Genomic DNA, 72089 nt, shown 5'->3' with positions numbered 1-72089 from the left:
TTCATGCAGCCTAACCATTTATCCTCAGTACTACATATGGTCCCATAAGCCCACCAGGAGTGATCCCTAAGTGCAGAGACAGGAGTAAACCCTGAGTACCTCTGGATGTGGCCCCAGAACAAAGTGAACAAAAATTTAACTAGTTGAAGAAGTGAGCCCTCCAATGTTTGTAAATTTAAGCAAGTGATTCTGCAGTCCTAGTAATTCAGCATTTGCCTGCTTTCTGCTTACCTACATATGACAGTTATACGTAGATCATTTATATCACTTATTTTAGATCAGGAAATAGTTAAATTCTCTTAGATTTTTTTCAAGGAAATGTGAATAACACAAGGCTGACCTGTGTTATTTTCAATATTCACTATTACAGTGAAAGCTCCATGGGGACAAGGATTAGTGGTTTGGTTCATTCCAGTATTGCCAGATGCTGTAACAGTATCATTATAATCTGCATATATTTCAGTATCTGTTTGTAAATTTTTAATTGATGGCATTAAATCCTCTAACTGTTAAGTTCTTGATTAAGTATAAAAATGTATAAAATGTGCTGATTTTTTCAAACCTGGACAAAGACTACTTGAGACACCCAGAGAATGTATGGTAATTATACAGGATATTTTCTAGTGAATTTTGAATTTATTTTTGGTGTGTTTCTTTGTTTTGGAAAAAAATCTGCAGAAAACTATGAGGAATATACCACTCTATATCACATTAAGAAAATATGAGGTATGGGTGGCTGGAAATAAGAGACTGTTCTATAACCTACCATATTCTAGCACTTATATTTTCTTTGTGGGTATTCTTGTCAGAAACTAAAAAATGTAGGTGATAGAATTTTAGAAAAATGTAAACTAAATGGAAAAAATATTTTTATAAAACTTACATTCGTGGTAAAATTTTCTCATTTATTGTAATATATGGGCTGGAGTGATAGCACAGCAGGTAGGGCGTTTGCATTGCATACAGTCGATCAGGGTTTGAATCCTCCGCCCCTCTCAGAGAGCCCAGCAAGCTACCGAGAGTATCCCGCCTGCACAGAAGAGTCTGGCAAACTCCCTGTGACTTATTTGATATGCCAAAAACAGTAACAAGTCTCACAATAGAGGCTGTAAAATCCTTTGCATGCCGAAGGTTGTTCGCGGGCTCACTGGATGGCACTGTCTCACCGCCCGTGTTCGGTGCTCTTGTGCCGCTGTGTGTGTCCTGGATCAGGATGGCTGTTGGCCAAGGGCAGACAAAGGAAGAAATGAGGGCCAGACTGGTCGATATCAATTGTAGTTTATTCCAATCTGCTTCACTCCTGTCTCTTCTCTGCCTCCTTCTCTCCTGGGCTCCAATCTGGAACCCCTTCTCCTTCTGGCTCTGACTCTGGATCACTGTAGCCTGAGCTCTCTCACTTCTGACTCTGCTCTCCGAGCTTACAGTCTTAGTTTATATAGCAATCACTAAGGCGGTGATATAAAGGTGGGTTAAATATTGACAAATCAATAATGAGAGGTAAGACCACTCCAGGAGATTAACTCAAGGATAAAATCTCATCTTAAAGAGATTACTCCAGAATACTAGGAGATCCACTCAAGGGTGGGATCCTAACAAGGGTGCTGTTCTTTCCTCAGCTTGTAATCTACTTAAATAGTTGTAGTAAATCTACTCCTAATACTTCTAGTAATGTCATTCTGTGTGAGCACAGTAAGAGATGTAAATATCTCATTATACATTCCACAGTTCTCAGGCCAGGTTAGTCTTCCTACCCCAGCAGGGTCCTACTCTCATTGTTACTTACTTTGGATCATGACAGCATTTGTCCATGATCATGCCCTCAACATATAGTGAGTGTCATGGCACTTTGGCCTGGCCCATCTCGATACCAGGGTAGCTCACAGCTTGCCCTGGGTCTATTCAGTCCCTCGTTGGGACCCTGCTTTTGGGGTGCTAGGAACTAAGGGCAACTGAGTCAAGAAAGCAGATGCCCGGGAGTAAATATTATTCAGAGTCAGTCAACTCCCAAGTTACAAAGCATAATATTGACTGTCCTCCTGTGTCCATACAGAAAGGACATTGCTTACCATACAAGTTCAGTGTCCTGGGATGGGTGTGACCCGATAAACCTAAGCTACCTGAGGAAGGACAAAACAGTGTTATCCTACAGACCTTACTGGGCCTGCTCGAGCAAACTGATGAACAATAAGAATACAGTGCTACAGTGCTATTGTAATATATATGTATCACTTGATCACTTGACTTCCTGTTAATCGTCGATTTGCTCGAGCGGGTGCCAGTAACGTCTCCATTTGTCCCTGTCACGTGCTAGTGTAGCCCAATGGCATCTGTTCGTTCTAGGAACATGAAGAGCCTCTAACCGATCATTCGTGATCTTGATGAAGAAGTCTGACCATCTGGTAGGTGGGCAGCCACGCGGTCTTTTGACATCTCGTGGAATCCAGTCGGTAACAGCTCTAGTGCACAAAGGAGCTGGTGGTCCAATCCCGTTTGGAATTTTGGGACAACAGCAACATCAGTCAGGCGAAACTGTTGATTGAATATGATGTGGTCTATTTCGTTGTGGAATCATCCACCGGGACATTCCCACGTTCAACGTTTAGATTTGACCTTCTGGAATCTTGAGTTACCATGGATGGTCTTGGTCGACATGATGAACTCAGACAGTCTCTCACCCTGTTCGTTCCATTCTAGGCCATGGGTCCCGATGTGAAGTTCTTCAGCTGATCTACTCGGTCCTATCTTAGCATTGAAATCACCCACAATGATCTTGTAGAAGGTGTGGTCTTCTTTATAGAACTTCTCCAGCTCCATGTAGAACTCCTCAATTTCTCCTTCATCATAATTGGATGTTGGTGTGTAGACAACGAACATAGAAACTGCCAGCAGTGAGCCACATCTATTCAAATGTAAACGTCCGACTCGAGTTGTTAGGCATTCGAATGAATCAATGCTCATGGCCAAGTTTCTGTTGACAAGGACACCGATGCCTCCGACACCTCTTTTATAGCATGTTCTGAGGAACAATTCTTCTCCAGTGTCAAAAATCACGTGATGACATTGGTGCCTTTTTGTCTCGGTCAGACCAATGATGTCGTACTTGATCTTTTGCGCTTGTACCATCAGGTCCTCGATGGATGCATCTGATGCTAGCGTACATGTATTGAAAGTACAGATGATCATTTTTGTCTTCCTTTGTTGTGGCAGCCTAGTTCTGCCTTGAGATTTTATCGGCTTTTCCTTTCTCATCCTTCTCAATGCTGCCATATTGGTGACACCCTCAGGGTCAGGGGAATGAGACCCATTGTAATTACTGGTTTTGGCATATCAAATACACAATGGATAGCTTGCGAGACTCTGCCATGTGGGCAGAATACTCTTGGTAGCTTGCCAGGCTTTCCGACAGGGATAGAGGCTTTTGGGGCGACCTCTAATCGCCCTTGTAGGTGTTACCATATTTGAACCCTATCAAATATGGTACGGCAATTCCGGAAGATGGGTATTTAGTGTCTTATAATGTGTCCGGAAAACATCCTGGAGTGTGGCGGCAGCTGTGTAGTGGAGGTAGTGGAGGTAGTGGAGGTCTGCCGGTGAGGTTTTTATCTGGTACTGGTGGGGGTAGGGTGGGTCTTCTGTGTGCAATCCAATCCCTGGGTCTCTGGTGATTGGTGGAAGCAGACAGGGCAGGGTAGGGTGGGGCTCCTGATTTTAATCCCTTCGTCACCTGTGGTTGGTGGGAGCAAGCAGAGAATCTCTGTCCCTGGGTCTGTTGAGCCTGGAGTCCAAGGTCTCAGAGTTCCGATTATCTTGTTCTGTGGGGCTTCAGTTGTGCGTGAGCGGCTGCATGGGTCCAGAAATCGTCCTGGAGTGTGGTGGCGGCTGGGTAGTGGAGGTAGTGGTACATCGTGTGTGTGTATATATATATATATATATATATATATATATATATATATATATATATATATCCAGACTTTAAAGTCAACAAACTTTACCAAAGAATCCCCTCTCATTTAAAAATATATGTTTTGAGTTTAAATAAGTATAATTGGGTAAAGTAGGGAAACATTGGAATCAGAAATCACGTATGAATGCAAGTCAGTTTTTCTTTTCATTTTTTTACACTGCTAATTAATTGGTAGATATATGTAATTTTACAAGCAACACTTGTAAATTATCACATTAGGCATTCATTAAGGCAGAGCATATTAGAATGACTCTGTGATAGCATCATAATTTGAAGTGATACATATGCTGTTTTTCCAGAACATCCTGAGAATAGATAAAATAGTTCAGCCTAGAAATTTGATACATAAGACCCCAGCGTAGCACTGACTTTACAGCATAGATCTCTATGACTTATCTTGTTTTGGAAACTCAAAAAAGGAGTCTTTATTATTTTGGGAGGGGATCGGAAGGGAGGAGTGGAATTCCATCTCCTACTTGGGTATTAGTGTACACTTTATTTTTCAGTACTACTTTATATCTGTCTTCTTGGCATAATAATTATACAAAATTATTTGGACACATTACTGTTAACCGTTTTTATCTAATTCGTAGAGAGTCTTTCATACCTTATTGTTAGTGCAATGAAGAGACTTTATTAAAAGTAGATTTTTGTAAAGTTTGTTTTGGGTTCATACCTGGAAGTGCTCCAGAAATGATGCAGTGCAGGGGATCTAACATGAACTTTCTGAATGCAGAACATGCACTCAGTCTGTTAAGATATTTCTCCAGTCCTTAAAAAATTATTTTTAATTAATAAAATTAAAAAATAACCAGAGACTATAGGAAGTTTGAAGAGTTACTTATTCAGAAGACTGAGGAAATTTACACTCACAAATTTGTTTCACAATTTTTTTCCCCAGAGAAATATTTTTTTAAAGTCTATACTTTAAATAGATTTGCTCTCTTTCTCTCCTTCAACTTCTTATTTCATTTCTCTTTCATATGGAAACTAAAATTACAACTGTAGAAACAGAAAAAGAACTGGAAAAATGATTTTCCCCCCTAGTTCATATACAACTGTTTACCTCTGGGTAATGTTTATGCATAGCTTTTCAACTTTAGTCCAATATCTATCTCCCATTTATGTCTCTTCTTTTCTTGTATCTACTCTTTTTCTTGTTCATTCTCTCTTCTCCACATGTAATTCTCTTTATCTCCCATTATACTATTGTCATCTCCTTATAATTCATATATTCTATGTTTTCTTTTCTGTTTTTTTTTAAATAGTGCATGGCACAATAATCTGAATTATTCATATATCTTTGGTTTCAAAATAAAATTTATTTTGTTTCTGTAGCTGTAACTTACAGGCTTTCCTTTTATTTATGTTTCTCAAAAAAACCTGGCTTTTAAAATCATTCAGCATGAGAAAATGCTCTACATCACTAATCATCAGAGAGATGCAGATCAAAACCACAATGAGATATCATTTCACACCACAGAGACTGGCCCACATCCACAAGAACAAAAGCAACCGGTGCTGGCGCGGATGTGGCGAGAAAGGGACCCTCCTTCACTGCTGGTGGGAATGCCGGCTGGTCCAACCCTTTTGGAAAACAGTATGGACGACTCTCAAAAAATTAGAATTTGATCTGCCATTTGACCCAGCTATAGCACTCCTGGGAATATATCCCAGAGAGGCAAAAAGGTATAGTCAAAGTGACATCTGCAATTGTTTGTTCATTGCAGCACTCTTTACAATAGCCAGAATCTGGAAAAAACCTGAGTGCCCAAGAACAGATGACTGGTTAAAGAAACTTTGGTACATTTACACAATGGAGTACTATGTAGCTGTTAGAAAAGATGAAGTTATGAAATTTACATACAAGTGGTACTACATGGAAAGTATCATGTTAAGCGAAATGAGTCAGAAAGAGCGGGATAGACACAGAAAGATTGCATTCATCTGGGGAACATAAAGCAACAAAAAGTGAGAGTGACACACAGGAATGGCTGAGATTAGTACCAGGAATTTTGCTCCATGAATGGAAGGCCAGCCACAGGCTCTAGGTGAAAAGGAAGCTCAGATAGAGAAGAGATTACCAAATGAAGGGTGTTGTGAGGGCCCTCCCAGGGTGGGAGAAGCATGCTAAAAGTAGTCGATAGACCAAACATGATTGCCACTCAAAGCCTCTCTTGCAAAACACAGTACCCAAAAGAAGAGAGAGAGAACAAGGGGGAATACCCTGCCACAGAGGCAGGATGGGACGGGGGGGGGGGGGATGAGGGGGGGGGATGCTGGGACCCATGGGGATGGATGACGGGCACTGGTGGAGGTATGGGGACTTGATCATTGTATAACTGAAACCCAAGCACAAAATTTGTAAGCCTATAACTGTACCTCATGGTTTTTCGCTAATAAAAAAAAAAAAAATGCAAAAAAAAAAAAAAAAAATCATTCAGCAACAGTTTTTGAACCATGCACTGTAGACTTAGGACTTTGGTAAAAATTCTGCAAAATTTGGTATAATGGAATGATAATTGTTATATTGAACAAAATGGTTGCAATATAATCAGAGAAGATGTAATTTAAGTTTACATAGGGGTGTGAACTTATCTCAGTTTATAATAGTTTGTTTAAAGATTATTTGGGAGAGAACACCTGCCCCCTAGAAATCACAGTGGTTGCCACCTTCTAGAACTCAATGAAAAGCTCTAGGTACAGGTGGAGATGGCAGCAAATGCCAAGCCTCATGGACAGGGGAGGAGTCAGTTCTTCTCCTTCCCCCCCCACCCTGATGGGACTCTGAGATGACGCCCATACACGGCCACCATCTACTTAAGCACCCACATGGCCATAATTCAGAGACACACAAATGAATCTTGGACTCAGCAATTTACTGCAGCTATCTCTCCAGACCCTAATTATTAAAATTTTAGAATTCCTAGAGCATGTGGTCACTCTCATTGCTGCACAACATTGTATTGTATCCAAAGCAAGGAATACAAAGTACATCGTCTAGCATTGCCTTTTTGGCAGGTATGTGTGGTGGTGGGAATGGGTTCAAAATATCAAAAGTAACCAAAGTAGAGAAATCTCTTTGTGTAAATTGTCTGCCACACAGGCAGGGGTAGGTGTGGAATTTTGGGGGGGGGTACTGGGGTATTTTGGTGGTGGAAAACGTGCACTGGTGAAGGAATAGGTGTTTGATGATTGTATGATCAAAGCTCAAACATGAAAGCTCTGTTGCTGTTACTCATGGTAAATCAATAATTATAGGGGGGAAGTTTATCTGGAAGAGAATAACAAAAATAACATTTTTTTCTTGAAAAAATATTGTGTCGCTATAACAATTTAGCATATTTATGTTTGTAATTGGTTGCATAATACTGCTATAGAACTCAAATTTTCATTGAAGATAATTCTTTTTTTAAAAAATTTTTATTAGTGAAACACCATGAGGTACAGTTGTAGACTTATAATTTTTTGTGCTTGGGTTTTAGTTATACAATGATCGAGTACCCATCCCTCCACCAGTGCCTATTATCCACCTCCAGTGCTCCCAGTATCCCTCCCACACCCCCATCCCCCCCATCCCACACCACCCCTATGGCAGGGTATTCCCTTTTGCTCTCTCTCTCCTTTTGGGTGCTGTGGTTTGCAAAAGAGGCATTGAGTGGCAATCATGTTTGGTCTATAGTCTACTTTCAGCATGCATCTCTCATCCTGGGAGGCTCCTCCCAACACCCTTTATTTGATCCTCCCTTCTCTATCTGAGCTGCCTTTTCCCTTAGCATGTGCAGCTGGCCTCCAAGCCATGGATGAGCCTCCTGGTACCTATCTTGGCTATTCTTGGGTCTTAGTCTCCTAGTTTGTTACTTTATTTTCATCAGATGAATGCAGTTTTTCTATATCTGTCCTCTCTTTCTGACTCATTTCACTTAGCATGATACTTTCCATGTAGTACCACTTGTATGTAAATTTCATGACTTCATCTTTTCTAACAGCTGCATAGTACTCCATTGTATAGGTGTACCAAAGTTTCTATAACCAGTCATCTGTTCTTGGGCACTTGGGTTTTTTCCAGATTTTGGCTATTTTGAATAGGGTAGCAATGAACATCACAAATCACAAATCACAAATCATCCTGTTAATCGTCGATTGCCTCGAGCAGGCCCCAGTAACGTCTCCTTCATCCTAGCCCTGAGATTATATTCAAGGCTCTTTAGGAGAATGAGACCCATCATTGTTACTGGTATTTGGCATATTGGGTATGCCACGGGGAGTTTGCCAGACTCTGCCGTGTGGGCAGGCTACATTCGGTAGCCTGCAAGTTTGTCCAAAGTAGGAATGAGATAATAAGATGTCATAATAAGATGTTGCGTGGCTGTGAATGCGGCTGCGCGGTTCTGGGAGCTGGTTTTTATAGTCTCTGAGTCTTGGCAGCTGATGGGATTACACGGCGCCAGGGGGCCAGTTGGTGGGTGTGACTCCCGCCTACTGGAATTTGGAGGATCTGGGTGGAGGATGCTCGGCCCAAATCCGAGTAGGCTTGGAGATCTCGGCCCCGGAACCCGGAATGAACATAGAAGCAATGAACATAGAAGTGCAAATGTCATTTTGACTGTACTTTTTTTCCCTCTCTGAGGTATATTCCCAGAAGTGGTATTGCTGGGTCAAATGGGAGCTCAATTTCTAATTTCTTGAGAATCATCCAGACTGTTTTGCAAAAGGGCTGAACCAGTTGGCATTCCCACCAGCAGTGAAGGGTTGTCCCTTTCTTGCCACATCCATGCCAATACAGTTTGCTTTGGTTCTTTAGGATGTGGGATAGTCTCTGTGGTGTGAGATGATATCTCATTGTTGCTTTGATCTGCATTTCCAGGATGATTAGTGATGTAAAGCATTTTCTCATGTGCCTTTTAGCCATTTGAATTTCTTCTTTGGAAAAGTTTCTGTTCATTTTATCACCTCATTTATTGATGGTGTTGGATGATTTCTTCTTTTAAAGTTCAACCAGTGCTTTGTATATCCTTGATATCAACCCCTTGTTGGATGGGTATGGGCTAATATCCTTTCCCATTCTGTAGACTGTCTTTGTATTTTGGTCACGGTTTCTTTGGAGGTGCAGAAGCTTCTTAATTTAAGATAGTTCCATTTGTCTATCTCTGTTTTCATTTGCTTGGCCAGTGGCGTGAAATCTTTGAAGATTCCATTTGCTTCAATGTCAGGGAGGGTTTTGCCAAACTTGTCTTCAATGTACCTTATGGATTCTGGTCTGATGTTGAGGTTTTTTCTCCATTTTTATCTTACATTAGTACCCGGTGTTAGGCAGAGATGAGCCCTTTTTTTGTTTTGCATGTAGTTGTCCAGTTTTGACAGAACAATTTGTTAAAGAGGCTTTCCTTGATCCACTTCACATTTCTTGCTCCTTTATAAAAGATCAGATGATCATATGTTTTGGGGGAGATGTCAGTATATTCAACGCTGTTACATTGGTCTGCAGCTCTGCCTTTGTTCCAGTACCATGCTGTTTTAATTATTACTGCTTTGTAGTAGAGTTTGAAGTTGGGGAGGTTGATTCCTCCCATTTTCTTTTTTCCTCAGAATTGATTTAGCTATTCGTGGGTGCTTATTGTTCCATATAAATTTCAGGAGTGTTTGCTCCATTTCTTTGAAGAATGTCATAGGTATCATTATAGGCATCACATTGAATTTGTACAGTGCTTTGGGGAGTATTGCCACTTTGACAATTTTAACTCTCCCGAACCATGAGCAGGGGATATCTTTCCATTTCATCGTGTCCTCTTTTATTTCCTGAAGTAGTGTTTTGTAGTTTTCTTTGTATAGGTCTTTTACATCCTTAGTTAAGCTGATTCCTAGGTACTTGATTTGCTGAAGCTTGTCAAATGCTTAATTTGCATCTATTGATAGGATCATATGGTTTTTATCTTTCCTTTTGTTGATATGATGGATAGTGTTGATTGATTTCCGAATGTCAAGTCATCCTTGCATCCCCAGATGAATCTCACTTGGTCATGCTGTATGATCTTTTTTATTAGTTGTTGAATTCTATTTGCTAGTATTTTGCTGAGAATCTTTGCATCTGTGTTCATCAGGGATATCAGCCTGTAGTTGTCTTTTCTCGTGTTGTATTTGTTTCCTTTTGGTATTAGAGAGATATGAGCTTCATAGAAACTGTTTGGGAGAGTTTCTGTTTCTTCAATTTCTTGGAAAAGCTCGAGAAGAACTGGCAATAGGTCCTCTCTAAATATTTGGAAAAATTCGCTAGTAAATCCATCTGAACCTAGGCTTTTGTTTTTGGGAAGACTTTTGATTACAGTGTTGCTAGTGGTTTATCTATCTTGTTTATTTTCTCAAAGAACAAGCTCTTGGTTTGGTTGATCTTCGAATTGTATCTCTGGTTTCCATGTCATTGATTTCTGCTCTAAATTTTATGATCTCTTTCCTTCTGCCTGATTTAGGCTCTTTCTGTTGATCCTTTTCTAAAGTCTTGAGCTGTGAGGTCAAGTTGTTTCTGTGCATCCTTTCTAGAGTCCTAAGATATGCTTGCAGAGCTATATATTTTCCCTTTAATACAGCTTTTGCTGCATCCCATAGGTTCTGGTAGCTCGTGTCTTCATTCTCATTTGTTTCCAGGTATCTTTTGTTTTCATCCTTGACTTCCTTCCTGGCCCACTCCTTGATCAGCATTGAGTTGTTTAATTTCCAGGTGTTTGATTTGGTTCTTTGTGTCTGTGTGTGTTTCGCTTCTATCTTCAGTGCATTGTGGTCTGAAAAGATTGATGATGCTATTTCTATCTTCCTTATTCTATTGAGGTATGTTTTGTGGCCTAGCACATGTGTTTTTTTAAAATGTTCCGTGTTTACTGGAGAAGAATGTGTATTCTCTCTTTTTGGGGTGTAAATCCCTGTATAGGTCTATAAGTCCTCTCTTTCTTCTTTTTGTTCCTTCAAAGCCGACATTCTTATTGATCTATCCAGAGGTGCTAAGGCGATGTTGAGGTATGTGGCTACTACTGTTTGCTAGCAATGTCCTCCTTAAAATCTGTTAGCAGTTGTTTTAAATATTTTGCTGTTCCCTCATTAGGTGCAAATATATTTAAGAGTGTGATTTCTTCCTGTTGTACGTATCCCTTAATGAAGAGAAAACAGCCTTTGCTGTCCCTTCTAATCTTTTTCAACCTAAAGTGTATGTTGTTGCATACTAGTATGGCCACCCCAGCTTTTTTTGAGGGAGCTGTTTGCTTGCAGTGTTGTTTTCCATCCTTTAACTTTGAGTCTGTGTTTGCTCTGACTGTTCAGATGAGCTTCTTGTAGGCAGCAGAATGTTGGGTTCTGTTTCTGAATCCATTTTGCCACTCTGTGTTTCTTAATTGGTGAATTAGACCATTGACTTTGAGAGAGGTTATTGTTATGGGGTTCTGAGTCATCTTTCTGTAAGGGTTTGTTGTGCTTGTAGGGTTTGTCTTGTCTTATAGTAGCATATTTCATCTTTCTTTTGGGTTTGGTTTTGAGTCTATGAAGTTCCTGAGTTGTTGTTTATCTAGAAAATAGAGTACCGTTCCTTCAAGTTTGAATGAGAGTTTAGCCAGATAGAGTATTCTTGGTGAAGTGTTCATTTCAGTTAGTTTTTTCACTATATATTGCCACTGCCTTCGGGGTTGGAGGGTTTCCTCTGACAGGTCTGTTGTGAATCTAAGGGGTACTCCTTTGTATGTGATTTCCTTCTTTGACCTTGCTGCTTGCAGTATTGTGTCTCTATCTATAGCATCCATCATTCTAACTATGATATGTCTTAGATTGTTTTTCTTTAGGGTCTCTTTTAGCTGGCACCCTTCAAGCTCCTTGAATCTGAATGGCTTCATTGTCCATCTTTGGGTATTTTTTAGCAATGATTTGTTTAACCGTGACTTTTTCATTGGGATTGCTTCCTTGACCTTCTGGTACTCCAATGATTCTAATGCTGTTCCTCTTGAAGTCATCTCCTAGGACTCTGTTTCACTCTAGAGCTATTTTGAGGTCTCTTCCCATTGTTTGTTGTTGCCTCTAGGCTTCCTATAGCTGATCTTCTAGCTCAGTGATTCTGTCTTCAGATGTATCCATTCTACTGTTGAGGGCACACACTGAGTTTTTTTTATTTCATCTACTGAATCCTTTATTTGTGACACTTCTGTGCGTAGCTTTTCAATTTCTGCTGTGATTTTTTTCTGTAATTTCTCGATGATCCGATCCATTCTTTCTCGTATGTCCTCTTTAATTTATTGGTTATCTGTTTCACTGTTTCACTGAGTTCATTGAACATCTTCATTACTTCATATTTTAATTCTTTATCAGAGATGTCCCTCAGCTGAGTAACACCTAATGAGGCTTCTGGACTCTTTTCATCATCTTCTTCTCGTGGTGGGAATTTGCGCTGTTTCTTCTTGTTGGTGTGGTGGTATGGAGACTGAGAGTTACACAAGATTGCTAGGTATGATTAATTTATCTGTGGCTCCGTGAGCGTTGGCTGGCCCAAAATTAGGCCATGCCCTCTTCTGCAGAGGCCACGCCCACTTCTGAAGAGGCCAAGCACCCCAGTTAACAGATATGTGTGGGGGATACAACCTGAGGGTTAGAGAGATTAGGTTCAGCATTAGGAATGAACAGGAAGAAGCTCAGGGATGGTTGGTGGGCCAGGGTCCTAGAGGTTGCCTGGGTCTTGTACACAATGAGAGTGAAGTCCTGGGTTTGATTAAAGACTGACCTGAGGGATGGAGAGATCACATGCAGTGTTGAGGATGAACAGGAAGAGGATAAATCCTAATTTTTTAAAAAATTAGTCTACAGCCAGTGGTACTCAGGGTTTATTCTTGTCTCTTTTCTCAGGAATTACCCCTGGTAGACTTTCAAGGATCAAATGCAATGTCAGAGGCTAAACATGAACTGCCTCATCCCAAGGAAGCACCCTACCTACTGTACTATCACTTCAACCCCATATAATGCTAAATTTTAAATGCCATAGTTAAAACATGTCTTTCTTAACTAATACAGGGGCTTGGATATGTTTGGATAACAGGGAAGCAAAAAAAGAACTATGCAAGTAAGGAGACAGGACCATTTATATGTAGAGGTGATTTCCAGAGTAAGGTATTCATAATTACATCAATTCTAGGGTTATAAAAATCTGTCTGTGTGGAAGAAACAGTATATACAACAGGAGGGTTAAGAATTAGGAGTTTAAGTGAGTAACCCTGAATGACTGTGAGAAGGACATAGAATTGAATTGGATATTTAAAAGGAAAGACCTCTTATTCATCTTTTATATCATTTTCATATACATTTTCCAGTTGATTATTTCTTAAATTAGTCCCCACTTTCATCACCAAATGTCTCTTTATATTCTTTAGTTTGGGGGCTACACACCTGCCTTTATGCTCAGAGGGATCACTCAGGTCAAGCTTGGGGTAAAATATATAGTCCCGGGGATCTAACCTTGCTCAGCTACATTCAAGGGAAGCATCCAACCTCATATTCTTTCTCTCTCAAATTTCTTAATTGACTTGAATTGTCCAATTGTCTATTCTCTTGAAACATCTTTCCAGATGGTAGAGAGTGAGAAAGAAACTAGAGAAATGTTTTATTTAAGTAGTGTCTTTAGACTTCAGCTATATGCAGCTGAATTTCACTTATTTATATAAGGACCATCTGTATTTGTGGATTATCTTTAGAAATAAATGAAGACTGTGAAAATTTCTTTGATACTCTATGAAGCCTTAAACAGATTATTTTACTGTTTAATTTTATTTTAATATTTTAAAACTCAACTATGCAATGTAAACTTAGAAAGATGTGTTTTTCTTAACAGAATACGTTTGAGAATGTAGTCTCAGGAATTTGGGTATTATACCTTAGTGATAGAAATATGGTAGAGAGGAAAGAGTTTTAAATTTGGAGAGAAGATCCATGGGTTGATTGCATTGGCTTGATTGGATAGGCCTATGTGATCTTGATAAGAGTATTACTCAACATTGTTTAGGCTACTTTCTTTATCTAATAGAAGTTTCTAATAATACAACCTCACTCATTACACAGTGGATTGTTATTCTCAAATGAAATAAAGAGAAAAAGGAACATGCTCTGTAAATGATAGCAAATATAAAAGTTTCTTATTATTCTCTTGACTCTGGATTGAAATCAAAACTAGATTTGATTTCAAGTAAATACAATCCTCAGGAAACCAGTTAGATTTAAGTACAAAATCACTGTTACTGTCACTGTCCTCCTATTATTAATCCATTTGCTCGAGTGGGCCCAGTAACGTCTCCATTGTGACACTTGTTACTGTGTTTGGCATATCGAATATGTCACGGGGAGCTTGCCAGGCTTTGCCATGTGGGCCAGATACTCTCGGTAGCTTGCCAGGCTCTCTGAGAGGGGTGAAGGAATCGAACCTGGGTCGGCCGGGTGGGCTGTGTGCAAGGCAAAATGCCCTACAAAATGTAGTGCAAAAATTGAGACCCAGAGGAGCTGTCACCTATATATTGTCAAACAGAATGCACTTATAAAATAAGATGTGTCCCTCACCATAAAGTGTTATGTGTCTCCTTGCAATAATATTTAAAATTTTAAAAAGTCACTGAAATTCCAAGGGCTGGGTCCTTTTTAAATTTTTTTGTTTGTTTGTTTTGGGGCCACACCCTGCAGTGTTTAGGGCTTACTCCTAAATCTATACTCAGGACTTATTCCTGGCAGTGCTTGGGAGACAATATATGAGATTCAGAAAATCAAACATTGGTCAGCTGGTTGCAAGGCAAGCACACTACCCAGTGTACTATCGCTCAGGTCCCTAATTCTTTTTCTTTTTTAAATCGTATCACCATGATATGTACAGTTGCAATGTTGTTCATTATTGAGTTCCAATAATACAATGTTCCAATACCCATCCCTTCATCAGTACACATTTCCTACCACTGATATTCCCAGTTTTCCTCCCAAGCACCCCCACCCTTCTCCGCACCCCCAGCCCCCTTAGCCTGCCTCTAAGGCAGACATTTCTATTCTCTCTCTCCCTAAATGTTTTTCTTAAAAGAAAATATACAGGGACTTGGGGAATACTCAGAGGACTGCAGTCCATGCCTTTCACATACAAGGCATAAGTTTGATGAGTAATACTGTTACCCACTTAGCCCCAGCAATGCAGCGTGTAACCCTGAAGGCATGGAGCATTGAAAGAATGACTAGTTACCCCCTTTCTCCCCTTTTTCCTAGGCTTAAGCAGCATTGCATCACTTGGCCCGAGCACGCACTATCAGCACCATTGTATAGGCAAGGTATCACTGGGAATGGTCTCTGGTCCCTCAAGACTACGAGATAAAAACCCCACCTTTACAAAGCTCCCAAATCCCAACAATAGAGATATTATTTCATTAAAGGAGACATATATGCAATAGATATCATTTTAAAAATATGAATTTAGGACTTGAAATACAGAACTTTTATGTTTTTTCTTAAAACAGCATTCAGTTTAATTTAAGATACCATTTTAAAATACTAAGATGCAAAATAGTTTATATTTGAGCCTTTCACTTGAGTGACTATCGTCATTAAACACTGTACAGGTTATTCGTCAATACTAAGTTTTGTACTCAGAGAAGGTATAAATATCTGCTAAATAAATAGAAGAGTATTTACAACATTTGCTAATTAAAACAATTGATATTATTTAAGTAAAGAGGAGGGTAAACCTCTATTGAGCATTCTTCTCAAGCCATAGCGATTAAGGAAGATCGATGAAATGAAGCTCAGTCTCAGCTAGCTGAAGGCTATAAATTAGGGAAAAATTACTTTTATCCTACATTTACTTCACTTAATCCCTGTGGATTTAGGAAGCTATTAAAGAGGTTTGTGTGCAGAGAAGCAACAGACTACAATCTATATTACTCTCCTCATGAGTTGTCACTATAGTTGTAATCAAAGCTACTTAAAAAATAATGAACAAAATGAAAATAACATCTGTAAGCATCCAGCTGAATTATTTTAGTTTCAGTGCTGAGTGAGGATTTGTTGCCTACTGTTTGCAACTACTACAAGATGACAAATTCAGAATTTTTCAACCTTGCAGGGTGCGTTTTTAAAAATTCATAACATTCACTTGACCAGGTCCTTTTTAGCAATTGAGTGTGAACCTTGATTTATGGCTACTTGAATAGGGCAGACACTTGAGAAAATTGTCTGCAGTAGTATCAATTAAATGTCTCATTATTATACTTTATCTGTGGTGGTAGAATACAATTCTCTTTTGTAAAGTCTCAAAGAAACAAATGCAAGTTTGGTAATTCACTCAAACTTTACCTGCTAGAGGAATTGAGTTATAAATCTTGAATGCTCAGGCTTTCTTCAAAGTCTTCTAGCATTTCAGGTCAGCAGAAAATACATGAAAAGAGTACAGAATTGGTTCCCTCTTACCTCTAGTCTTGAATCTACCCAGAAAAATGAGATGACAGAATTTGCACAGCAAAATAGTAAGATCTCTGATTTTTGTTGGTCATTTTTTAGGACTCTACATTTTCTAATCAAATTTATTATTTATTCTACTTAACATAAATATGTGGTTACTATGTACAGTGACATATTATTGGTTTTAATGATTAAAAGTTCTTACTGGGCCCGCTCGAGCAAAAGTTCTTATATGCCATGATATAAAAACTGGATGACTATATAAGTTGGAGAAAGGACATGGTTTATATAATCGTGAAAATTTGTTATTGATCTCTGAACCAATTTCACCCATTTAAAAAATAGGTTTTTATTATTATCAGTTAAAAATTAGCTCCTTGTGTAGCAATTAAATAACATTAACTAAGTAATATTCAGAACTCTAAGCATACTGAAATTTTGTTAGTAGTAAATTAAATTTTTCACTCTAAGTAAAATTGATTTGAAACCACACTGTTAGAAAATAGGCTATGAACTGTAGAGAAAAGAAAAATTATAATAAAATCTGTTAACAGTTTCAAATGTAAAATATGTAATAATTTATTTGTCTTCCTAATATCAAGTTTTTACCATAAACAATTAGATTTTATTGGGGGGAAGTCATACAAATTTATGTAGTGAGCAAATAAGTTGACTATATTTTGCCATTTAACAATGTATCATTTATTACTATATAATCACTTTTAAAAAACATCATATTTCTAAAATAGAATAAAGCTACATATAGAAAAAATAGAGGCCCTTATTCACTGTGTATTTCTACCTCCTAGAAAATTTGAGAAGGGAGGTAAATCCTTTGTGCTGAAATTTTATAAAGGGGACTAAAATAATCAAAATGTATATTTTCTTGCTTGACTTTGCTAAAGTTTTTCTAAATTATGATTTGAAGTTTTTTGTTTCAGAAGAGGATAAGAAAATATGTGTAATCTAAAATAATTTGAATATAACTTTTCTTACCTAAAGGAATTTGAGGGGAAAAATCCTCACATAAAGTTTAAAAAATAATTGGATAAAATAATATAGAATTATGAAATAATATATGCTCAATGTTAAAAATTTGAAAGGTGAAAAAATTATTTCTAATTAATCATTGTTAATACTTCCAGGTATTTCTTATATACATTAAGCAATATTTTATAGGTTAGGTTATGTGTTTATAATAATGTTGATATTTTTTGTCTTGGTCTACAGTTACCTCAACTCACCATCACTATAATGCCAAAGACCCACACTCATACCCCTGTGTCACCTCCTGTCCACATCATCGTTACTTCTAATTCTTTTCCCCTAATAATGAGTTTTTAGTTGTGTTATCCAATGCCCAATGTTCGTTATTAATTAATATTGTCTAAGCCATTGTTCTATGCCAACAAACCACAAATGAATGAGTTTATCATGCACTTGCCCTTCTTGTCTGGTTTATTTTTTCCTTGGGGTGATATCTTACAGTTCCTTACAAGTTGTAGCAAGCTATAGGATTTGTTTTTTCTTTTAATATTATAGCTTTATAGTATTCTATTATACATTGAGCTCAGCTTACTTGTTTATTCATCTATCATTGGACATTTGGGTTGTTTCCAAGTCCTAAGTATAGATGTGCATATATATTTTAAGAGTAATGTTTTTATATTTTGGGGATAGATGACAAGCAATAGAGTAACTGGGTCATATGGGAACCCTTTCTTACCTTTTTTGAGAAATGTACAAGGAAATTATTCTTTTTGTACTATTTGATAACATGACAAATTATTTAAAAGCATACTGTGTATAGTTTCTAAATTAAATTGCATTTTACAATCTAATTTTATGATTGCATATTATTCCATTGACTGGATCTTGATATTTGCTTAAATAGCCCTTACTGACATTGCTTTAAGATATTGACCATTTAAGATATTGACCATTTTAGCTATAATGCAAATAATATTTTGTGTGCATTTATGTATAGACCCTCCCATTGATCATTGATTTGCTCGAGCAGGCCCAGTAACATCTCCATTGAAGACTTTGTTGTTACTGTGTCTGGCATATCAAATACATCACGGGGAGCTTGCTAGGCTCTGCCGTGCGGGCGAGATACTCTCGGTAGCTTGCTGGGCTCTCCGAGAGGGGCGGAGGAATCGAACTCGGGTCAGCCATGTTGGCTGCGTGCAAGGCAAATGCCCTACCGCTGTGCTATCGCTCTCTGTGTATAACATATATGCTAGAAAGATATGCTATGCATTATATATAATGTGCATTTGAAAATATATGTTATATATTATATATCTACTTTCCTGCATAAAGGAGTAAACTCTCTGCCTCAACAGTTTATACTAAATGATCCAAAGTAACAAACATTTTGGTAGAACCCTAGGCAGTCATTAGAATGAGAGTTGATGTTTATTTTCAGTTTCTAATAAACCAAACATGTCTTCAGAATTTTCTATAGCATTAATCTCCAAGCAACTAAATAAGGACAACAGTAGACTTTTGGACTATTTTCTCTTTTTGTTGTGTTAACTTAGGTTAACTTAGGTTAAATGATACAAGCAAGGTCATACAATTAGGAGCAGAGTTAGGATTTTAAACTCAGGAAGTTCATCTCTAGATTCTCATGTTGTCTTCAGAACATCAAAACAAAACATTATAATGTTTGTCCTTGGAAATAGAAGTAGGTCTATTTGTGTGAAACTGAGAGAGGGGGAAGAGAAGTCTGGAAAGTGAATTGAAAGACTAATGTAGGACTATTACTTGATATTGTTATATTATTCTATTTTCTTATATTCCTCCCCTAATGGAACTTGTATTTCAGAACAGAGACAATCTGTCTGCTGTGATTAATATCTCACTAACCAGTCACAATATACAGGGACTGTATATTGATACCTGTATATCAATACCTGTATATCAATACACACACACACACACACATATATATATATATCTTTTGTATATTCCACTGCAAATACAAAGATACCTCTCTGAACATAAGCAGAAATGACTTAGATAAATGGCACAAGCCAGGCAGTGACCTAAAATACAGAAACAGATTTGTAACTAATATTTTAATTTAATTTTTAGTGGGGTATTTGAGATTAGAACTGAGAGTCTCAAACATATATACACTCATACTGAGCTGTATCCCTAGGCGATAGCTGTCTGTGGAGAAGTTATAGTTGGACATGCTCATTCATCTTACGTGTTACATGTGTCCCATATTCAGTAAGAGACAGAGGTTTTTGTTTGTAGGTCATATCCAGCTTTGCTTAAGGATTACTCCTGCCAGTGTTCAGAGGATCATATTCATGCCTAGGATCAAACCAGGTAAGCTGCATATAGGGCAAGTGCCTTACCTGATGTACTATCACGCCATTCCTGAGAGGTGAGATTTACAGTATAAAGGTGAAGAATTTAGCAATGTAATTAGGGTTCTTTGTCACAGAAAAGTGGACTCTAAGTTGGAACTACCCTCTGACAAGTAGCTGAAGACAGTTCTGGGTTTCTAGTCAGATAAGTTGTTGCTGGTGCTTATTAGTAGAAATATTTTATTTATGTTAAGCTTGTAGGAACACCTAATATGTAGGGTAATACTATTCTATCTAATTACAAAGGAATGAAAAATCGCAAGAATAAAAGAAGCGTAGTGGGCATATTCTTTTGTATTTTTAAGAGATGATATATATCAAGTAGGCCAAGGTAGCTACAGACTTAAATTCTTCTCAGCGTTATTTTCAATTGAATAGTCCCCAAAGTATAATACACCTGGGTAGATAAATATCAGAGTATAATGGTGGCTCTGCAATCCATCTGAAGTATACCAACTAGCTTTACAATGTTGAAGAAAAAACAAAACGATTTTAGAGTACTATAAATAACTTCCAATCCTTCAAAGAAAAAGGAAAACATTTAATTTGCTAAGTGGCATATGAATTTTGTCCCTTAGTGTTTATTTTACATGCTACTGATTATTAGTAAATGGAAACCATTATTTTTTTAAAAAACAAAAGACTTGGAGCCAGAGAGAATAGTGCAAGGGTTAAGGCAGGTGACTTGCATATTACTGACCCTAGTTTGATCCCTGACATGGACCCCTGAGCATTGCTGGATACACACTGAAGGCCATGAAACTGTTTAGAGTGACCCAGGTAATCACTTGCACCACAGGACCTGAGCAACATCAAATCCACAGGCTCTTGCATAGATTTGTGGTCCCCCTAAGAATCACAGGAAGAGATGCTCACCCTCTCAAACAAACAAAAAAACTAGAGACTTCCTTTTCTCAAAAAAAAAATTAAGAAGGGATACAATTTATGGCAGACAGTATTTTCAGAAGAAAATTCAAATTGACTGCTCATCTACCACCATGTTGATTTTAAGTAACAAACACCCTGGACTTGATGATTTTCTCTGCTGTGTGGATTGCTTGAATTGATATTTTTTGGGTCCTGACTGAATTTATGCAGTGTTGCCAACTGTATTTGACTGATCTAGACTGGCCAGGCAGGGTCAATAAGAATAACACATCTCTTATCAATGCTTTTCATCAGTCTGTAGCATCTATTGACCTGCATCAAAGAATGTAAATAATTTTAATCAGAGTGAAAAAATAAACCTTTGTTAAGGAGAGGTCAGAAGTAATATGGCAAAAGCTGTGATTGCAGAAAAAACTGAAGAAAACTCATCCTATGTATGATTACAAAGGAGTAATGCCAGATGCTTCTCATAAGGGTTTCTAGACCATACCACAAAGTATGACTTATAGATGGTGAATAAATTAGCAGCCCAGTAAAAAATAAAGTAGGGAAGCTGACTTTATACCAGGGTAAATCTGGATTTATCACACTCACACAAAAAACCCCTAAAACCAAAAAATCAAATCCTTGCCAGGAGATAGCACAGGAGGCAAGGGACTTGCTTTGTATTCAACCAAACCTTGGTTTGTATCCCTGGCATCACTTATTGTCCCCTGAGTACCATCAGAGGTCACTCCTAAGCATCTATTTAGGAATAGCATTGAAACATTATTGTATGTGGCCCCCAAACAAACAACAAATAGATATATGTGGATTTTAAAAAAATTCCTCTGTAGCAAGCCCCCCTGACAAAACTTGCATGCGTTTTTATGTTTTAAAAAATTATTGTTTTTTTAATTTTGGTTTGAAGGCAACGCCTTATGGTGCTTGGGAATACTCCTGCCTTTGCTCAGGAGTTATTCTACATGGTGCTCAGGTACTCAGGAGACTATGTGGTACCAGAGATCAAACCAGGTCTCCTGTATGCCTGTATTTGTCTGTTGAGTTAATTTTATGGTCTGTATGTGTTGGGTTTATTGGAGAATAAAAGCATCTTTAACCTAATTCTGGATATTTTGGAATATGATACTATTTTGATAAACAAAATATAAAAGCATATTTTCTATATAATAGACTATACATATTTGAACTTGGTGATTTTTATAAGTGTATATGACATCGTAGCTGTCAATAAAATCAAGATTTATAACACCTTCACCCCTCTATAAAGTTCTCCATATCCCTTTTCTATGTGTGATTTCAAAAAACCACTGGTCTGCTTTCTATTACTTTAGTTTTGCCTTTTCCAGAACTTTATGTAAATAAAATAAAAATCTGTAGTTCCTTCATTTTTGTCTTATTTAATTTGGTCCTTTTTATTATTAGTAACTGGTATTATTGTGGAGGGCCCCCCGGCAGTGCTGGTAGTGATGTGGTGCCAGAAATCAAATCTGGAGCCTTGCATATGTGGAGTATTTGCTTGAATGCTTGAATCACATCATTTAGCACATTTTATTTTTTCTTCTAACTTTTTAATTTAGGTACCATGAATCACAATACTGTTATTTCCTGCATACAATGTTCTAACACCATACTCACCACCAGAGTTTCAGCATGTCTCCATCAATACTTCAAGGTCTCTCTACTACTGACTAGCCACACTATCTGTTGGTGGACTTAGTTTTATAAGGTTGGCTCTTAACTTTTGTTGCCATTGGAACTTAATATCCCCTAACAATGTGTTTGTATATCTTATAAACATGGGAGAAATTGTTCCGTATTTATTTCTTTTCTACTAACTCCACTCAGCATAGGACTTACAAGTTTCGTATATATAACAGTGACATGATTCCATTTTTTTCTCATATCTGAATAATATGCCATAGTGTATAAATACTAGTCTTCTTTTTCCACTTATCTATTCTTGGACAGTAAGGTTCATTCCAGATTTTAATTATAGTAAAAAAAAATGTTGGCAAGAACACAGGAGTGCAAATGTCTTTTCAAATGATATTTTGGGGTCCTTGTATAGTTCTCGCTCTTGGAGAACCTGGCAGGCTACAACGGCAGAATCTGGCAAGCTCCCCGTGGTGTATTCAATATGCCAAAACCCAGTAACAGTGATAGGTCTCATTCCTCTGACCCTGAAAGAGCCTCCAATGTGGCACTTCCTAAAACCTCAGGGCTAGGATGAATGGAGACGTTATTGGTGCCTGCTTGAGAAAATCAATGAACAACAGGATGACAGTGATACAGTGACACAGTGGGGTAAAATCCAAGAAGCAGAATTGCTAGTACTTAACTGCTGGAGACCAGTTCTTTAAGTTTTGGAGAACTCTTGGTACTGTTTTCCCTAGAGACCAAACCAGTTGACATTTATATAAGCAGTTGAGGGTCTCTTTTTTCCATACCTCATTGTCATCAGTGGTTGTTTCTGTTCTTTTTGATATGAGCCAGTCTTACTGGTGTGAGGTAAAATATTGTTCTTGTTTTTATTTGCATTTTCCTGATAACAAATTTGAGGGGCACTTTTACATAATTTTATTGTAACCTGTATGTCATCATTGAGGTGGTATCTGTTCTTCTTTTCATTTTTGATGGGTTTTTGGCATTGTTGTTAATTTTTTCCAGTGATTTATGTATCCCGGATATTAACACTGTCAGATGAGTGGTGGATTATCTCATTTGGTACTATTATAATAATGCCATCATAACATTAACATAAAAGTTTTTCTGTGAACATATGTTTTTATATGGCTTGTGATGATACCTATGAATATAATTTCTGAATAACATACAATTGCATAATTAACTATAAAAATTGTTGGTTAAGTAAAGAAATATTCATATCTATAAGCAATGTATGAGAGTGTTTGTTACTTCATGTATGGGGTAAATTATAGCACTATAGCACTGACTTCCCATTGTTCATCAATTTGCTCGAGCAGGCCTAGTAATGTCTCCATTGTGAGACTTGTTGTTACTGTGTTTGGCATATGGAATACGTTATGGGTAGCTTACCATGCTTTCCCATGAAGGAAAGATACTCTCAGTAGCCAGGGGTAAATTGTATCTTCTCCAAATTCATATGAAGAGATCCTCAGTACTATAATATTAACTAATCTGCTCAAGTAAGGGTTGCTGTGCATACAATTAGTTAAGATGAAGCTATGGGGGTAAAATGTAATCTAATATCACTGTTCCTATTTTTTAAAAAGATGTCTGGTAAGAGATACACATGCAAGGGAACCCTGTGAAGATAAAAAAAAGAAAAATTAGGGATTAACCTGCTTATCAAAAGATGTTAAAGGTTGCTGGCAATAAAGATAGGGTATTACAGAGGCTTGGAACAAATTATCTTGATATTGGGGAAGGGTTAGCCCTGTGCCTGCCCAAACAGAGCCCCCAGAAGCCATTTCTCCCACAATCCAAAATCACTGCTAGGTTCCTAGCTGGACCCCAATTTCTCAAGATGGACCTCACTGAGAAATCAACCTATTGAAAATTCAGGTATGTGGGTTTTGTGACTGAAATCTCCAGGCTTTCTCACAGTTGGAGTGGACTACTTCCACCCACATTCCTGAGTTCTGGAAACCCCACAGTCACCTGAAAACCACAAAACTGCTACCCAGTTAAAAAGGTTACTCCAGGTCTATCTTCCCAATAAAAATACTGAATTCCCTGTACAAACATGATGACCTCTTGGTACCTGCATTGCATGCAGCCAACCTGGCTGAACCCGGATTCTATTCCTCCGCCCTTCTCGGAGAACCCAGCAAGCTATGGAGAGTATCTTACCCGCACAGCAGAGCCTGGCAAGCTACCCGTGATGTATTCAATATGCCAAACACAGTAACAAAAAGTCTCACAATGGAGACATTACTGGGCCTGCTCGAGAAAATCAATGAACAACAGGAGGACAGTGACAGTGACAGTGATTTGGATTTGTTTTTTCTCATGAATACAATGCTAAAAGTAAAGGAGTAAAATGCTAAAAAGGATGGAAAAATAGATATAATTATGACCTTCTACTCATTTCATGTATTATTCACTTTATTATTATTTTTAAGAGTGTCAAAAAATTTGCTTTTTGGTTGCAAAACACTCCTCTTTGTGGTAATAAAATAATTGTAGGTTGTAGATCATAATTTCAGATGCAGATTTCAGTCATTCTTTCAAAAATATATATCAGTTTGTTAATGAAAAAATTCATAGAGAACTACTGTAGTTTTAGAAAAGGTTTTTGTGTTCTGTAATCAATTATCCTGTGGAATCTAGACTTGTTAACAATCCTAGTTTTCAGTAGGATCCACATCGATCTTACTCAGTGAAAGAAATAGCTTCAAATGTTCTTTGCTATGTGTGCTTCTAGCCCAGCAGCAATTCACTTCTGTAATCTATCTGCTGAGTTTCAGTATTTCAGTTTCTCAAACAGCAAAGAGATTGCTTGTAGCTGAAGGACTACCTTATTTTAAGTTTTTAGTTATACAGCATTTTCATGTTGGCTGGAGTTCAGACTATGTCTATTTCTCATACTATTGGATCCTTTCAATTCTTCAGCCTTGTTTCTCAAAACTATCATCTAAATAAGATTGGAAGGGCATTAGGGTGTAGAAAGAATGAGTTTTGAGCAAAATATGCCATTTCTCAATACTCCTTACTAATATATTTCACTCATTGAAAAGCATGGTTGAAAGAGAGATATGGGCTCTAGGGACATAAAATTGAATGGGATCATTTTTTTCCTGACTGTTTTACCCAATCACCAGGCAATTCTCTCATTCTCACTATCAAGACATTGCAGTATGCTAAGAACAGAAAATGGGTCTTTGGAAACTTGACAAGTTAAGGAGAATTAATACTCAGAATTGAAGGGACAAAGGAGTATATTTAGGTTTTAGTAAATATTTTCCTCTCCCACATTAAAACAGAGATAGCTTTTAGAAATTTGATTCATGTGTTAAGAAAGAAAGAAGAACAATATTTATAGAGGAGAGTATAGATTTCTATAAAGTTTTTGAAGTTATTTGTAGTTGACTATGGATATTTACCTATATTTAAATATATCGGTATTATCTTTTTTTATGCATGGGTGAGCAATGTTAATGTTAAACAATAAAAGTCATACATTACCAGTGATTTGTTTAGACATGTGTTCTCTGTACACAGATCATTCTAGATTTTCTGAAAGCAAATTTCTGTAGGATAGCAAAAGATTTCAGAAAAATCCTGTAGGATACTAATATCAAAGGCCAGTTTTTCATATGTTGAGCATGCAGTAGGTGACGCGCCAACTTGGGGTATAAGGTTTCTATTTCTGTAAAATAAGTTATCACAAACATAGTAAAAACATGATACCTATTTATTATCTTATAGTTCTATACATTAGAAGTCTAGACATAATGTTTATTTTTTTCTCAGACTCTAAGAAAGCTGCTATAAAGACTTTAGGTGGTCTAGGTCTTTAAGGCCTGGGCCCTATTTCAGGCTCTCACTTGGTTGTTGGCTGAATTAATTTTTGCAGTTGAAAGCTTGACGTCCCACTTTATTTCTAGTTGTTGGCCAGGGACAGTTCTATAGTTAAGGCATGCCCTAAAGTCCTAAACATGTAGCTCTTTTACAACATGATAACTTAGCACCCTCAAAGGCAGTAGGAGTGCTTCTCTTACTCTAAAAGTCTTCCTTCAAAAAAGATCTCAATTCCTTAAAGGGGCTAACCTGTTTGGGTTAGCCCCATCCAGGGTAGTGTTTTATTTATTTTACTCAGGAATAACTAATTTGTGATCTTAATTACATATGCATAATCATTTTATTTCTATCATAAGAGGTCATTCAAGGGAGCTTAGAGCCTTACATATTTATAACCCTTTCCGTACCCAAGGGGAAGGGTTATACAGAGTTTGTACATCCAGCATGGAGATTACGGAACAAACATCATATATATATATATATATATATATATATATATATAAAATTAGTGAAACATCATGAGGTACAGTTGTAGATTTACAAACTTTCATGCTTGCGTTTCAGTTATACAATGATTGAGTACCCATCCCTCCACCAGTGCCCATTCTTCACCACCAATGATCCCAATAGCCCTCCCACCCCCCATCCCCCACCCCACCCTGCTTCTGTGGCAGGGCATTCCCTTTTGCTCACTCTTTCCTTAAGGGTGTTGTAGTTTTCAGTAGAGGTATTGAGTACCATTGTGTTTAGTCTATAGTCTATTTTCAGCATGCATCTTGCATCCGGAGTGAATCCTCCAAACATCCTTTACTTAGTGTTTCCTTCTCTATCTGAGCTGCCTTTTCCCCCAGCATGTGCTGACAGCTTCCAAGCCATGGAGCAGATCTCCTGGTACTTAACTCAACTATTCTTGGTTGTTCGACTCTCATTCTGTTACTTTATATTCCCCAGATGAGTGCAGTCTTTCTATGTCTGTCCCTCTCTTTCTGGCTCATTTCATTTAGCATGATACTTTCCATGTAGAACCACTTTTATGTAAGTTCTATGACTTCATCTTTTCTAACAGCTGCATAGTATTCCATTGTGTAGATGTACCAAAGTTTCTTTAACCAGTCATCTGTTCTTGGACAGTAGGGTATTTTCTAAATTTTGGCTATTGTGAACAGTGTGGCAATGAGCATATAAGTGCAACTGTCATTTCGACTAGACTTTTTTGCCTCTCCAGGATTTATTTCCAAGACTGGTCATTGCTGGGTCAAATGGGAGCTCAATTTCTATGTTTTTGAGAATTTTCCATGCTATTTTCCAAAAGGGCTGAACCAGTTGCCATCCCCACCAGCAGTGAAGGAAGGCCCCTTTCTCACCACATCCGTGTTAACACCAGTTGCTTTTGGTGGAATAAATATCATAAAATGCTTCCTTTTACACTTGGTGTGTTCTAATATACACTTATTTTTATACTAAACTGAGGATATCAGAGATCCAAATCTGTGGGAAAAAGATTGTTTCCTTTGCTTCATTTATAGAGCTCATCTTATTGATTAAACTCTTTATGAATTCTTTAGCTAGTGGTTCTTCATCAGACTTGATTTCCTGCTCTTCAGAGACTCCTATAATTTTTACATTATTCCTCTTGAACCTATCCCATAGTTCTCTGGTGTGCCAGTCAATTCTTTGTAGATTTTGCCTTTCTCCTGTTGTTTTCTGAGTTTTCATGCATCTCATCTTGGAGTTCTTTGATCTTTTTCTCAGATGCTGAAATTCTGCTGCTTATACCTTCTATTGAGCTTATTATATCCCCTACCATAATCTTCATTTCTGTCACTTATAATTGTAGTTGTCTCATTTCTGCTCTCAAAAATTCTTGTGATTTGCTGACTACCAGAGCTATAGTTTCTCTGAGCTCATTAAATATCCTCAGCATGGCTGGCACACATCAAAAAGAACAAAAACAACCAGTGCTGGCATGGATGTAGGGATTAAAGGGACTCTTTTTCATTGTTGGTGGGAATGCCAACTGGTCCAGACTTTCTGGAAAATAATATGGACATTCCTCAAAAAATCTAGAAATTGAGCTTCCATATGACCCAGAAATATGGGTCTCACTCTGAGAATATATACTGGAGGTGCAAAAAAAGCAAAGTAGAAATGACATCTGCACCAGTATGTTTATTGCAGCACTGTTCACAATAGCCAAAATCTGGAAGCAACCCAAGTGTCCTCGAAAAGACAAGTGGTTAAAGAAATTTTGGTGTATCTACACAATAGAATGGAATGCAGTTGTTAGGAAAAATTAAGTCATGAAATTTGCTTATAAGTGGATGGGCATGGAAAGTATCATGCTAAGTGAAATGATTCAGAAAGAGAGGGACAGACATAGAATGACCACACTCATTTGTGAAATTTAAAATAATATAATATGATAATAACAATCAAAAACAGTAGAGACAAGGGCCAGAAGTATTGTTCCACAGTTGGAAGCCTAGCTTATAGAGTGAAAAGCTTATAGACGACAGACAGCAGGCAGATCGGGCTATAGTTTCCAATGTCGTGGATTTCTCTTTTCTTATACAGTAGTATAGTCCTGCTGGTTTTCTATTGGGACATAACCTTGCATTCAGACAGGTAGCGTGTGAAGAGCCAAGCCAGTGTATTGATGAGTACTGATAGGTTCTTCAGGTGTTCAGGTCTGACCTTGTCTGGGCCAGGTGCTGTTCGATCCTTTATCGACGAAATGGCGTGTCAGATTTCAGAAGGGAGAACTTTGGGAATGCCATATCTATCCTGTGGAATTTGGTATGTGGGCAGATGGAAGTGGCTATCAAAAGATCCGAGTAGAAGTCATGGATAATCTTCTCCATTGCCCTTCTGGAAGATGTGATAGATCCATCAGGACGTTGGAGGGCAGTCATCTTTGTCTTGTAGTTGGCAGAGGAGAGGCAGGTGTTGCGAATGCTTTTCCCAGCTTCTGTCGCATCTGCCAGCACTGCTGCTCTTCTCACTTTGAGGTCTTCCTTTATTGCTTCTTTGCACTGCTTTGCGAGCTCGGACGTTCGCTTGAGGTTGCCTGAGGCTTGCACCAAGTCACATTGGTGAAAGAGCTCGAGAGTTTTCGAAGACAGTCATCTTTTTGTGGTTATCTCTCTCTCTAAGCTGTTTACTCGAGTCATCCTGTTCACTCAGTTTTCACCTTTGACTACCAGAGGTAACTCTCTTCTTATACATGTAACCCCAACAATTTTATCTTAATTTTCTGTAAATATAAATTTCTTTTTTCATCCTTTTAAACCTAATTTTAAAAATTTAATAAACTATCAACCCACTTTTTGTAACATCTGAAAAAATGAAATCCACGATAAACTGATATTCCCCAAACCTAGTAATATAATATTTAGAGCACTTATATACTCAGATTGACATTGGAGGACAGTAAATTTTTCTTACCACTTATTTGTACCGCCTTGGTTCCAAAATTGGGATTTGGAGATATTTATAAAATGTTATTTAACAAGATGAGTCCCCAGAGGCATGCAAGCACTGAGCTCCAAAAGCCTGGTAGGTTCGAGTGAAAATAGACACAAATAGAAAAGTCCCAAGACATATTATAATCAGAATGACAAAAGCCAAAGACAGAGACAGAATATCAATTGAGAATCTGTGAGCTAGAAGAAGTGAATATAGTTTTAAAAAAAATCTCAAAGAAATAAATAACTTTGCAAGAATATTCTATTCAGCTAGATTATTCAGATTTAAAGAAATGATACAGATTTTCATGGACAGGCAACGCTTTAGGGAATTCATAGTCTTGAAACAAGTTTTGCAAGAAACATTAAAAAGAGCTTCTTTAAAAACAATTGCAAATTTATCAGTAACATACTTTTGAGTATGACATTTATTCACGATGCTTGTAGTTGCTTGTAGTTGCCTTTTAAAACAGATTTTTAAAAGCTTGATTTCTTAGTTTGTAAGTGTTTTACACTTTTTCAACAATGAATTAATGATTCATTTATATCAATTATTCTGTGTACATTCAGGTGATTTTTCATCTGTATATATATTTAATATAATCCTTTATTTATAATTGCAGATACTAAAGTATTATTTATAATATAATGTTTTCTAACAGAAGATCAATAACTCATTTTTAGGATAGACACACTTTTACACTTTTATAAGTTTATTCAGATTTTCACTTAAAATTTTCTTAATTCTTCTCTTCATATTCTTACTATGTAATATATTTAAAATATATTAGCATAGAATTATTTATACTTGTAATTTATAAAATTTATATCTTCAGAAAGATAAAGACACAATTTCTGAAAAACTTTAACAATATAATGATTTTCAATTTTGTGGAATTTCATTAGTCTAGCTTTATTCATTTATACATGTGTAGATAATACCACGTTCATAATAAAGTTTTAAAAATGCATCTCTCTAGTATGTGGGATATAAGGAAACAGAGTTAGGAAACAACAAGTGGTCAAAGTAATTAGAACTAGAGATGTTGTCTATAGAATTGACCTTAAACAGAAGAAAGGCTTGGGAGAAACCCATGGGACGTTGGTGGAAGGAAGTGAATATTCTAATGATGAATGTGGTCTTGGGGTGATGTACATATGAGAAATATAATTAACATAATTGTACCTCAATTAAAATGCTGCAAAAATACTGCTGAGAACAATATTTGAAAATTATGAATGTAAAATCAAGTACATAAATGGGATAGATATTAGAGGGCTTAAGGCACTTTTCTTGCACATGGCTGACCCAGTTTGATCCCCAACACCACATTTGATTCCCTGAGCATTGCCAAGAGTGATTTATGAATTCGAAACTGCAAGCGAATATCCGAACTTGCAAAGCAGTGCAGAGAAGCGATAAAGGAAGACCTCAAAGAGAGAAGAAGAGCAGTAGTGCTGGCCAATGCGGTAGAAGCCGGGAAAAGCATTCACAATGCCCACCTGTCCTTTGCCAACTAAAAGACCAAGATGATTGCCCTCCAACATCCGGATGGATCTATCACATCTTCCAGAAGGGCAATGGAGAAGATTATCCATGACTTCTACTAGAAACTCTTTGATAGCCACGTCCAGCTGCCCACATACCAAATCCCACAGGATGGGTATGTTGTTTCCAACATTCTCCCTTCCGAAATCTGACACGCCATTTCAATGGTAAAGAAGTGAATAGCACCCGGTCCAGACAAGGTCACACCTGAACACCTGAAGAATCTGCTGTCAGTACTCATCAATACACTGACTCAGCTCTTCACATGCAACCTGTCTGAATGCAAGTTTCCGTCCCAATGGAAAACCAGAAAGACTGTACTACTGTACAAGAGGGAGACATCCACAACATTGGCAACTATCAGCCGATCTGCCTGGTGTCTGTCGTCTACAAGTTATTCACTCTAGTCATCCTGAATAGGATTGGAAGAACACTAGATGAAGGAGAGCCATGCGAGCAAGTCGGGTTCTGCAAGGGATTCAGCATGATCGACCATATCCATATGGTAACCAAGCTCATTGTGGTTTCTCTGTAGTTCAGGATGCCGCTCTGTCTAATGTTCATTGATTTAAAGAAGGCCTTTGATTCTGTTGAAACTGAAGCAGTCATAGAAGCCCTAGCCAAACAGGGCATTCAAACTCAATACATCAGAATTCTCCATGAGCTGTATTACAGGTTCACTACCAGGATCTCACCATTATACAAGGAGGTGATCATTGATATAAAGAGAGGGGTTCAACAGGGTGATATTATTTCACCAAAATTCTTCAGTGCCACCCTCGAGAATGTCATGCAATGACTGGAATGGGAAGGAATGGGAGTGAAGATAGATGGTCGGCTACTACACCACCTCGTCTTCGCTGATGACATTGTTCTAATAACATTAGCTGAGTAGCACAAATGCTGGCCAACTTCAACCATGAGTGTGGAAAGGTTGGACTACACCTGAATCTCATAAAGACAATGTTTTTTTTTTTAAAAAATTTTATTAGTGAAACACCATGAGGGACAGTTGTAGACTTACAAATTTTTGTGCTCGGGTTACAATTATACAATGATTGAGTACCCATCCCTCCACCAGTGCCCATTTCCCACCTCCAATGCTCCCAGCATCCCTCCCACCTCACACCCCTCCATCCCACCCCATCCCTGTGGCGGGCCCTTCCTTTTTGTTCTTTCTCCTTCGTGGGGCTGTGGTTTGCAAAAGAGGCATTGAGTGGCAATCGTGTTCTGTCTATAGTCTACTTTCAGCATTCATCTCTCATCCTTGGAGGATCCTCCCAACACCCTTTACTTGGTACGGAGACAATGTTTATGAGAAACAGACTCCTTCCTGACGTTCCATTCACTCTCAATGGAATGAACATCTCCAAATATAACAGTTATGTGTACCTAGGTTGAGAAGTCAACAAGATGAATGACCCAGTACCTGAGTTGCGCAGGAGGAAGAGAGCGGCTTGGACCGCCTTCAAGAGCATTGAAGAAATAGTTAAGAAGATGAAGAACCTCTGGCTCTGGGCACATATCTGTTCTTCATGCATTACACCTCAGAAACCTGGGTCCTACAAAAATGGGATGAGAGTACTATTTGGGTCTCCCGAAGAGGAATTGAAAGAGCTATGCTTAGAATATCACACTTCACTAAAATGAGAGAAAGAATCTGGAGTTCCAACCTCCATCGACGATCAAGAATCAGGGATGCTGTTTCATTTGCCAAGGCATCGAAAATCTTATGGGCTGGACATGTAATGCAATTTGGACTAGAACTGTTACTGACTGGATTCCATGGGATGGCAAAAGATGACGTGGCCACCCACCTATGAGATGGTCAGACTTCTTCATCAAAACCATGAATGATCCATTTGAGGCTCTTTGTGTTCCTAGAACGAGCAGATGCCATTGGGCTACAGTATCACATGACAGGGACAAATGGAGATGTTACTGGCGCCTGCTGAGCTAATTGATGAGTAATGTGATGTCAAGTGATCAAGTGATTTATGAATGCAGAGCCCAAACTAAGCCCTGGGAATAGAGTCAGGAAATAGCCCAACTCCTCTTTCACCCAAATAAAGTTAACATAATCACTTAATCACTTAACTTCCCGTTAGTCGTTGATTTGCTCGAGCGGACGCCAGTAACGTCTCCATTTGTCCCTGTCGCGTACTAGTGTAGCCCAATGGCATCTGTTCGCTCTGGGAACATGAAGGGCCTCAAACCGATCGTTCATGATCTTGACGAAGAAGTCTGACCATCTGGTAGGTGGGTGGCCACGCGGTCTTTTGACATCCCGTGGAATCCAGTTGGTAACAGTTCTAGTGCAGCGGTCATCTTTAAATCTCATTACGTGACCAGCCCATCTGATTTTCGACACCTTGGCAAATGAGACAGCGTCCCTGGTTCTTGATCGTCGACGGATGTTGGAACTCCGGATTCTTTCTCTCATTTGAGTGAAACGTGATATTCCAAGCATAGCTCTTTCTATTCTTCTTTGGGAGACCTGAATAGGGTTCTCATCCTGTTTGCGTAGGGCCCAGGTCTCTGAGGCATATGTTAATGCAGGAAGAACAGTGGAATCAAAGAGATGTGCCCGAAGCCGGAGGTTCTTCGTCCTCTTAGCTATTTCTTCGACGTTCTTAAAGGTGTTCCAAGCCGCTCTCTTCCTCCTGCGCAGCTCGGATGCCAGGTCATTTGTCATGGAGATTTCTCGACCTAGGTACACATAGCTGTTGCATTCGGAGATGGTCGTTCCATTGAGAGCGAATGGGGCGTCAGGAACGAGGCTGTTTCTCATAAACATTGTCTTCGTAAGATTCAGCTGTAGTCCTACTTTTCCACACTCACGGTCAAAGTCGGCCAGCATTTGTGCCGCTTGGCTGATGTTTGGTGTTATTAAAACAATGTCATCAGCAAAGTGGAGGTGGTGTAGTTGCCGACCATCTATCTTCACTCCCATTCCTTCCCATTCCAGTCATCGCATGATGTTCTCGAGGGTGGCACTGAAGAGTTTCGGTGAAATGGTATCACCCTGCCGCACCCCTCTCTTGACATCAACGATCACTTCTTTGTAGAATGGTGAGATCCTGGTAGTGAATCCGCAATACAGCTCACGGAGGATCCTGATGTATTGGGCTTGAATGCCCTGATTGGCTAGGGCTTCAATGACCGCTTCCGTCTCAACAGAATCAAAGGCCTTCTTTAAATCAATGAATGTTAAACAGAGCGGCATCTTGAACTCCAGAGAAACCTCAATGAGCTTGGTTATCGTGTGGATATGGTTGATGGTGCTGAATTCTTTGCGGAACCCAGCTTGCTTGCATGGTTGTCCTTCATCTAGTGTTCTGCCAATCCTATTTAGGATGACTCGAGTGAACAACTTGTAGATGACAGACAATAGGCAGATAGGGCTATAGTTGCCAATGTCATGGATGTCTCCCTTCTTAAACAGTAGTACGGTCCTGCTGGTTTTCCATTGGGACGGAACCTTGCATTCAGACAGGTAGCGAGTGAAGAGCTGAGCCAGTGTATTGATGAGTACTGACAGCAGGTTCATCAGGTATTCAGGTCTGACCTTGTCTGGGCTGGGTGCTGTTTGTTTCTTTATGGACGAAATGGCGTGTCAGATTTCGGAAGGGAGAACGTTGGGAACGACATATCCATCCTGTGGAATTTGGTATGTTGGCAAGTGGACATGGCTGTCGAAGAGATTTGAGTAGAAGTCATGGATAATCTTCTCCATTGCCGTTCTGGAGGATGTGATGGATCCATCAGGATGTCGGAGGGCAGTCATCTTGGTCTTGTAGTTGGTGAAGGACAGGCGGGCGTTACGAATACTTTTCCCGGCTTCTGCCGCATCTACCAGTACTTCTGCTCTTCTCTCTTTGAGGTCTTTCTTGATAAATAAAGTTAAGTCCAAGTATATATTTATTGGAAGTAGAAAAAGAACTCAGTGAGGTATATCCCAACTGCCTGCACCCAAAATAGAGTCAAATACAAGAATATATATCTATATATATACACGTATATACATACAAGAAGATATACATACTCACATATATATTGACAATGGAAAAAGAATTCATAATATTATACCTTTGTAAAAGTCAACAAATACTTATTTCTATTTAGTTTTCACTTCTCAAGGATATTTTCTTTATAAGGTTAATTCAAAAATCACTGAAAGGGTCTTGAACCAAAATTGTAGTCTTATATAGATCATCTAATTCAACACAAAGGTCAATCTCTAGTTTTGATTGTACTTGTCCTACGTTAGAAAATGCAAGTTTACAACTATTTTTTATCTTGTTTATTGAGTCACTGTGACATACACAGTTACAAAGCTGTTCATAATCAGTTATATAATGTTCCAACACCCATCCTTCCTTTCTCTCTCTCTCTCTCTCTCTCTCTCTCTCTCTCTCTCTCTCTTTCCTTTTGGGCATTATGGTTTCCAATCCAATACAGATACTAAGATAATAAGGGGTTATCATGTTTATTCCTTGACCTACTTTCAGTCTATAATTATTATTCAGAGTGACCATTTCCAACTAGATTTGTAAAAATCATCCCTTCTTTATCCCAGCAGCATTTTCCTTAAGCACGTGAAACAGATTTACAACCTTGTACCAATCATCCTGGCCCTTGCTCTACTGTCCTTGGGTGTTAGTCTCATATTATGTTTATTTACATGCCAAAAATGAGCGCAATAATTCTATGTTTGTCTCCCTTCTTCTGACTCATTTCACTCATAGTTATATTCCCATATCCATTTATAAGCAAATTCCATGACTTCATTTTTTATAGCAGCTGAGCTGCACAGTATTCCACTGTGTAGATGTACCATAGTTTCTTTAATCAGTCATCTGTTCTCAAGCACATGGGTTGTTTCCAGATTCTGTTTATTGTGAATAGTCCTACAATAAACAAAGAAGTGCAGATGGTATTTTTGCTATATGTTTTGTGTCCCCAGTGGTATTACTGGCTCATATGGAAGCTCAATTTCTAGCTTTTTAAGGAATGCCCATACTGTTTTCCAAAAATGCTGGACCATTTGGTATTCCCACCACCAAAAAAAGGAGTGTCCCTTTCTTCCTGCATCCATGCCAGCACTGGCTTTTGATGTATTAGTCTCAGTGATATGAGATAATATCTTGTTGTTCTGATTTGCATCTCCCAGATGATTAGTGATGTAGGGCATTTTTTCATGTATCTTTTGGCCATTTGTATTTCTTCTTTAGGAAGTTTCTGTTCATTTCTCCTCTCCATTTATTAATGGGGTTGGATGTTTTTTCTTATGAAATTTCCAAGTTTTTGAATGCTGTTGATTGACTGATGTAGGCTAGTCAAGTTGGTAATATTCTAGGTAACTATTGAGTTGCTTGTTTTGGATTTACTTCTTTTGCTTGTTATATACAATAGGTACTCATTTAGAATAAAATATTTAGTTGTTTTAGCCACACAAAAAAGGTGTTTCATTTCAGAATGATGACATCACCAGATTGTTACTTTATTTATTTTATTTATTTAATTGGGGTGGGGGTTGACCATACCCAGCTCTGATTAAGACTGCTGTTTGCAAGGCAAGTTCCTTATACACTGTACTGTCTCTCTGCTCCAAGGCTGTTGCTTTAATAATTCAGCACTGTTTGTCATCTGCGTGTTCAGGTCAGTATTTTTCGGTATTGTATCATTCTGCTAATCCAAAGAAAAAACACAGATGACCGCAAGGTGTTCTGTCTTCTTCTGGAATAGAGTCATATCTTGAATGTCCCTGTTAGATAGCAATTGTGAAAAAAAAAAAAGCACCGATTGCCTTAATTCAATGTAAAAACAATCATTACAGAAAAAAGTCTATAGTTATAGTTTGCATAATTTCTTGTAAACTGATTATCTTACAATTTTGTTTTAGGCAAAACTGATTAAATCCCAGAAATAATTTTACCTATTCTTTGAGACCCAATTAGTTTTTTTAATATTTATTTATTTAGGCTTTGGGGCCATACCTGTGGTGCTAAAAACCTACTCCTGACTTACACTCTGGGAAAGCTCCTGGCAGTGATCAGGGGACCATACATTGGCTCCGGATGAACTAGGATGACTTTGGACAAAGTCATCTTTTTGGCTGTCCAGTTAGCTTATTGTATTTAAAAATATTTAATTAAAATTAATTTTTGTAACTTGAAGATACCTTCATCGATTGGATTTTTGTAAGGATTAAATCACGTCTTTAAATATATACACAATTTGAGTTCAGCGAAGTTATGTTCAGAACTCTTTATATTTAGAAAACAATTTGAAAGAATTTTGTTAACCACTTTAAAAGTATCTATAATCTCCATACCAGTCCTAGAAAAGTTGTCATTTCATGCATGCCCTTACCTCACATCAGAGTTAAATTCACTTTAAAGTGGCCGTATCTAATCCCTACTGCTTCAGGCTTTAATCCTTTATAGAGTTTTAATCTCACATAGCCATTTCTCATATATCAGGTGAACCTTTACATTTTAGAAAAGAATTGTAAATTTTTTGTATTTACTGTTTTTAAGAGCCACAAGATGGCTATCAATGATCACATAATTTAGATATTTTCCAATGTCTAAACTCAAGTTTTTTCCTCTGGGGGCTTTAGAAGGAAATCCCACACTGTGCCTAAGGAAATAATATATTTTTTAAAAATTGCAACGTTCTAATTTATAAGAATTCTAAATACCTTTGGTGACTACCTTGTTTAAAATAATTAATACTGTCAAGCAAACCATTGTGTATTCAGTGGAATTCTGCTTAACATCAAAAACCAATAAGAAGAAACAGACAAAACTTTGTTTTTGAAATTCTTAAGTGTTGATTGTAGCAAAAATCAAGTACTAGAACAAAACAAGAGATTTCAAAGCGAGGAGCCAGGTGACGCCAAATCATCAGCATATTCTCTTACTCTGGTCTCTAGTTCTCTCTATTATTTATTTTAATCTTATTTTTCTGAAAATTGACTTTCATTTGACATATTGAGCTGAAAATAGATATTTGGGTTCATGTTTGTGTTTTAAACATTCAGTCAGAGAAGAGGTTTATTATTCTATTTGCATATTATTCATTAAAAGTTTAGGGAGAAAGATCAATTATGACATCTCTTGGTTTAAGTTACATTAAACTTACTTATTTAGGTACAATAAACATATTTGTTTAACGAATACAAAAATTTAATATTTATGTGCATTGATAAAGGATAACCATCAATAAACTTAGTTATATTCATCACCTTGTATATTTACAATTTTTCTTCTTTTTTCTTCTTATATTTATTTATTGAATCACTGTGGGAAAAGTTACAAAGCTTTCAGATTTAAGTCTTGGTCATACAATCATCAAACACCTTTCCCTTCACCAGTACTCATTTTTCACCACCAAGAACCCCAATATGCCCCCCTCCCACCCCTCCCAATGCCTGTAAGGAAGATGATTTCTACTTAACTCTTCTCTACATTGATTATATTCATTATTTTGACAAAGGATGCACCATTATTGTTTAGAATTTGCCCCACAAAAATCAGAATTACTGAAAAGGCATTGTGAAATACTTTATTTTCTATAGCTGGTTATGAGAATCATCTAATGTTGAGCTGGCCGCTATCATGGCCACGTGATTTTGGATTTCTGCAAAGAGCCAGATAATTACGAGATTGGTTTCTGTGTGTCTGGTGTTATGGCTGTGCCAGAGAGCCACTCATGGGGGGCAACTCGTGACCTTGGTAAGGCATGAAGGATGAGCCCCCCTTCCCATGAGACTGCAGTTGGCCCGTCACCGCCGGCTCATAGCTGACTTTCCTATAAGCTCTGAGGGGGCAGCCACGTTGCTGCGGGGGGTGGGGGGGTTAGGGTGCGGGGAGGCAGAAGGGAGCAACACCCTTTCCCTCCCGGGGAGGCATGGTGCTGTAGTTTAACACATGTTCCATTCACTTTTCTGCCATAAGCTGCTGGGCTCTTGATTAAGTCCTTTTGACTCTGGAGCCATGGCTGTGCCGGAGAGCCACTCGTGGAGGGCAACTTGTGACCTCGGTAGGGTGTGAAGAACGAGCCAGTACCGTCCCCCTTCCCATGAGACTGCAGTTGGCTCGTCACTGCCGGCTCATACCTGGCTTTTCAATAAGCTCTGAGGCGGCGGTCACCTTGTAGGTGGTCCAGATGCATTTCTGCCAAAAGCCGCTGGGTTTCCAGATTTGTTTCTGAGTCTCTGGGTTCATGGCCATTAAGCAGATTGATCAGGTGCCAGAGAAGCCGTTTGTAGGTGTTGACTCAGGGTCTCACTGGGATGGGGAGGAAAGGGCCAGTTCCACCCCCATCTGGTGAGGCCCTGCATGTCTCATCACTGCAGGCCCAAACCTGATTGTCCAGTGTCCTTTGGAGGATGGTGGTCACTGGGCCGTCAGGGGGAACAGGCCAAGGCACGAAACCTATTCCCACCTGGAGTGGCCCAGCACCAGTAACCTACTTCAGGAACAGGACACATTTCTGCCAAAAGTCTTTGGGTTCCAAGATTCATTTCTGAGTCTCTGGAATTATGGCTGTTAAGCAGTTTGATCAGGAACCAGAGAGTCCATGCCTCCAATTATATAGCTGAGCTGGAGGTGGTTTGTGGGTGTGTGTCCCACATAACTAACTTTTGGCCACTTACTTTCTTGGTAAACTTTGCCCCAAGCTTTTGGGGTCTGGCCAAAGGCACAGCAGCAATTTTGGAGTATCTGAAAGTCTGACGGTGCCATCAGGCTGCTGATGCACTCGCCTCACAGGTACAGATTGACCTGCTGGCAGCACCATACCCCCTTATTTACAATTTTTCAATGTGAAAAAATCTTTCAGTATTTACTCCCGGGGCTGAGATCTCCAAGCCATCTCGGATCAGGGCTGAGCATCCTCCACCAGTAGACAGGAGTCACACACACCATCTACCCCCCAGCGCCGTGTAATCCCATCAATGGCCATGACCCAGAGACTATAAAACTCTGCTCCTGGAAGCGTGCAGCCACATTTGTGGCCATGCAATATCTTATTATCTCATTCTTACTTTGGACAACCTGGCAGGTTACCGAATGTTACCTGCCCACGCGGCAGAGTCTGGCAAACTACCGTGGTGTACCCAATATGCCAAATACCAGTAACAATAATGGGTCTCATTCTTCTAACCCTGGAAGAGCCTTGAATATGGCACTTTTTAAAATCTCAGGGCTAGAACAAAGGAGACGTTACTGGGGCCTGCTCGAGGCAATCAACGAACAACAGGATGATTGTGATCGTGATTTACTTTTTAGAAACTTTAAGATCTGCAATAAAATATTATTAAGTATAGTTACTTTTCTGTTTACTACAACTCCATGACATTGATTTTATAACTTGAAGTTTGTACTTTTTCAGCCCCTCCACCCATTTATTGACCCAATACTTCTGCTCTGGCAAGTAATATGCTTTTCGGATCTATATATAGTTTTTCTCAGTCACACCACATAGTTATTATTGAAAAAAATTTATTTAGAGAAATGTGAGGGAAGAGAAGAAAGAATGATACATGCTTGAGGGAATGCCTTCCTGTTTTTTCACTTAAAAATTTTAAAGTAAACTTTATTTTTAATTTTAGGTATGCATACTAGTGAAATGTATGATATTTGTCTTTGAGTTATTTTATCTTGTTCTCAAGAGTCAACTACTTCTCTTGTGATAGAACCTAAAATTGTTTCCATATCAAGACTATTAAAAATAATGCTGCACTGAACTTTGAAGTGCATGTATTTGTTTTCTCAAGTTAGTCTTTTAATTGTTCTTGGATAAATTCCCAGCAGTGTAGTCACTGGACATATGGTAGTTTTATTTTCAAATTTTGGAAAAAATTCTACTTTTAACCACAGTGATTACATTGAAATTTTGATATGGATTTCCTTGAATCTATAGATGACTTGTATTGTATGGATATTTTAACCTTAGTTAATTCTTTCCTTTCAAGGACGTGGAAAACAATCAAATGTTTAACAATGTTTCAGTGACAGATTGACTAAACTACAATGGTCTCAGGCTAAATCAGAGTCTAAATGTCTACTAGGTTAGCAGTTTCATTTTTGTGGATTTTTCCTGTTTTCTAATAATCTGCAAATAGTGACAGTTTACTTACTCCTCTGTGATTTGTGCGACTTTCATTTCTTTCTATAGCCTAGCTACTCTGTTCAGTATTCTGAATACTACATTGAATAAAAGTGACAAGAGTATCTTTGTTTTATTCACGTAGAAGAGAAAGGATCTTTCAGTTTTTACCATTGAGCATGTTGCTGTAGATTGTTTTGTGTGACCTTTATTACATTGAGGTGCGTTTCCTCCATACCCACTTTGTTTAATTTTTAAAGTTTATAATTGAAAATTGGACTTTAAAAAATACTTCATCTGCCTCTATTGAGATGGTCATCTGACTTTTAACCTCTTCATTGTTAAAGTGGGTACAAGTTGTTTGATTTGTATATGTTGAACTCTTCCGTCTATAAAACTGATCCCATTGATCATGGTATATGATCTTTCTTTAATGTATTAATGTATTTTGCTTATGTCCTGTTGAGGATTTTTGTCTACATTCTTAGGTATATTGTTTTATAATTTTTTTCTTGCAGTAGGCTTGTCTTGTCTTTTGTTTTTGGTATCAGAGCCTCATAAAATATACAGGTTCAGATTATACAGGTTAAATCTGTTATTAAGAACTTAACTTTTTCATTGTTACTTTGATGTCTTAGACACTGAGAAAGGTTAATTGAGGCTTCCTATTACAAAAATTTTCTTTCAATTATTTACTTCTATAGAAGTACAAATATAGCTGCCTTTCTATATATGTTGATGCCATATTACTTGTTGCAAGGGATTATATCATACTGCATATTATATATTTCATATCATATTATATACATATTACATTATTTAAATACTGTTACATTAGTTTCAAGAATAAAGCTATCTTTTAAAAATTTATTCAGTAGACATTTCTGTTCTGAAATAAACCTTTAATATTAACTAATTATTTAAAGGCCCTCCTGTTGATCATCGATTTGCTCAAGCGGGCCCAGTAACGTCTCCATTGGAGACTTTGTTGTTACTGTGTCTGGCATATACTCTCGGTAGCTTGCCGGGCTCTTCGAGAGGGGCGGAGGAATCGAACTCGGGTTGGCCATGTTGGCTGCGTACAAGGCAAACGCCTTACCCGCTGTGCTATCGCTCCAGCCCAATATTATTGAAATATTAATATTTACCTTTTCCCCACTTTATTTTATACCATTCATAATAAAATTTTAAGAAAGAATATGATATCTACCAATTTGTTTTCCTGATTTTTTTTCTTGACCCTCTTTACAAGTAATTTTCTTTCAGTAAATAAACTTTGGGCTGGAGCAATAGCATAGAGGGTAGGGTGTTTGCCTTGCATGCGGCTGACCTGGGTTTGATTTCTCCGCCCCTCTCGAAGAGCCCGCCAGTCTACAGAGAGTATCCCACCCGCATGGCAGAGCCTGGCAAGCTCCCTGTGGCGTATTCAATATGCCAAGAACAGTAACAGCAAATCTTGCAACGGAGACATTACTGGTGCCCGCTCCAGCAAATTGATGAACAACAGTAGGATAGTGCTGTAGTGCTATAGATGAATTTTGTTTTATACATTTGTAACTGGAAAATATGTTAGGTGTTATATCTTTATTTTGTTATTATTTAGGTATTTTAGCTTAATTTTTATTGTCTTTCTACATAATGCAGTTTTCCTTTGCTTTGGGGTTATTTTTATTTTTTTTAAGGGTTTTTATTTTTTTCTTTTTGGTAGTTTTGAAAAATTTAGTATAATTCTTTCAGTTCTGTTCAGAGGGGGAGACTTCCAAGAGATGTGTAGGGGGCCTGGAGACCTCCCAGTGATATTCAGCCAACTATATTAGCCCATCAGTGCTTGGCCAATGGACGTGCTTTTGTGTGGGCCTGTGGTACTATAAATCATCAGGGACACCCTAGTAGTGCAGGATCTCACTGCTATGCTCAGGGACTTCCAGTATTGCAGTCTGCAATTATTAGGAGCCCATCTGGTCCTAGGGCTTGAACCCATCAGGTATATATCTCTGTACTGTTTCCTTGAATCCAGGATAAACTTTCTGTTTTCTTACTTTGATCATTAGAAGATTAATTTATATTTTAACATCTTATTCTTTCTTTTCCTGTCACAAAATGTTATACATATAAATTGTAGTTAATTTAGCTTTCTAAATGGTATGTTTGATCCTAAATATTTATGGCATAAATAATTATTTTTACATTTTCTCCCTTTTATCCTGATAGATTTTCTTATCCTTATGCTCTCTTTTATTTATTGTTATTCAGGAATATTATTTTCTCTGTACATATGTGTATCTGTGTACTGCTTGCAATTTTGCTTTCATTTCTATAATACTTTGATTTTTTTACTATTTCTTTTTTAAGCATTTCCAACAACATTTCCCTTTTCTTTGATGGGTTTTATTGACATATTTGTTTATAATTTTCATTTGCTTCATAGAAACACTTTCTCTCATGATTATCTGCCCCACCCTTTATATTTTCACTCATGCATTGTTTTTGTAAATGAGCTATGGCATTTTTGACTATTAATATTTTAAAATTATTTTTATTAGTGAAACACCATGAGGCACAGTTGTAGACTTACAAATTTTTGTACTTGGGTTTTGATTATACAATGATCCCATCCCTCCACCAGTGCCCATTTTCCACCACTATGGATCCCAGTATACCTCCCATCCCATCCCCCCCATTCCACCTTGCCTCTGTGGCAGGGCATTCCCTTTTGTTCTCTCTCTCCTTTTGGGTGTTGTGGTCTGCAAAAGAGGAATTGAGTGGCAATCATGATCAGTCCATAGTCCACTTTCAACATGCATCTCCCATCCTGGGAGGATCCTTCAAACACTCTTTATTTGGTGCTCCCTTCTCTATCTGAGCTGCCCTTTCCCCTAGAATGCCAGGCTGGCCTCTAAGCCATGGAGTGAGTAATCCTCCTGATACTGATCTCAGCTATTCTTGGGCATTAATCTCCTATTTTGATACTTTATGTCCCCCAGATGAATACAATCTTTTTATGTCTATTCCTCTCTTTCTGACTCATTTCACTTAGCATGATACTTTCCATGTAGTACCACTTGTATATAAATTTCATGACTTCATCTTTTCTAACAGCTACATAATACTCGATTGTGTAGATGTACCAAAGTTTCTTTAACCAGTCATCTGTTCTTGGGCACTCAGGATTTTCCATATTCTGGCTATTGTAAAGAGTGCTGCAATGAAAAAACAAGTGCAGATGTCACTTCGACTATACATTTTTGCCTCTCTGGGATATATTCCCAGGAGTGGTATTGCTGGGTCAAATAGGAGCTCAATTTCTAATATTTGAGAATCGTCCATACTGTTTTCCAGAAGGGCTGAACCAGTCGACATTCCCACCAACAGTGCAGGAGTGTCCCTTTCTCACCACATCTGCGCCAGCACCAGTTGCTTTTGTTCTTTTGGATGTGGGCCAGTCTCTGAGGTGTGAGATGGTATCTCATTGTGGTTTTGATCTGCATCTCCCTGATGATTAATGATGTAGAGCATTTTCTCATGTGCCTTTTTGCCATTCTGATTTCTTCTTTGAGAAAGTTTCTGTTCATTTCGTCGCATCATTTTTTGATGGAGTTGGATGTTTTCTTCTTGTGGAGTTCAACCAGTACTTTATATATCCTTGATATCAACTCCTTGTCAGGTGTGCATTCGGTGAATATCCTTTCCCATTCTGTAGACTGTCTTTGTATTTTGGTCACTGTTTCTTTGGAGGTGCAGAAGCTTCTTAGTTTAAGATAGTCCCATTTATCTGTCTCTGTTTTTACTTGCTTGGCCAGTGGCGTGACATCTTTGAAGATACCATTAGCTTCAATGTCATGGAGGGTTTTGCCAACTTTGTCTTCAATGTACCTTATGGTTTCTGGACTGATGTGGAGGTCTTTAATCCATTTTGATCTTACTTTAGTACATGGTGTTAGGCAGAGTTCTGAGCCCATTTTTTTGCATGTAGCCGTCCAGTATTGCCAGCACCATTTGTTAAAGAGGCTTTCCTTACTCCACTTCACATTTCCACTACTAGTATTGTGTTGCTATTGATGTCTTTCTTTAAGTTTATGAGTAGTTGTTTTAAGTACTTTGCTGATCCCACATTAGGTGTATATACATTTAATATTGTAAGTTCTTCCTGTTGTACAGATCCTTTGACCAATAATAAATGGCCTTCACTGTCTCTTGTGACCTTCTTCACTCTGAAATCGATTTGGTCTGATATTAGTATAGCTACCCCAGATTTTTTATGGGAGCTGTTTGCCTGTAGGATTGTTTTCCAGCCTTTGACACTGAGTCTGTGTTTGCTTTGACTATTGAGATGTGTTTCTTGCAGGTAGCAGAATGTTGGGTTCAAGTTTCTAACCCATCCTGTGATTCTGTGTCTTTTCATTGGTGCGTTTAGCCCATTGACATTGAGAGAGATTATTATTATGTGGTTTTGTCCCATTGTTCTACTGAAATTTTGTGTATTTGAGGGGCATGTCTTGCCTTAAAGTAGCCCATTTAGTTGTTCTTATAACCATGGTTTTGAGTCTATGAAGTTCCTGAGCTGTTGTTTGTCTGTGAAACTGTGTGTTGTTTCTTCTGTTATGAATGAGAGTTTTGCTGGATAAAGTATTTTTGGAGAGGCATTTATTTCATTGAGTTTTTTCACTATATCCCACCACTGTTTTTGGACCATGAGGGTTTCATCAGAAAAATCAGCTGTGAATTTTAAGGATGCTCCTTTGTAAGAGATTTCTTTCTTCGATCTTGCTGCTTTCAGAATTTTGTCTCTGTCTAAGGTTTTGGTCATTTTGATCAGAATGTGTCTTGGGGTATTTTTATTCGGATTTCTTCTAGCTGGTACCCTTCGGGCCTCCTGAATGTGGTCACAAGTTTTCTTCAGCTCTGGAAATGTTGTAGCAATGATGTCTTTGACAGTTTCTTCTTCATCAGTGTTTTCTTCCTGTCCCTCTGGGACTCCAATAATTCTTATGTTACTCCTCTTGACTTCATCACGATCTTCTTTTGCCATCTGTTCCCGAATTGTGAGTCTCTTTTCTATTTTCTGCTCTTTTCTGGAGAGTCTCTGAACTTCATCTTCGAGCTCACTGATTCTGTTCTCAGCAGCTGTTACTCTGCTGCTGAGGCCTTCCACTGAGTTTTTAAATTTGCCTATCAGATTTTTCAGGTCTGACATTTCCATTTGCATTTTCTTCATTTCTGCCTTCAAAAGTTCTTGTCTTTTATTGGCGTTGCTTTCCATTGTTTCTTTTAGCTCCCTAAGCATCCTAAGAGGTTGTCTAACACTACAGTATCATTGGTGTTTTATGGGCTAGTGTCTTCAATAAGAAAGTTTGGTGGGCTTTTGCGTTGCTCTACCATTGTGATCAGTGTGGTTCAGACTTTCACGTTCACTGTTACTATTCTGCTTGATATGCAGAATAAATTGAGATAGGCTTAACAAATTATTGGCTAATGTATTTCTAGTGGTTGAGGTAACTTAGAGAAGGTTCCATCTAAGAGGGTAACTTATGGTTCCTATGGGATATGTAGTGGGAGAATAATTTGCAGCATGGTTAGTGGCTGCAGCTCTGGAAAGGGTCCCTGATGCTGGGCTCTGGGCGTTACCTTTTTAAATGAGGAGAGAACGCCCAGAGCAGTTCAGCTTTGTTTCCGTGTGATGTGCCTCAGTTCTGGTCCTGCACAGATCAAGGGTGAAAACCCAACTATTAATATTTGAAAAAAAGTAAGTTCTTCCTGAGTCAACGATTTACAAGATTTTTCTCTAAGAAAGATGCCAGAAGTGGGTTGCAGGTTAGTAGCACTGTAGTAATGTTGTCCCATTGTTCATCAATTTGCTTGAGTGGACACCAGTAACATCTCCATTATGAGACTTGTAATTATTTTTGCCATATCAAATATGCCAAGGGGAGCTTTCCAGGTTCTGCTTTGAGGGTTCGATACCCTCAGTACCTTACTGGGCTCTCCGAGAGAGATGGAGGAATTGAACCCGGATCGTCACGTGCAAGGAAAACTCCCTACTTGCTGTGCTTTAGGGTTTTTATATTAATTGCTCAGGGTTTTGTACATGAGATCTTTTAGGTCTGACTTCTCCCTAATCAAGGGGCATATAAAGTTTGATATTGTCAGCACTGAGCTTGTTTCTTCCCTTGTTAATTACCTATAGACAAATTCCTGCAAATGTGCCTTATCTTTCTGAATTTTCTTCTGAAACTGTCTCTTGTTTTCAAAAGTACATTGCTTCCTTCAATGACCATTCTGTCAGTCTTCTCATCTCATTTCATGTTGGGCATAAAAATTTTAGTTTTTACCTGAAAAAGGGGTCTTTATTTATCTTGCTTTTATGAATTCAAAAGAGCTTATGTTCTCTCTCCATATTTTTTGATCAACTTCTGCATAATCTTTAATGCTTTTAGTAGTGATTTAGTCTATTTTTATTTGTAATTTTACTCTCCTCAGATGTTTTGTTAAATACTGTGTACATTTTCTTTTCTTAGTCTTCTTATTGTTTTTAAGTAAATTATAAAAGGTGGAGAGAAAAATAATATATTTGCTTTCTTTTAAAATTTGTATAACTGAAACCCAAGCACAAAAATTGGTAAGTCTATAACTGTACCTCATGGTGTTTCACTTTTTCATTCATTTTCATTCATCATCCTGTTATTCGTCGATTGCCTCGAGCAGGCCCCAGTAACGTCTCTTTCATCCTAGCCCTGAGATTATATTCAAGGCTCTTTAGGAGAATGAGACCCATCATTGTTACTGGTATTTGGCATATTTGGTGCGCCACGGGGAGTTTGCCAGACTCTGCGCTGTGGGCAGGCTATATTCGATAGCCTGCAAGTTTGTCCAGAGTAGGAATGAGATAATAAGATATCATAAAAAGATGTTCTGAGCTGCATTTTGTAGTCTCTGAGTCTTGGCCGTTGATGGGATTACACGGCGCCAGGGGGCCAGGTGGTGGGTGTGACCCCAGCCTACTGGAATTTGGAGGATCTGGGTGGAGGATGCTCGACTCCAATTCGAGTAGGCTTGGAGATCTCGGCCCCGGAACCCGCGTGGCTTTGTCCCTCTGCCATTACCTTCATGTGTGCGGAGAGTGGTCTCAGCATGGTGGTGGCTGGTCCTGGAGGTCTTCGGCTGCTGGAGCCCTGGTCGGGGTGGGGAGGAAAGCTCAACCCGCTCCCCTCCAAGGGACCCCAGCGAGGAACAGCCAGGCGCAGGGGCAGGAGACTGACTGCACTGGTCTCGTCCGGGAGCTGCATTTTGTAGTCTCTGAGTCTTGGCCGTTGATGGGATTACACGGCGCCAGGGGTCCAGGTGGTGGGTGTGACCCCAGCCTACTGGAATTTGGAGGATCTGGGTGGAGGATGCTAGACTCCAATTCGATTTCGAATTGGTGTTTCACTAATAAAAAAAATAATTTTAAGCTATGTAAATTTAAAAAATTCAAATTATGCAATGAAATATTACACCTAGTTTTATGTACATAAATAACTTTTCAACTCTGGTGTCTAAAGTACATTGTATTAAGTTAAATTTGTACTGGATCCTATTGTGGTAGTTATCATGCCTTCCCTTGTTATAAATAAAACCATTTAAAAAATAATAAAATTAGAACTCTCGTGTCCTGTATCTCGGGAATTAGATCTGTTTAGAACATTTCATGAAATGGAACTCTAGGTGTTCATGTTTGTTACCATACATTTTCCCTGTCTGAATAATTGTTTGGATTCAGTCCAAACATTACCAAGAAATTAATGAGTTAAAATGTGTTGAGCTCCAACCACAATGTTGCTAGCAAGTTCCTATGTACTTGAGATGAAAAGTTGTATGTAGAGCTCAAGCTGGGATAACCATACTGAGCTAAAATTCAGAGAAATAGGTGGAATGGAACATAGGTGTAGAACAAATGGAGACCAATGGAGAGAGTAGCAGAGATGCAAGTAACCAGGGGATTCCTATCAGAGGAAAAAAAACCTTCCCTATTTTTAACACATTTTCTGTTTGAATGAGGTCTAGCTACAGTGTTTATTTCTTAAAATTTCTAACTTTTTTTTCAACTATCATTTCTGGTATGTGTATTACATCAAATTCAATATGCCTTAGCTTCTTACAACCAAAAAAAAAAAAACCCAGATATTCTAATTAGGTCAGAAGACACATAAGTTAGAAATAAAAAAAACAGAAGGAGATCACACACGGTGGATAACAGCTTATATAAACTAAAAATTTTCCTAAAAGAGTAATTCTTGGAAATATCTGTCTGCATATTGAGAAATACTTATGAAGAGTTAAGGCGGGTCAGACATAGTCTCTGTTAATAAGAGTTCATCCCAGAGAGGGCATGTTGATTTGGTGTGAGACAGTAAGTTAATTAGTGCACTAAATTAATATTGCACACAAGTGACAATACTGTATCCAAAGTAATTTATTGGTGTTAATTTCTTCATTTGCAAATGCACAAAGTTCGCCTGTTGAAATGGATGTTTTAATATATACTATAAATTGTTTCTGAACTTGCACATTTTTTTAATTAGCTGAAGTTTAGTTAAATTTGTGTGAGAGTTCTGGAAAAGACCTTTCTCTCTTAACCCTACATAATTGGTATTTGTGTTTTTTATGTAGGGAAGCTGACACTTGCATGGCCATGAAAAGAATTATGATGATTTGTTTTCTGGTTTCTTCAGGCTACCTGTTGTTATTTTTTTTTTCATTGCTATATCACTTACTTTTTTTTTCCTGAAACACTTACAACAGAAAACAATAAATTCTGAAGTAAAGAAAAAACAAGGAAAGGGCAAACTGAAGTGGTCAGGGTCAAGGCTGTTTCCTATTTTATGTTTTTTGGGGGGATTGGGGAGCAGGGTAGAGGGTGGGGGCATGCCTGGTTGTGCTCAGAGATTACTGCTGGCCCTGCACTAAGGGATCATACCTGGTAAGCTTGGAGCACTATAGGGGTGCTGGGAAAGTACCTTTCCTGCTCTACTGTCACTCCAGCCCTGTTTCTTATTTTCAAAGCTACCAAAGAAAGAGACTAAAGTCTGTTCACACTAAGGCAAAGAACAGATGAGTATATTTTGTTTTTAATCTTATTATCAATAGTAAATTTAACACTTTATAACTTTTAAAACACTTATATATCACATAATAATCACCCCTCCCATCATCCTGCTGTTCGTTGGTTGTCTCGAGCAGGCACCAGTAACATCTCCTTCTTCCTAGCCCTGAGATTTTAAAAAGTGCCATATTCAAGGCTCTTTCAGGGTTAGGAGAATGAGACCCATCATTGTTATTGGTATTTGGTATATTGAGTACGACATGGGAAGTTTGCCAGACTCTGCCATGCGGCAGGATACTTTTGTTAGCCTGCCAGGTTCTCCAAAGGAAATATAAGATAATAAGATGTCACGCGGTCGTAAATGTGGCCGCGTGCTTCTAGGAGCTGGGTTTTATAGTCTCTGCATCTTGGCCGTTGATGGGACCAACCTGGCGCTGGCAGCAGCTGGTGGGTGTGACACCTACCTACTGGAAGATAGGGAGTCTAGGTGGAGAAGGCCCAGTGCCAATCCAAGTAGGCTTGGAGACCTCAGCCCTGGGACCTGCATGCCTGGGTTCCTCTGCCAGTTCTTTCATGCATGAGGCCTGTCTGGACGTGTGGAAAGTGGTCCCAGCATGGCCGTGGCTAGCTCTGGTGGTCCTCAGCTGCTGGGGCTCTGCTCGGGGAGGCGGGGAGAGAAACTCAACTCTCTCCCCTCCAAGGGGCCCCGGTGAGGACAGCCAGGCATGAGGGCAGGAGACTCTGTGCTGTTCTCCTCCGGGAGCTGGGTTTTATAGTCTCCGCGTCTTGGCCGTTGATGGGACCAACCTGGCGCTGGTCACCACTCCAGATTTATAAATTACATAGTATCTTGAATTTATGAATAATTAACTTAAGATTCTACAGTTGAATCTGGGTTTGAGTTCCTGTCTCTAAACTCTGATTTTCATGCTAATAGCTATCTAATAAGAATATGGCATAAATGGGGGATTGAAAAATAAGTCTGAGTTTAAAACTTATGGTATTTGGTGTCTATAGTTAACTGAATTCTTCTGCTTAACCATTTCATTTTCTTCATGATCACAGATTCACAGACAGTGAAAAAGAGTTGACAGATTACTAGGTGAGGCATGAAAATCCAATCTGAGGAGGACAAGGATACTGATTTTAATTTACGGAAAAATAACCCTCTGTGTAGTTCAGTAGGTCTGTTATAAAGTTGTATAATAATTAAGGGACTACAGTGTGATGGAAAGAAGATGGGATTTGAAGTCCTATAGAAATGAAATTCAAACTCAACCCCACACATGCCATTTACCAGGTATGTGACTTTTGGCTAAGTAACTGATTCTCTTTGAATTTTTTTTTTTTTGGCAACCAGGAATGTAATTCAATGGTAGAGCACTTGCCTTGCATGAATGAGTTCCTGGATTCACTCCCAAATAAAAAAAAGAGAACTTCAATTTATTTTTCTTTTTTTCTTACTTTTATTATGTTTACTATATTTGTTCCATAGTAATATTGTAAGAATTTATTGCAAGATATATAGAATAAAAATTTTATCAAGCATTTATTGAGAAGCTTTTTAATATTCCTTTATTCTGTGCTCACAACTATGGGTGCTATTGTTATCAGAATTTAATATATGAAGCAACTAAGGTTAAAAAAACATTTACATAATGTATAATAGTCACAGTAGATAATCTTTAGAACCACACTTCGAATAAATTTTACCTGATTCTTATACTGGGGCCACACAGAAGGTGGTGTTTTTCTTAAAATGAGTAGCATAGGTAATACTGGCTACAGTGGATGCTCACTTTGGTCTGTTGAAAAATATCTTACCCCTTCAATTTGTGAATGGCTGTTTCCTTCCGTTGTGAAACTAGTTATTAGATTCTTTAATTGATAAAGCTTTGTACCAGTCACCACTCAGGCACAGTGACTGGTCCAAGAGGTGACTACATGATTCAAGACTAATCCTGTGTTGTATATGAGGGAGTAAGCCTTTTATTCATTGTAGGTGTGCTGTGGTAGGTCAATTTTTAAACTAGATGTTGAAAATTTATCATGTAAAACATGTCAGCTTTTTGCATAGATTTGGGGAAAATTATCTGAAGTGTGAGTAACAAGTTCATTGCAGTGTAAAGGTAAATGAGGAAGGAAAAAGTTCTTGGAGATAGAAAAAATTCCTGAAAACAAGACTTTGTATAGCCAGTTAACTATAACCACTTCTTAATTAGTGTGAACAGATATGAGTTGTATTTATGTCACTTGCAACTCAAAGTAATTTAATATAAGATTTTATGTGCTAGAGAATTAGTAGAGTGGTTAAAGTGCAGGCTTTGTATGGGCCTGACCCTAATTCAGTCTCACCACCACATAGTCTATCAATCATTGCCAACGGTATTCTGAAGTACCCTTAAACACTACTAGAATAGATCTGGTTATCCACAGCACCACATCCTTGGGTCCTGGTAATGAATTTTCATTAAAAAAATTAGCTCTCTGAGCATACTTGAGAATCCTCCAAATCCCCAAATCCAAAAACAAAATAGAAAATTTCATGATTTATTTCTCTTAGAAATCCAAAAAAAGTTTGTTTTCTTTATTATTCAAATTAACTTTTAATATAAGATTTTAAGATAAAATAATTTAAATATTAAACAAGGAAATATTAGTTGTAAGAAAAATTTCAATTATAATTTCTTGAGGCTTAAAATAAAGCATCACTTGTGACTTCTTGAAAAATATTACATTGCGAGTAGTGATAATAATGATTTACTGTTTATTTGACACATGAATGTGGGAGAAATATTTTTTAACTTAAAAGTTTGAAAACTTTCCATAAGTATTATTATTTTTTTGGCAAGAGTAAATCATTTTATTTTTTGTTATTATTATTTTTTTAATTTTATTGAATCACCGTGAGATAGATATAAGCTTTCGTGTTTGGATTACAATCACACAGTGACCACATATCTCTCCACCAGTGCACATTCCCCACCACCAATATCCCCGGTATACCAACCTCGTTTCCCACCCTCCCTCTGCCTCTGTGGCAGACAATGATTCCCCATAATCTCTACTTTTGGGCATTATGGTTTGCAATACAGACACTGAAAGGTTATCATGTTTGGTCCTTTATCTACTTTCTGCACACATCTTCCATCCCGACCGATTCCTCCAGCCATCTTTTTCTTAGTGATCCCTTCTCTATTCCAGCTGCCTTCTCCCCTTTGTTCATGAGGCAGGCTTCCAGATATGGGGCAATCTATCTGTTCCATGTATCTACTATCCTAGGTGTCAGCCTCATGTTATGTTGTTTTATATTCCACGAATGAGTGCAGTCCTTCTATGTCTGTCCCTCTCTTTCTGACTCATTTCACTTAGCATGATACTCTCCATGTCTATCCATTTACAAGCAAAGTTCATAAAACTATCTCTTCTGAAAGCTGCATAGTATTCCGTTGTGTATATGTACCAAAGTTTCTTTAACCAGTCATCTGTTGTAGGGCACTTGGGTTGTTTCCAGATTTTGGCTATTATGATCAGTGCTGCAATGAATATATAGGTACAGATGTCATTTCTACCATGCTTTTTTGCATCCTCAGGATGTATTCCCAGAAGTGGTATTGCGGCATCATATGGAGGCTCAATTTCTAATTTTTGAAGGATTGTCCATATTGTTTTCCAGATAGACTGGACTAGTGGGCATTCCCACCAACAGTGTAAGAGTGTCCCTTTTCCCCCACATCCACGCCAGCACTGGTTGCTTATGTTCTTTTGAATGTGTGCCAGTTTCTGTGGTGTGAGATGATATCTCATTGTTGTTTTGATTTGCGTCTCCCTGATGGCTAGCGATGTGGAGCATTTTTTCATATGCCTTTTGGCCATCTGTATTTCTTTTTTGAGGAAACTTCTGTTCATTTCTTCTCTCAATTTATTGATGGGGTTGGAGGTTTTTTCTTGTACAATTCTACCAGTGTCTTGTACATCCTGGATATTAATCCCTTGTCAGATGGGTATTGGGTAAATATTTTTTCCCTTCTGTAGGCTCTTTCTGTATTTTGGTCACTGTTTCTTTTGAAGTGCAGAAGCTTCTTAGTTTAATGTAGTCCCATTTGTTTATGTTTGCTTCCACTTGCATGGTCAGTGCTGTTTCATCCTTAAAGATATTTTTAGCTTTAATGTCGTGGAGAGTTCTGCCTACATTTCCCTCTATATTTCTTATGGATTCATGCATCATATTGAGGTCTTTAATCCACTTTGATCTGATTTTTGTGCCTGGTATTAGAAAAAGGTCAGAGTTCATTTTTTTTTTTTTGCAGGGAGCTATCCAGTTTTTCCAGCACCACTTGTTGAAGAGGCTTTCCTTGATCCACTTCACATTTCTTGCTCCTTTGTCAAAGATTAAGTGGTCATATATTTGGGGGTCTGTGACAGAATATTCAACTCTGTTCCATTGGTTTGCAGGTCTGTTTCTAGCCCAGTACCTTGCTGTCTTAATTACAACTGCTTTGTAGTACAGTTTAAAGTTGGAGACAATGATGCCACCCATCTTCTTTTTTCCCAAGGATTGTTTTAGCTCTTCATGGGGGGTTATTGTTCCATATGAATTTCAGGAGTCTATTTGTCTATTTCTTTGAGAAATATTTTGGGTATCCTGATAGGGACCTCATTGAATTTGTATAGTGCTTTATCCTGATAGGGATTGCATTGAAGTTGTATAGTGCTTTGGGCCGTGTTGCCATTTTGATAATATTAATCCACCCTATCCACGAGCAGGGGATATATCTCCATTTCCTAGTGTCCTCTTTTATTTCTTGAAGTAGTATTTTGTAGTTTTCCTTGTATAGGTCCTTTACCTCTTTAAGCTGATTCCGAGGTACTTGATTTTCTGAGGTACTATTGTGAAAGGGATTGTTTGTTTTATTCTCTTTCATTATTTGTATAAAAGAAACCCATGGACTTTTGGGTGTTGATTTTGTAGGCTGCCACTTTACTAAACCGACCTATTGTTTCTAGAAGCTTTTCTGTAGAATCTTTAGGGTTTTTTAGGTATAGTTTCATATTGTCTGCAAATAGTGATAGTTTGACCTCTTCCTTTCCTATCTGTATTCCCTTAATACCTTTCTCTTGCCTAACTTCAATGGCCAGGACTTCTAGTACTATATTGAATAGGAGCGGCGAGAGTGGGCAACCTTATCTTGTGCCCGATCTTAAAGAGAAAGCTTTTAGTTTTTCATCATTGAGAATGATACTTGCCGTGGACTCGTAGAAGATGGCTTTAACTATATTGAGGAAAGTTCCTTCAATGACTATTTTGCTGAGAGTTTTCATCATAAACGGGTGCTTATCTTGTCAAATGCTTTCTCTGCGTCTATTGATGATCATATGCTTTTTTTCTATTGTTAATATGATGGATTATGTTGATCGATTTTCGAATGTGAAACAATCTTTGCATCCCTGTGATGAATCCTATTTGGTCATGGTGTATGAGCTTTTTGATGAGTCGTTGGATTCTATTTGCTGATACTTTGTTGAGAATCTTTGCATAGCTATTCATCAGGGATATCGACCTGTAATTCTCTTTATTTGTGGTATCTCTGTCTGCTTTTGGTATCAGGGTGATATTTGCTTCATAGAAACTGTTCGGAAGTGTTTTTGATATTTCAATTTTGTGGAAAAGCTTAAAGAGGATTGGGAGTAAGTCCTCTTTAAAAATTTAGAAGAATTCACTAGTGAATCGATCTGGGCCAGGACTTTTGTGCTTGGGGAGACTTTTTATTACCATTTCAATTTCCTTGATGGTGATAGGTCTGTTCAGGTATTCCAGGTCTTCTTTTCAGCCTTGGGAGGCCATAGGAATCTAGGAATTTATCCATTTCCTCAAGGTTTTCATGTTTCATGGCATACAGCTTCTCAAAGTCCTCTCTGAGGATCCTTTGAATTTCTGTTGTTTCTATTGTAATAACCCCCTTTTAATTTCTGATTCAGTTTATTAGGGTTTTCTCTTTCCCTTTCTTTGTGAGTCTTATTAGAAGCTTATCGATCTTGTTTATTTTCTCGAAGAACCAGCTCTTGGTTTCATTGATCTTTTGGATTGTTTTTTGGGTTTCCATCTCATTAATCTCTGCTCTGAGTTTTATTATTTCCTTTCTCCTGTTCGGGTTGTGTTCTTTTTTTGGTCCTTCTCCAAGCTCTTAAGCTGTGAGGTTAGGGTTGAGTTTCTGCTCCATGTCACAGTAAGTCTCTTCTTAATTTTTTTTTATATAAACAGCAGCTTATTCCATTTTTACCCTCTTCTTCACATTTTACTGCCAAGAATATTAACTGCCTGACTCTATGCTTTTTTATTTGTTTATGACTCTGTGTGTCTTTGAAATGATTTGATTTATTTGCCACTATTTTCCCACAATAGAATGTAATCTTTCTGAATAGGAATTTTTGGCTCAATATTGTGTAATGAGTGAATCTTTATAGGTAAAGTAGTTTCTATGGGATTTAATCATGAAAAAGAGTAGCAAAAATAAGAGTAGCAAATATCAGGTAACTAGCTTCCATTAATTTGACATCCTTTTTCTAGGGACAACTGCGTCTATATTTCTTTGTCTTCACTGTAGGTGGTAGATGGAATAGCTATGAGATATTGGAAAGGGAGCAGGATTGAAATACACTATTCCCAGACTTGTCCATAAAATCTTCTTATTCTTGTTTTAGGGACCACATATAGTAGTACTCAGGGCTATTCCAGGCTCTGAGTTCAGCTTCACTCTGACTGTGCTCTGGGATCTGGCTGGGTCTCACACATATATAGCGTGGATTCAGCCTATTGAGGTAGTCATGAAATCTCTTGGGTATGGGGTCACCATCAACTTAATTGTGTCTAGAACAGTTAAGGGCTACACTTATTTCAGATCTGCCTAGAGGCCCTTCTACTCCCCAAAGTATCCCAGTTTAGACATTTTATCTATGAAAGTCACTCAGCTTTCTCTTTTTTGTCAGCACATTGAAGATAAGTCCATAATTCTGAAAAACATGTGCCTGGTTGTGTGGCCCCAATAAGGAAGCATCCTGGATCCTCAGGTCATTATTTGGGAGAGAGCCTCGCATGAATTTATTTTGGACTGTGAATAAGAAAAACGTGTTTATGTTTTGCTTGAACTAATATACATTTTTGGAGTTATTTAGAAATTGGTCTACTCTAAAACACTAATCTAAAAGCCAAATTATTATATTATTAATATATGAAATTAGAAATGTTAATGCTGATTTTAACTAAGAGCACAACTTAATGTTACATTTGTCTTAAAAGATGTAATATTCCAATATTTAATAATTTGTTTTATCATGTCAGTGTCATTGCTGTTAGTAAAAATCAACTTGGAGTGTTAATAGATTGAGCCTGCGCTGCCTGTTCCCTCAGGGATGGATAATGTAGCTATTGTACTGTGGAGCATTCCATGTGTATGTAGGAAAATATTATATGATTGGTTGGGATAATTTGATTACTGTATGTTCACTAACTGGAAATTCTAGTCATAATATCCTTTTTGTCTTCATTTTGTCCCTTGGTAACCAATTCATGAAGCCAATCAAGTTGAATCAAATCTTTCTGGAAGGCAAAAGCCTTGCAAACTGTCTCTGACACCATCTGCTGCGCAAAAGAGAAAATATGGTGTACTAATTGGCATGTTATGAAATAGCCAAGGGACTGAGTGGTGTTGATTTTGGAGTCAGTGAGTTTCTGTGAGATCTCAAATTCTGACAGATGCAAGAGAGTGTGGAGTCTGGTTCGAGAAATTTGAAAAGAACTTTCCTAGAGATTGTCTGGCTTCTCTCTTAATTTTTAGTTACTTCTTCAATGTGACAACCCACATAAGAGGTTAAAGCAGAATTCTTTTAGTAAATTATATGTATCTTAAATTACAAAACCCCCTAATATATTCTGAGATCTCAGATTCTAATTTAACCGCCTAATATATGCTTGTTGAAACCATATCCAAAGAATACACACATATTGGATGACAAAATAACTCTCTTTTGCCCAATTCTGTTTCATTAAAGATAGCCCAATGACAAAATCATTATTTTTGGTCAGTACCTTTTAGAAGATTTTTCAATGGGTGTGGCTCAAATACTCATAAGTAATAAAACAAGTAAGAGTGGATCACTAAATTATTGGTTGAAAGTTTTGTATAGGGAAGCAGTTCCTTTGGACAGTATGTTTACCCCTAGGGTAAGTGTATCTGGTAGACATGATTTTTTACTATGGTAACCTATGGTATCACTATATGGACAATTTTACCTTCCTAGAGTGTAAGTGTGGGTACTGGGGTTCCAGAATTCAATATGCAGATTTCTTTCATCTCTAACTTCCAAGATTGAGACCTGATTTCTCTCCCAGATCAAATGCTCTTGATTTGCAAAGTAGATCCTGTGTGAACTCAGTTTATCCAGAGTAGCCCTCCTTCTCTGAGGTGGAGTGGTCATTGATGAGAGTGAGCTGAAGCTGGTCTTGCTGCTGAACTGTGGATCATGGTCCAGTCCTGGAACTTAGTTTCTGTTTTTCATTCTCACTTTTTATACTACTGTGTTTCTCCATGAATCTTCAAGTCGAGTCATATAAGAAATTTCTCCACCCCATATTTTTACTAATTATACTCAGAATTTAAGTGCTTATAAAATATCTTCTATGATATAAAATACTGACAGGCAAACAAAAGGTTTGGCTTCAAGTATGAACTATGTCACATATTAAAGAGTGATTATTGTTGCTTTCTGAATTCACTTAGTAGATATTTCAAATAAATGCTTTCAGTTAATGATAATAATCAGTATTAGGTATTTTGTATTTTTGTATTTATCCATGTTACTCCTTCAGCAAAAATATTCTTGAATTTTACTTTAGTGAGAATTGTATAACACATCAACACTTTTATTTGACTTGGAATGTCTACTTCAGGTTTTTCTTATGAAGATATTACTAGAAGGTAATTTACTAAACAAAACTTTCATGGTATCACGATCATGACCATCCCATTGTTTGTCGATTGCCTCGAGCAGGCCCCAGTAACATCTCCTTTGTCATAGCCCTGAGATTTTTTAAAAAGTGCCATATTCAAGGCTCTTTCAGGGTTAGGAGAATGAGATTCATCATTGTTACTGGTATTTGGCATATTGGGTCTGCCACGGGGAGTTTGCCAGACTCTGCCGTGTGGGCAGGTTACATTTGGTAGCCTGCCAGTTTGTCCAAAGTAGGCATGAGATAATAAGATGTCACAATAAGATGTCGCGCTGCCGCATTTGCAGCTGTGCGCTTCCGGGAGCTGGGTTTTATAGTCTCTGAGTCTTGGCCGTTGATGGGATTACACTGTGCCAGGGGACCAGTTGGTGGGTGTGACCCCTGCCTACTGGAATTTGGAGGATCTGGGTGGAGGATGCTCAGCCCCCATTTGAGCAGGCTTTGAGAGCTCAGCCCCAGGACCCGCATACCTTTGTTCCTCAGCCGGCACCTTCATTCGTGAGAGAGTGGTCTCAGCATGGTGATGGCTGGTTCTGGAGGTCTTTGGCTGCCGGAGCCTTGGTCGGGGTGGGGAGGGAAACTCAATCCGCTCCCCTCCAAGGGGCCCCTGCGAGGACAGCCAGGTGCGGGGGTAGGAAGATCTGTGCTGTTCTCTTCTGGGAGCTGGGTTTTATAGTCTCTGAGTCTTGGCTGTTGATGTGATTACATGGTGCAGGGGGGCCAGTTGGTGGGTGTGACCCCTGCCTACTGGAATTTGGAGGATCTGGGTGGAGGATGCCCAGCCCCCATCTGAGCAGGTATGGTATATTCTTTTCATAAAGCAATATATTAAAATATTTTTTGAAACTTGATATTGCTAGGCTAGTGGAGCTATCTATTTCACAAAATAATAATTTTTTATATAATAGAATGGTTTTTCATCAGAGTGGGTGAAATTATATGGCTCATTTATACATTTATACTGTATCAGAGCATGTACCTGACAGGTAATACAGGGAGAAACTAAAAAATTCTGATTTGATCCAGAATTAAAGAAAAATTCTATTGTTTTTTACATATTAGTCATACAACAGAAATTGCATATCATTTATGAATAGAAGAGAAAGATTTTGATTCTGCTAAATTTCTGAGCAAGTTTTAGCAAGTTAGTTGTTTTCGGTTTGAATAAATAAGTACCCTGCCCTCACCCCACAGTAGGATGTATAGAGAGAGCTAAAGAGACCTATTTCTAAAAAGGTCCTCTGTCTTTTATAAATTTGTTACTTAATATACAGAAATAACTTCCAAAATAATGTTTTTTTTTTTAAATCAATGCGCTTATTTTGTTTTGCTATAAAATGTTTGCTATAAATGTTTTGTTTTGCTGAAGTGATTGCATGGTGAGAAGGATACTTGTTTTGGGATTTGATTCCTAGCACCCTATATGACCCCCGGATCTCTGCTTGAAGTGATCCCGGAGCAGAGAGCCAGAAATAAGCCCTGAGTACCACCAGGTATAACCCCCCAAGCAACAGGAAAATGTTGAGATGACTTTAGTCTAAGAGCACAGGATGAGTCCAGAGATGCAGCCTTTGTGAAGGTAGCCCCAGGCCTATATTAAAATGGTTTCCTATCAATGCCATAAAAATCATTTCAGATTTAGAGGCATAAATCAGCACAAATCTATATGCTTATCTCACTGGGTTGGAATCTACATGTCAGCAGCACTTCATTCAAATTTGAAAACATAGTTATAAATTTGTTTTGCTGGGATTGTTTTTTCTCTGCCCCAATTTCTTGGTCTATAAATTTGTCTTCAGTTGTTAAAGCTACCATTTTAGCATCTTTCTGGTCCTATTACCCCATGTCTTTGTAGTAGAAAAGATTTCCTCCCTTAAAAGTGATTTAATTAGATTGGGCAAACCCAGACAATCCAGAGTTATATTCCATTTTGAAGGCCCTTAACCTTAATTATATATTGCAAGTCCCCATTGGACAAATAAAGTAAAATACAGAGTTTCCAGGGATTGAGACATAAATATTATTGGGGACTACTGATCTATCATAGACTTTAAACTTGAGCTCTCTGGTAAAGCAGCAATGGTGACAATAATTCCCAGTATTTTTTCCTTATTTCTTCAGAATAGTTCCTATTCTGTTCTGCTAGGGCCAATGACACAATATCATAATATCATAAGATGTTTTATTTCATAAATTTGCCAAATCTATTTTGAATTTCTATTGTGTTCCAATATTGTGCTAGATATCGAGGAAATAGAGTGAAGGCAGAAGCTCTGTTCTCAAGGTTTATACAATGGAAGAAAAGACAATGATGTGGTATCACAGGTGAGGATGAGATATGGGATACAATAGAACCCATTCAACAGGACTCTCTGTTCCAGAGATAAGGATCTCTAAGCTGCTATTAAGTCCTTTGCAAAAAGAAAAGTGTGTGTGTGTGAGTGTGTGTGTGTGAGAGAGAGAGAGAGACAGACAGACAGACAGAGACAGAGACAGAAACAGAGAGACAAAGACAGAGACATAGAGGGACAGAGACAGAGACAGATAGAGAACTTTGGAATGGTAGGGGATATAGTACCATTACTTTTTGTTTGTTTTACTGCTATGTGCTGGATATAATAGTACTAGAGTTGAGTAGTAAGACTTCTGTCTTCATATAGCTCAGAAATAAGCAAGGGAAAGAGTAGAAGGTAGAAGGAAAGGAAAAGGGAGAAGAATAATGAGGAGAAAAAGAAGATAATTCAGTATCCTTATATAAGATAATATGTGAGAGTGAGCACTTTATGAGAACCTTTGTATCTCAAGGATAGAAAAATAAAGTGAATGGGAAAAATTGGCATGGTTAGGAGGATTAGCCTTGATAAAGTCATATGTTAAGTAATGCTCAATTAGTCTATAAAGTTACTGAGTTGTTGTTTATCCATGAGGTTGTGTGTTGTTCCTTCAAACAGTGACTATGCAATATTTAAAAAATTCAGTTGAAAGCTCAGCTATTTATTTTATTATTGTTCAAAATTTTTAGGTACTATGGTTTACAATGTAAAAAAATTACAATTTTTAATTTAAATAAAGGAAATTGAAACAATGTGGGTGCTCTAGAAGATAAGTGAATACAGTTAAGTGAAAGGTGTCATCAATAAAAAAAAGAATATTCTGCTTATCTACCAAAAAAAATGGATTGCATAAAACTAATAAGATGAAGAAAAGAAAGTGAAAATTCACTTTAGCCAAACAATAGGTAGTAGCACTGTATTATAAAAACATCCCTATATTACACCGGGGCTGGAGTGACAGCACAGCGGGTAGGGCATTTGCCTTGCATGCAGCTGACCCAGGTTCGATTCCTCTGTTCCTCTCAGAGAGCCCAGCAAGCTACAGAGTGTATCGTGCCTGCACAGCAGAGCCTGGCAAGCTCCCCATGGCGTATCCCATATGCCAAAAACAGTAACAACAAGTCTCACAATGGAGACTTTACTGGTGCCCGCTCAAGCCAATTGATGAACAACAGGAGGACAGTGCTACAGTGCTATGGTTTACAAAACTGTTAGTGGAAGGGTTTCTTGCCCAGAGCATTTCAGCACCACACCCTCCCCGAGAGTGTCTGCTTCTCTCCATTGTTATCCCAGTGAGCTCCCTCCCATTTTATCCTCTCCACCTGCCATCCAGTCCTTGGTAAACTTCCTACCTAGGACCAGTTCTCAGTTTCTGTTGCCTTTGGATATTTGTTTTTCTTCTACTATTTGCACTATGTTTCTTTGGACTATGTTTCTTTGGACAGGAAGTATACCTTCTGTGTCTGTTCTCTCGCTAACTTCTCTCAGTACCATACTCTTGAGATCCGTCCATGTAGCAGCAAACTGCATAACATCATCTTAAATTAATTGTGTATATTATAGTTATGATGTTTTTGACATAACTATAGTGATTAACTTGCTATTGCAATTTTTTGGCAACTGTTTGCAGAATACTTTCAGTTGTCTCCTAGAACCCCTTTCTATTCTCCCTCTTCCTTAAAATAAACTGGCAAGGTCTTCATGGCATCTCCATCTAGAGAAATTTTGAAGGAACAGAGTAAATTCATTTGGATGAAAGAATGTAGGATAATATCTGTGAAGTGTTTGCTGAGAAGATAACCCCTCTTTCAATTTCTGTGTTCACTGTCCCACTACATTGCATTGATCACTTTGCATTTCCTTCAAGTTTGGACCTCTGACTCAACTTATTTGTAGCAAAGTGTCTCTTGGAAAAGATGTATTGAGTCAAAGAACCTAGATCAACAGATGGGTGATTCAGATTCATTTTATCACAAAATACTCATGACTTTACAGGAAAAGCCTCACTCCCTTTTTAGTATGTATTATCTAAAATAATCTAAAGGTTGTGCTGGCAGACATAAATAGATCATATATCAGTAAGTACATTTTAATTTAGAATGGAAGGAGCTGAAAAAATAACAGACTTGTGATTATTAGTAGTTTTGTTGAAAGAAATTGAAATTTTTATATCTGATTCTTATATTGCAATTTTTTTTAAATGTAGGAATATTGCTATTTACTCAGCCATTGATTAGGCTGATTGAATTGGGCATGAACTCCACCTTATTTTTTTTTCTTTTTATAAATTGTTTATTGAATCACAGTGAGAACAGTTACAAAGCTTTCAGGTTTAAGTCTCGGTCATACAGTGATGAAACACCTGTCCCTTCACCAGTGCCCATTTTCCACCACCAAAATCCCCAGTATACATCCCATCCCACACCCTCCACCTACCTATGAGGCAGATGATTTCCACATTACTCTCTCTCTACCTTGATTTTATTCAATATTTCGACCCCAGAACCATCATTATTATTTGGGATTTTACCCCAACACTCAGATCTGCCAAAAAGGCAACTGTAGACAATTTGTTTTCTATTGCTGATTATGAATAACATATGATGTTGCGTGGCCACAGTGGTGGCCATGTGATTTTGGAATTCCAAATTTTTAACAATTAAATCTGGAGGGATTTCTGCCCAAACCTGCTAGGTTCCGAGATTTGTTTCTGAGTCTCTGGGATCATGGCCATTAAGCAGCTTGATCAGGAGCCAGGGCGGAAACTCAGAGTCTCATTGGGCCGAGGAGGAAAGGGCCGGTTCCACCCCCTTCCCATGAGTTCCTACCTGTCTCATCATTGCAGGCCCAAACCTGACTGTCCAATGGCCTCTGGAGGATGGTAGCCTCCGAGCTACCAAGAGGGAGCAGGTGGAGGGACAGCACCCTTTCCCCCCTGGGGTGGCCCGGCACTGGTAACCTACTGCGGGGACCAGACACATTTCTGCCAAAAGCCGCTGGGTTCCGAGGTTTGTTTCTGGCATCATGGTCATTAAGCAGCTTGACAGGAGCCAGAGAGGTCGTTGGTGGGAGGCGACTTGGGGCCCCCATTCTGTGATGCCCCGCATTTCTTGTCACTGTGGGCCCAAACCTGATGGGCCCACTGTGGGTCCAATGGCCTCTGGAGGATGGCAGCCACCGAGGTGCCAAGAGGGAGTGAAGGGATAGCACCCTTTCCCCCTTGGGTTGGCCCAGCACCAGTAACATACTGTGGGGACCAGACGTATTTCTGCCAAAAGCTGCTGGGTTCTGAGATTTGTTTCTGAGTCTCTGGGATGGCTGTTAAGCAGTTTGATCAGAAACAGGAAGCCTTGCCTCCAATTATATAGTTGAGTCGAAGGTGGTTTGTGGGTGTGTCTCCCACATACCTAACTTTTGGCCCTTTACTTTCTTGGTAAACTTGGCCCCAAGTTGTTGGGGTCTGGCCAAAGGCACAGCAGCAATTTTGGGGTATCTGGAAGTTTCAAGGAGCCATCAGGTTGCTGATGCACTCATCTCATATTGCAGTTTAAGGGGATAGGAACTCAAAAAATTTCAAAGTAAGGTAGACTTATAAGTAAATATGAAGAACATGCAAGTTATTATATTTTAAAGATTTTCAATTGTGCCTTGATCACAGTTGAGGGATTACATATTTTTAATGAATTGTATATTGTCAGTGTGCAAAGTAATAAAATCTGAAAAATGTTACAGAATTGAAAATTTAGTATATTTGACAATACACATAAATCTATTAGAGAATGGAAGGCAAAAATAATTATAATCCAATACCCAAAGGGAAAATGAAAATTGTAGAGATTTATTAAATAAAAAATTCATTTTGTAATTAGTTTGGCATAGTAAAATTATAAAAGAAGTTTTTTTCAAAAGCATCCAATATCCTATAAAATATTTCGTGGTAAGAGAGCAGGAAAAATTTTTATTCTGAGCAGTATCTATTAGGAGAAAAAAACTATCATATCCTGATAAAATAATAATTAGGTTTCAATTATTTGTGGTGTATTGGAAAAATGAGCTGGAGCAATACACAGCAGGTAGTGCATTTGCCTTTGACGCAGCCATCATGGCTGACCCGAGTTCTATTCCTCTTCCCCTCTCAGAGAGCCTGGCAAGCTATGGAAAGTATTTCGCCCGCACGGCAAAGCCTGGCAAGCTACCCATGATGTATTCGATATGCCAAACACAGTAACAAGTCTCACAATGTTACTGGGCCAGTTCGAGCAAATTGATGAACAACGGGAGGACAGTAGCAGTCACAGTGACAGTATTGAAAAAATAATCACTACAGTGTTTGAATATTTTTAATAATTCAAGTGAAATATAAAGATAATCAAAGTTCAAGTGATTTTGAGCACCAGTAAGTCTCCTTGGGAAGGCAGCATGAAGTGAAACATCTTCTTCTCTTTGGGAATGTTTTATATAGCTAATTGTATTTATGAGAGTTTTGATCTATGTATGGATTTACTGTTATCAAAATGCCAGAAAATATGTTATTTATTGCTGTTTTTACAGTAGGGTTTTTAATTGATGAAATAATATCTTAATAAAATGAAGTAAAGATAAACATCCAGAAACTATTCTTTTTCTGAATAGTTTTAATCTGAATTGAGTGTTTACAATAGTTTGAAAGCCATCCTGCATGTAACTCAACTTGTATATACACGTGATTCTGAACTGTCATTTATCTGTGGAGTAAGAAAGTTTGGATGAGCTACAGTCTTAACCAGTGCAAGGTTTAGAGAGATAAAATGTCTTTTTCTGTAAAGAAATACGATTAATAAATTTGATCAAAAGTAAGCCTTAGTTTTTTTTAAGTTATTGTTCTATTCTTGAGATAATAGTTTTATCTCAAAGGAACCTTAGGAACAATTATTTTAGTATGCTGTATTGTCTTTCAAGTCATTTATTTGGATAGATAAATGGAATTTTTTAACCGAGAGTTCTGATTTAATTCACTAGAGCATTACATTAAAGGTAAGTGTATTTTTTTCATATTTTTAGATAGCTCTCAAAAACTCTGTTTTTTGTTAGATTTTAACATTTATCACATTATTTTTACACACTTGTATTCTTATGCAGTATTAATAGTTATTAATTTAATTGTGTCCTTCAAAGTTCATATGCTAAAACCCCAACTCCGATCTGACTTTATACAAAGATAAAATTTTAGCTGGTAAGGTTAAATGAAGTCATCAGAGTGGAACACTAATTACATAGAACTGTGTGTATAAGCAAAGAGACACCCAAAATGTATCTAAATCAACTAATAAGGAAAATGAAAAAAATAATATATGTAGTACTGAGCACTGTATCACTGTCCTCCCGTTGTTCATCGATTTGCTGGAGCGGGTACCAGTAATGTCTCCATTGTGAGACTTCTTGTTACTGCTTTTGGCATATTGAATATGAGAAGGGGAGTTTGCCAGGCTCTGCCGTGTGGATGGGCTCTCAGTAGCTTGCCGGGCTCTCCAAGAGAGACAGAGGAATCAAACCCCTAGCAAACGCTTTACCCGCTGTGCTATCGTTCCAGTCCATATAATATATATAGAAAAAATAATGTATATAGATAATTAAAGCTTTGCTATTTCACAAAGTTTCATACAATTAAAACATTTATTTTCTATTTTGTGACTTTGAAATAATACAATACATTTTTATTCATTACACTTAAAAATAATTGTTTAGTGCCACACCTGTGACTATACTTAGGGCTTAATTCTGGCAGTACTCAGGATGATCTGCAGTGCCAGGAATAAAACTCCAGACGGAGGCTGCATGCCAGGCCAGTGCCTTATCTATTGTACTATTTCTCTGAATTTATCTGCTGTACTATCTCTCTGGCTTCTTAGTCTTTGTTGGGTAACATTGCTTTGTCCTTCAAGAAGCTTAGGTTTATCTGGTTACACCCATTAATCTGGTTACACCCATCAATCTGGTTACACCCACCACAGTGCTCCAGAGGCACTTCCACTTCCATTGTGTTTACATGTAAACATGTAAACAGTCTTCCCTATGCTCTCCTTCCCACCCAGTTAATCAGCTTTCTCCTTAATCAGACTTTGTTAATTTGTAAGATCAGTTTCCCAGAAATCTATGATTTTATATATATGAGTGAAATATTGCCTTTTTCCTCTCCTTATGCCTTATGAATAGTTTACCTTAAAGTAATATCCTTTTTGTATAGATACAGGAAGACCGTTAACATTATGCTTTGTAACTTAGGATTTGATTGGCCTTGAATATTATTCACTCCTGGGCATCTGCTTTCTCGACTTAAGCCTCAGTTGCCCTTAGTTCCTAACACCCCAAAGCAGGGTCCCGACAAGGGACTGAATGGACCCAGGGCAAGCAGTGAGCTACCCTGGCAGCGAAATGGGCCAGGCCAAAGTGCCACGATTCTTAACTATAAGTTAAGAGTTTGATCATAGACAAATGCTGTCATGATCCAAAGGTAACGACAAGACTGGGATCCTGCTAGGGGTGGGAAAGACTATCTGGCCTGAGCACCATAGTCTGAGATCGAGATGGCCCTAGGAGAGCAATTCTATAAGTTTAAGATATTTCTTACTGTATCCATACAAAATTATTTATATTATATTTTTATATGCTTGTCAGACAAGGAGAGGAGAGGCACGCCCATGGGATTCTGCTCTAGGGTGGGTCCTCCTGCTGAGGAAGGATCTGTCCTAGGAGCGGTCTTCCCTGAGGCTAAGATTTCTACCCCTGTTGATCTCCACCCCTATTGATTGTGACCGCACCTATGTGTATTTGTTCCCCCAATTCCTCATGGAGAGAGGATTTAACTGTACTGTAGGAGAGAGACTGGGGCAGAAGGAAGAAGAAAGTTCAGAGAGGATCAGAACCCAGACTCCAGAGAAGGAGGATGAAGGGGAATGGAGAAGGAGAATGAAGTAGCTGGGGGAGGAAGATGGGGGCAGAGACAGAGGAGAGATGAGGAGAGAATCAGAATAAACTACGACTAATACCTACCAGCCTGGCCCTCGTTCCTTCCTCTGCCTGACCATCGCCATCGACCTCTCCAGGGTGGGAGAAGGGTGAGACTACCGAACACGGGCGGCGGGAGAGATAGAGCCACCGCCGCTGAGTTGGGCACCGTGCCCCCTCTTTGTGTGAGTTTACACAAGTCTTCACATTTTATTTGTAAAAATGTGATACGGTGGGAAAATATTGATACATTGGGTCTCATATACTGGATATGTCTCTTGACCTTGTTAAAATTATTTTATTGCTTGGGTTTGATCTTTATCTTTACAGTGTAGATAATAATTCATATGTTAATGGGTTATTTTACTGATTCAGTAGAAAAATATGTTATATTTTAAAAAGTGACAGAAACAAAGGACTTCCATAGAAAATGAAAATTATTTCTCTAAAAAATTAAATTTTGAAGATTGATTCTGTTAACTTACACAAACTTGCTATAATCTACCAGAGATCAGTATAGATACATTTCCAGAGCATCCAGTTTCTCAAGGCGGTACTGAGTTGAGGATACATGAACAAATTTCTTATTTTATGCTTGCTTCTTGAGGTCTGAGAGGAAGAACTGGGGTAGTGCATAGCTGAAGAGCACTTTTTATAAACCTGAGAATGACCACATGGTTTCTCATGATTATTATCCACACATAGAAAAGAGCTGCTCAGTTCCTATTCAGTATTTGAATGTAACTCTGAGAAATTTGATTGTACTTTTGATATTAACTATATTTATAATTCCAATGTTTTATTTGCAGAACTTTACATGAACTATATGAACCCATGCATTAGCAATAGTAAAAGAGTTCATGAACTACACAAGACTGTACATTAGAAAAAGAGAAAGGTCAGAGAGATAGCACAGTTTACCTTGCATGTGGCCAATCCAGGTTTGATCTGTGGCATCTCATATAATCCCTCAAGCAATGCCAGGAGTGATCACTAATCTTAAAACCAAGCCTTAAGCCCTAAGCACTTCTGAGTGTAGGATCCTAAAACAAACAAACAAACAAAAACTCCCTAAGTAAATGAAGCTGACTAGACAAGTAAGTCCCTAACCTGAATCCCAAGTTTAAATGAGCAATTAACTGTTGATATTTGAAAGTTATAGAAATAGTTCTTCTCAAATAGCTTGATCACTTGATCACTTGACTTCCCCTTAATCGTCGATTTGCTCGAGTGGGCACCAGTAACATCTCCATTTGTCCCTGTCGCGTGATAGTGTAGCCCAATGGCATTTGTTCACTCTAGGAACACAAAGAGCCTCAAACTGATTGTTCATGATCTTGATGAAGAAGTCTGACCATCTGGTAGGTGGGCGGCCACGTGAACTTTTGACATCCCATGGAATCCAGTTGGTAACAGCTCTAGTCCAGCGATTGTCTTTAAATCTCATTACTTGACCATCCCATCTGATTTTTAACACCTTGGCAAACGAGACAGTGTCCCTGATTCTTGATCGTCGATGGATGTTGGAACTCCAGATTCTTTCTCTCATTTGAGTGAAACGTGATATTCCAAGCACAGCTCTTTCAATTCCTCTTTGGGAGACCCGAACAGCGTTCTCGTCCTGTTTGCATAGGGTTCAGGTCTCTGAGGCGTATGTTAATGCAGGAAGAACAGTGGAATCAAAGAGATGTGCCCGGAGCTGGAGGTTCTTTGTCCTCTTAGCTATTTCTTCAATGCTCTTGAAGGCGTTCCAAGCCATTCTCTTCCTCCTGCTCAGCTCGGGTGCCAGGTCATTTGTCATGTTGACTTCTCGACCTAGATACACATAGCTGTTGCATTCGGAGATGGTCATTCTGTTGAGAGCGAATGGGGCATCAGGAGCAAGGCTGATTCTCATAAACATTGTCTTCGTAAGATTCAGCTGTTGTCCGACCTTTCCACACTCACGGTCAAAGTCGGCCAGCATTTGTGCCTCTTGGCTAATGTTTGGTGTTATTAAAACAATATCATCAGCAAAGCAGAGGTGGTGGTGTAGTTGCCGACCATCTGTCTTCATTCCCATTCCTTCCTATTTCAGTCGTCGCATGATGTTCTCGAAGGTGGCACTGAAGAGTTTCGGTGAAATGGTATCAACCTGCCGAACCCCTCTCTTGACCTCAATGATTACTTCTTTCTAGAATGGTGAGATCCTGGTAGTGAATCCGCAATACAGCTCACGGAGGATCCTGATGTATTGGGCTTGAATGCCCTGATTGGCTAGGGCTTCAATGACCGCTTCCACCTCAACAGAATCAAAGGCCTTCTTTAAATCAGTGAACATTAAACAGCAGCATCTTGAACTCCCGAGAAACCTCAATGAGCTTGATTATCACGTGGATATGGTCGATGGTGCTGAATTCTTTGCGGAACCCGGCTTGCTCGCATGGTTGTCCTTCATCTAGTGTTCTGCCAATCCTATTTAGGATGACTCGAGTGAACAACTTGTAGATGACAGACAATAGGCAGATTGGGAGATAGTTGCCAATGTCATGGATGTCTCCCTTCTTGAACAGTAGTACGGTCCTGCTGGTTTTCCATTGGGACAGAACCTTGCATTCAGACAGGTAGCGTGTGAAGAGCCGAGCCAGTGTATTGATGAGTACTGACGGCAGGTTCTTCAGGTGTTCAGGTCTGATCTTGTCTGGGCTGGGTGCTGTTTGTTTCTTTACTGACGAAATGGCATGTTGGATTTCGGAAGGGAGAACATTGGGAATGACATATCTATCCTGTGGAATTTGGTATGTCAGCAAGTGGACATGGCTATCGACTGGTTCAGCATCTCCATAATTGTGTGAGAAACGCCAAGAGAGAGATAGCCACAGATAGCCTGTCTTTGAAAACTCTTGAGCTTATTTGCCAACGTGGTTTGGCGCATGCCTCAGGCAACCACAAGCGAACGTCCGAGCTCGCAAAGCAGTGCAGAGATGCGATCAAGGAAGACCTTAAAGAGAGAAGAGCAGAAGTGCTGGTAGATGTGGCAGAAGCCGGGAAAAGTATTCGTAACACCCGCCTGTCCTTCGCCAACTACAAAACCATGATGACTGCCCTCTGACATCCTGATAGATCTATCACATCTTCCAGAATGGCAATGGAGAAGATTATCCATGAATTCTACTCAAATCTCTTCAATAGCCTCAAATAGCTAAAAGTAATTATTCTAGGATCCTTATTATTACTATTGTTTTTCAAAAGTTTATTACAAAATTATTCTCATTTTGATTATTGGGTTGTAGTTTTCTATGAAATGGAGTCAAAAAGATGACACAGTACTGAACATTTTGCTTTGTTAATTTTTCGCATGTTTTGTTTTTGTGATCATAAGCAGCAG

This window comes from Sorex fumeus, unplaced genomic scaffold (genome assembly GCF_029834395.1).
Source record: "Sorex fumeus unplaced genomic scaffold, SorFum_2.1 ptg000098l, whole genome shotgun sequence".
In the NCBI taxonomy this organism is placed as follows: Eukaryota; Metazoa; Chordata; class Mammalia; order Eulipotyphla; family Soricidae; genus Sorex; species Sorex fumeus.
The sequence above is the reverse complement of the archived record's forward strand: the minus strand, read 5'-3'. Positions refer to the sequence as shown.